Genomic DNA, 68,987 nt, shown 5'->3' with positions numbered 1-68,987 from the left:
AGCTAACTGGCTACATGGCTTCATGTTTAGCTAAAGCATAAACATGAGGGTGTTTTTGAGCTTCTCATCAAACTCTCAGCTAATACTAATACTTAAAATAAGAATGCTTTTCTTAAGTTCCTGAAGATGTTTGATACCACTCTCATGTATGTGCATTAGCTAAATACAAATCTACTGCCAGGAGCCAGTTAGCTTAGCTCAGCACAAAGACTGGGAAAACCGTTAGTCTTGCTCTGTCCAAAGGTAACAAAATCTGCCTTCCAGCACAGCTACAGCTGACTAATTAACATTTAGCTATATCTTGGTCTTTTCATCTGATATCTTGGTTGTTTAGTCTGTACAACAACCATGGGTAAAAAGCAACAATTTGGGGTTGTATGTAGGGTTATTAACCAAAGTCACTCTGCTAAGCTTTGTTAACCTGCTGCTGGCTGTAGCTTCATAGATGCTCTACAGTAGGCCTATAATTACATAATTGTCCAACCGCACTGTTTTGTAAGTATTGCTGTTTCTTTTTTTGACCACAATTGTTTAGCTAAGGTCCTTAGGGGTACGCCTGATGGTAATTATCAGTTTTATGTTAATTTGAGAAACCAATAATGGTATATGATGATAAAGAGGTGTTTTTCTTGTGTTATTACATTATCTGGATTGCACCGATCACATTGAAAGAGACAATTAAATTGTTAATCGCAATTATTTCTAAGACAATTAATTGTATGTTAAAATTTTGAGTTGTTGACATGACATGAGACATGAGAAATGAGCATAGGCTGGATGAGCATATTTCCCAAAATGTCGTACTATTCCTGTAAATACATTTCTTCAAAATTTTGCTTAATTAGGTATTTGGTATTTTCTTTAAAATATTGTACACTCTACAATTTTGAATAAAGCGTTCTTTGCTCATTAGTACAATCTATCTGTCTAATGACGTATAGCTGTTCAACATGCATTTCTTATGATGTACTGTTTTCAAAAGTTATTGTCTTGCAGCATTGATAAGGTTAAAACTTGAACAGCCTAAATCATTTGAAGCTAAACCACTAATAACTATGTCTTGGAAATTTGCAGAAAATCATGCACTCTATCATTCCAAGCTTATAATCAATTAATCAAGTGTGTTGACATGAGCTATGTGATCGTACATGTAAGGATTTAGATATTTAAAAGGGTTTTGCTAATGTTATAGTATGACTTGAGTTTATGCTGGATACCCGATATGTTTAAAACATTATGCTAACATGTATGAAAATTATGTCTGCATCAACTGCAATTTGACAACTTTTTTTTCTTCTTTTTCTTCATTTATCCACAGATGCTTTGAAAACAGTCCCACTCTTCAGGGATGATCAAAGAAGCAGGGGATCCATCTTGACACAACACCCTCTTATTTGCCTCCAAAGGCAGGTCACATTGAATGGACAGATTAAAAAACATTGCTGCCATGTTAGATACAGACCAGCACTCACACTCCATAATTATTAGCCTGATGATTGCACACAAGTGTTTTTGGTTGTTGCATCTGGCTCTGTGGATGATGGAAGTTGTTGTATGTATCCACCCGCATTTTCCTGGCTGTCAAACATTGCATTCTGAAAACGCCGTACTCCTCTCATCAAGAGTCATAATTTACTTGTCAAAGCAGGAGTCTCCTCAGCATGCAGCAGGCTCCCTGGGGTTATAATTGCGAGACGGTTTGGTTCTCCTTAAATGCCTCCAGTGAAGATGGGGCACAGGCCTGCTAGTCAGGCTTTGTGTACTCTTTCCTTTTAAAAGCAGCCATTTACACAGAAAATTGTAAAACACGGTTTAAAAAAATATTTGACTAGCTTTACTATACTTTTGCCATCAACTCCTTGTCATCAGTGACATGTAACACTGATTACTTTGGTGCTCAGAGAGTCGTCTCTACTGATGCAAGGTCCCCATCTTGTGGGGGGAGCAGGAAAGTCTATCTCAGTCTGACGGATTTGTAGGTCATTTGAGAATTTTAAATTAAAAAAAAAAAAAAAACACTAAATAAGTAATGAATATGTATATGAATCATTCAGAAAGCAGGATGTTAAATTCAGCAATTCTCAAGTACTGTTCTGCAGTACAACATTGAAGTACTTTTACTTCCATTTCCTGCTGCTTTATGCTTCTTCTGTTCCTAATCAATACTTTTGACTCTTTTTTTCATTGTTCGTCACTTTTTTGACATTTTTAACCCTACTTAACGCTGACTTTTTAACTTTAGTTTACAGTTATTTTTGGATTTTATTGTCAGTAAACTTCATTTATAGGAAATTATACCTAATGTTTTAGTTAGAAAAGCAGAAATTAGGAATTATTTAGACTAAAATTAAAGGACTGTACTGTATGTTGATAGAAAATCACAGACTGGAATATGTCAACTTGTAATCAATACTATTTCAAAATTACTTAAATTTTTTTTTTCAAATGCTATAAAATGAAATAAGACACCCTAAAATTAATGAAAGTAGAGATTTGTACTTGCCAAAGAGCGTTGTGTGGAATCGGTCATGTTATTTTGGGTAGTTAAGACATTGATAGGAAAATGGGGTTTAAGATTAAAACGGCACTTGTAAATCTTTTTGGCTTGTGACCTCTTGCAAAAAAAAGCTGTCTAGTTGGGGCCTTTTGTTCCATTTTGCAAGAGTAATTCTCTATACTTGAGGCTCAAAGTGGTAAAATTATCACATTTTTCCCCCAAAAAGCATAAAATTAGAAAAATCCAAAAATGAATACGGATTAATATGGCAGAAGTTTGTTTTCTTTTAGTTTCCTGCCCCTATAATCATTTGACGACACAACCCCCCCCCCCCCCCCCCCCCCCCCCCCCCCCCCCCACACACACACACACACACACGCGCACACGCACACATTTATTGTTTGACCATTTGGGGGAACCACTGTTACAATTCTAATTAAAAAGAAGTATTTTGACTTTGTGATATTGGCAATTTGACTTACAGTAAATAAAGAATCAGAGTACTTCTTCCGCCACTTTCTAAATTTATTCAAAAATATTCACGTAAGATGAAAGATACTTTTTTACATGATAAATTCAAAGTCTCGTCACAGTTCTCTGCCATTCACAGTCACCATATCTTCCATCTTCTCAAACAATCTCTCAATCAAAGAGTGACTTTTTTTGCTGCCAAGCACATGATACCTGCCCCCACATCTCTCTACGAGCCCCACCAGCTCCCCGTTCCTCAGGATGTGCTGCTCTGCGCTCTCCCCTAACATTTCCCCCCATGTGAACAGCACCAGCGTCCGCTGCCAAATGTCCTCTCCGAACAAACTCATGTGCTCCTCTATTGCTCTCCTGTACTTCTGTGTGCAGGTGAGGAAGGCGGGAATGAGCAGGAGGACGACGTGAGGTCCAGGGTGACACCAGGAGATGCTGTCGAGGATGCTTTTCCTTTGCGTTGCGTTGGTCAGATCCGGCCCGTCTCGCCACTTTAGACCGAGCGGTTCTGCGACTGTAAGTTGGCGTCTGCCTACTTGACCTCTCCAGGGCCTGAAGGTAGCCCCGTCGTGTTTGAATTTCTGTCCACACAGGATGGTGACTCCAGCGGGGGAGCGAGACGACCAGGACTCCCCTAACACCACCACCCTCAAACCCGAACCGGGAAGGTCTTTGTTGTTTGAGCTTCTGTGACCCTGACATTCAGATAAAAACTCAATCTTTTGAATGACCTTTGCCCTTTCCAGATCCTCTCTGCTTTTTACATTCCTCGTCTCCTCTCCTCTTCCTCTCATCTCTTCCTTTTCCTCGGCCATATCCATCTCTTTCATTGTTTCAAGGTGACAGTTATTGCTCTCGGCGGCCGACGATGCTGTTTTCGTCCTCTGATCCTCCCTATCCTTTTCTCCTCTATATGACTCTGTTCCTTTTCCTTCTCCCCTTCTCTTACTGACCTCTCGGCACAATAAATGCAAGTCATCTTCTGAGCTCTCAGCTACAGCTGTCAGATCAAAAGAATCCTCCTCATGGACTCCCATATTGTAACCAACCTCATATTCTCCATTCTCGCTTTTGAGCAACCCTTCTTCCCGTTCTTTAAGATTCTGTTCCCATTTTCCCAATTTCTTAAATAACTCCTTTAAATTGTTCTCTTTGTTGTGAAGTTGTTCCTTCAGCAGAGCCAAGTCTCTCCCCATCTCATCTAACTGCTGCGTTGTAGAGTTTACACGCTCATTTTGCATTTGCAACTCTGTCTTCCAGTTGAGTAACTCCCGCTCTTCGTTTCTTAGGTAATACTCTTTGTCTTTCAGCTCCTTCCCGTGATCTTTCTGCCCTTTTACCTTCTCCTGAAGATCTTGACCATGATAGCTTAGCTCTTTCTGTTTGCCTTCCAGAGCTCTTAGCAAGCTCTCTAGCTCCTGTTCCTTTTTCTTGATATTTTGCACCCTCACACTCATATCATGCTCGTATTTATCTTTGTCTTCCTGCTCTTTTTGTTGCCTTTCTTCCCATTTGCAAAGTTCTTCTCCCTTGCTTTCCAACTTGACCTCTTTTTCAACAAGCTCCTTCTCTTTTGCATCAAGTTCATGTCCTCGTTTGCTCAGCTCTTCTTTGTTTCTGTTCAGATCCTGTTCCCTTTCCTCTATTTCTTTTTCCCTTTTTAAGAATTCATCAACCTTCGTTCTAAACTCACTTTCTTTCTGGACATTTACTCTCAACTCATTCATCTGCCTTTCTGCCTCACCTGTTCTCTCTTTCATTCTTTCTATCACTACCTGTAGTTTGTCATTTGCCTCCTTTAATTCTCCAACCCCCACATCTCTCTCCCTAAGAATTTCTTGTATCTCTGCTTCTTTGCTCTTCACCTGCTGTTCACATCCCCTGAGATCTTTTCTAACTTCTTCGCTCTCCGTTTTCAGCTCCTCACACTTTATTTTGAGGTTGTCCGTCTCTTTTCTCAACTTCTCATTTTGCTCCTGCAACTCCTCAACTCTCCTCCGACCTTCCTCCGAACGACCTATAGCCCACTCCTTCTCCTTTGCGATGGATTCCATGCTCTCATTCCTTTCCACAATCTCCTTTTCGTAATTCTGAATCATGCTCGTCATCTCCTTGTCCATCTTGCTGATGAGCTCCTTCAGCTCAGTCTTTGTCTGCTCGATTGTTAGCTTCAGTTGGATGGTCTCTTTCTCGTTTTCTCTCTCTCTCTGCTTCAGTTCTTCTTCTTTCTCCTGAAGTTTTGCCATCATTTCAGCGTCTTTTTTTCTATCCTGCTCTGCATGATTTTGCTGTAGTTCCATGATACTGGATGTTTGGTTTTTATTGCATTCTTTTAGCTCTTCAATTTCTTGCAAGTAGTTTGCACATGTCTTTTTTGCCTCATCAATCTTACTGTCTCTGTCTGCAAAAAGGCATTCCGCTTGTGCTATTTCATTTGTTTTATTGTCAATGATATTTAACAGTCGGCTCAACTCATTTTCTCCCTTCCTCAGCTCTTCCCTCCATCCCATCTCCCGTGAGTCGGCCTGTTGTTTAACACTTTCAATCTCAGTTTCTTTTTCTTTGAGTTTTCTCTCCATGTTATTTAAAAGCTGCAGTTTCATCTCCTCCATCTCTCGCTCTCTGTCTTGCAGTCGCTGCTCTGCCTCTTTCTTTTGATTGAGAATAATTTCTCCTCTCTCCTCTTCCTTTCTCCGCAGGATTTCGTCAACATCCTTTACATGCTGATCCAATTTTTCTATCATTCTTTCTTTTTCTTGGAGTTTTTGCTCCATCTGTTTCTTGTGGTTTAAAATTTCTTTTAAATGTTCTTTTATCATGTCAGCTTCTCTTTGTCTTTCCTCCAGTCTTTGCTCCATGCCTTGCTTGTCATTTAAATAATCCATTTCTTTCTCTTTATTTTGTTGCAGCTTTTTATTCAATTCTTTGACATTGAGCTTCATCCCCTCAATTTCTTTTTCTTTTTCTCTCACTGTGTGCTCCATTTCGTGCTTGTAATTTAAATGATCTAGTTCTTTCTCTTCCTTTTGTTGCAGCTGTTCCTTCATTTCTTTCACATTTCCTTTGATCTCATCTATCTCTTTCTCCTTTTCCTGCAGTCTTTGCTCCATCTCTTTCTTGAGATTCATAACAAGTCTTTCCTTTTCTTTGTCACTTTCTTGCATCGTTTCTCTGATTTCATTAATGTGTTGATATTTTAACTTCTCGATTAGTTCCTCTCTCTCGTGCATTTGTTGCAAAATGTATTTTTCATAGTTTTCATTCATCACTTTCTCCTTTTTTTCATTTTCTAGTGCCTTTTCCTCTGTCTGGGCGATGTGCTTTTGCTCCAACTCTCCTATCTGTCTTTGTCTCTCCTCCAATTGTTTCTCAATTTCTTCTGCAAACTGTTGTTTCAGCTCTTTAATCTGCCGTTGTGTTTCGTACTCAGAGTCTCTTATTTTGTGACTGTACTGCTGTTTGACCTTTTCCACAGCTTCCTCTTCCGCTTTCACTTTTTTATCAATTTCCTCCTTGTGTTCCGCGTCCCTCATCTCCATTAGTTTTTCCATTTCATTCATTTTTCTTGCCATTTCTTCCTGATGCTGCAGTTTTAACACTGCTACCTCTTTTTCTTTCTCTTGCATCTTCTGCACCATGTCTTTTTTGTAGGTAAGATTAATCATTTCCTTCTCTTTTTCATTTTCCAGCATTTTTTCTTCTGTTTGGGCAAGAAACCTCTGCATTAACTCTGCTATCTCTCTCTTTTTTACTTGCATTTCTTCCTCTGTTTCTTTTGCAAACTGCTCTTTCAGGTTGGCAATCATTCTTTGGTTTTCTTTCTGTGTTTCCTTCATTTCATTGTCTTGCTTCTGTTTGAGTCTTTCCAGCATTTCTGCATTGTCTTTAAACTTTTGATCAATTTCTTCTTGGTGTTGAACTTTCATTGTCTCCATCAATTTTTCTATTTCTCTGATTTTTCTGCCCATCGCTTCCTGATGCTGCAGTTGTATGCCTTGTATCTCTGCCTCTTTGTCAAGCATCTCTTTCCTATGTTGTGATTTTATCTCTCCAACTTTCCTTTCTGTAGCTTCTTCATATTGTTTTAAAATGGCTTGAGCTATCTGCTTTTCCTCTGAGGCGTTCTTCCTAGTTTTTTCCAGCTCTTTGTGTTTTTCAAGTAGTTTGACTTCCATATCTTCCATCTCCCTTTTTCTTTCTTGTTCTTTCCTCTGGAACATATCATCAATATGTATTTTAGTCTCATCCATTTCTACTTTTAAAGAATCAACTTTTTCCATCCACTCTGCTTTCTCTTTCTTTAGCAGCTCTATGTTGTTTTCCAATTTCTTAACCTCACTCAACCACTCTTGCTTTTTTGCTTTGATGGTATCCTCCCTCTGTTTTCTCTCATATTCATTTGCTACACTGGCACGCTCAAGGTCCAGCAGCTTCAGTTGCTGCTCGTCAATTCTTTCTTTCAGCTCCTCTGTCTCTCTCTCTTTTACCTCCAACCTGAGCATCGTCTCGTCCCTTTCTCGTCTGCTCTGGGTTAGCGCCACATGGATTCTCTCATTTTCTGTGCTCAGATCCTGAATTTCTCTCTCTTTATCCTCCGTCAGCCATCGCATCTTCTCTTCCAGCTCCCCCTCAACTTCCCCATCATTCTTCCTTTCTCCCAACCTCCTGTTCTCTTCCTCCTCTTCCTCCCTTTGAGTGTCGGATTTTCCGGATGATTTCCCCTTCTTCTTTCTGTCAAAAAACCACCTGATTCTTTTCATCTCCCTATCTCTAATATTTTTCAACTCCTCCTCCTGGCGAAGCATTTTATCTCCCATGTCCTTCAGCCGCTGGTTGAACTTCTCATTCCTGTGCTGGCTCAGATCTATGACCTCCTGAACTAGGCCGGAAAATGCCTCACATCTGTTCACCGCCGCCATCTTTTCTATCTTCTGCAGGAGATCCGTCACCCCATTGGAGCCTTCACTTCCTCTTCCTCCTGCATCTAGGCTGCTGATTACGTGGTACCTGCCCCTGCACTTTTCCAGCAGCAACTGGAGATCCCTGCCCCCACCCTGGATGTGCTGCTCAATATCCACCCCTTCCCTAAGCTGATCCCCATGGGTGAACAGCAATATTGTGTGTCTCCATACACCCTCGCCCAGAAGCTCCAGATGTTCCCTCACATGTGCTGCTCTCACCAGTGTATCTACCCTCAGACTCAGCAGAAGCGCATGTGGCCCTGGAGGACACAAGGACACACTGCTGACAATCTCCCTCTTCACCCTCTCAGGTGTTGCCCCCGCCACACCTCCCTCCCAGCCGGGAGTGTCCACCACCGTCACCAGCCGCATGGCCACCTCCGCTTGCTGACAGACGCACTCCTCTGTCACTGCCCCGGCCTGGAAGGAGCCCATTTTGCCCAGAATGGTGTTCCCGGCAGAGCTCTTTCCTGTTTCACGCTCGCCGAGGAGAACCAGCCTGACCTCAGTTAGACGTCGGGGGATCTTGGAGAATGACTGCCGGGCGTCTAGCTCTGAACCCTGAAGACCATCACCTGGAATTGAGAAAGGTACAGATTTGTGGTGAAACACATTTTGTTGTTCAAGTTCAGCTCTGTTAAATGAAGGAAGTTTGGCCACTAGGGGCTTAAAAAACTTCAAAACAGGCCAACGGACACAGCCAATGCTAGCTTGCTAGGTCAGTAAGTTGTTAATGCTAATGTGTTAGCAAACAAGATACCTCCACATTCATTTTCCACATCATATTCAGAGCCACCTGTAACCTGTTTACTCTTTTTAGCTTTTGGTCTCCACAGACTCCTGAAGAAAATGTCTGACTGTTTAGCTGCTGAATGCTCCACTTTGTTGTCTGTTGTTTGGTGCTGGGCAGGTAATGTACAATGGGTTAATCAGAGTTTTTTTGGGCTGAAAATTGCTGCCTGCTGCTTCTGGAAATGACACTCAGAAGGGTGCGTGTAGTAAAATCGAGTTCTTAAAACTTCTTATTAAGCTAAGAGTCAGAATGTTTCCACCTGGTATTAAAATCCATCTGAGTGATCTAATCAATGGACATCTTGAAGTACAGGTGTGAATGCAACCAGAAAGTATTGAGATCAATCATGCTGTTGGTGAGGTTTCTGTGTTTTTGTTCCAGTGCTGCCTGCCCATATATCCCGGTCTATCTGGAGTTCTGGTCTTGCATTTGCCTGGAAAAGGCAGCCGCCAGAATACAATACCCTTAATTTTAGTTTCACAAAACCTCCCCAAATTCATGACTATGTGTGACATTGCTACACCCTCCTGATCTTAGGTCGCAACGTGACGTCATATATGACATAAATGTTCCTAATTATTTTCTTATTCAAAACCATTTATTATTAAGTCCAAAAATGTGGGTCTTTTTTAGCAGTGACTTAAAATTGCTCTAATAAGCAGAACTAAACTTTAAACCTAAGTGATTCAGTTAGAAGCTAACGTTAGAAATGTACTGAGAGCTGGACACACAGAGACCCTTAAAAACATCTTTCTTTCCAGGGCCCATAGTAAAGTAAAAATAAAATAATCAATTCAAATCATATCAAAATGTTTTTAAGAGCAATTTACCAAATAAACGTTGAACAAGCAGAACATAAACTTGACTCCAGAGCTTGTACCGGTTTTACACTCTGGGCTACAAGTTTTACACTTCGTCACGTGATCTACTTTTCAGTGCAGCTTTAAGCATTAGTTTATATTTTCCAATAAATACATTCAGCAGGTTTTCTTCTGCGTAATTGTGATACGACTTCATGTGTTTGACAAGACTTGAGTTTTACAAACTGAACAGGCTGAAGAACTCACTCATTAGAGCAGCTTTGATGGTCCCTCTCTGCATCTGCATCTCCATCTGCCTCTGTTTCTTCCTCCTCTCCCTTGCTCTCCGCTTCCTGTCTGCCTCCAGACCCACCAGGACCGTATTGTCCATCTCTAAATGACTGCTGCCATTCATTTTCCTCTCCACCATCTCCTCCAGCTTCCTTATCAGCTCTTTAACCTGAGTCCCATCTCCTTTGCTCCGGTTGTCCAGGACATGGTATCGGTTTTCACACTTTTGGAGGAGCCTATGGAGTGCCGGGCCACTAGTCAGGATTCGTTGCTCCATTGACGCCAGGCCTAGCTCGTCTCCCCGGGTAAACAGCAACATGGTGTGCTCCCAAACTGCTTTTCCCAGCGGCTCCAGGTGTTCCTCTATCTCACTGATGTAGTCATCTGTTACTGAGGCGCAGGATCGCACCACAAGCAGCACAGCATGGGGTCCAGAGGGGCAAAGCGACACACTCCGTAAAGTCTCCCTCCTCACCCAGTTGGGGGTGCTGTTGAGCGGGTAGTACCACTCCCACCCTGGGGTGTCTACCACTGTGACTTTCCTCCCTTCCACATCAGCTCGCCTTTTCACACACTCTTCTGTGGGCTTCCCGCTCTCAAAGCCCCCTACTCCTCCCAGGATGGTGTTGCCCGCCGCACTCTTTCCTGCTCCTTTCCTGCCCAGGAGGACCAGTCTAAGCTCTGGGAGAGCCGGTGGGGTGCTGCGGGAGGCAGGGGGGTGTTGTGAGTCCATGGCGGCCTGCAGACTTTCATCTGTGAAGAAATGGAGAAGTACTTCCTCAGTGCACCGTACCGGATAATCTGAATGGCACAAAACACAAGTGTGACAGTCATCTAGTCTCTGCTTTACAATCAAAAAACTGCACTTTAAACCTTCTTTTTTATTGTGATTGGATTGTTTACTTGCAAATGAATGTAATCGTATCATTATTATTTTTGTTATTATTATTATTATTATTATTATTATTATTAAAAGCTAAACAGGAAGCTGCATATGCTATCAGAAAGTACATATGTACGATAGAAGCTTATTTCAATTTTATACTTAAGAAAGAATGTAAGAGCTCTACATAAACTTACCACCATTCGTGACGATGACTGGACAACACTTCTCATATGTCACGTCCATCACATCTCTATCCTTTTGTCCTTCCTCTTCCTCTTTTCAGTTCCTGTACGTGTCTTTTACAGGAAGAGTTTCTTCACTATCATTGTGAAAGAAAACAAAAACATGCTTTGTAGTCAATTGATCCAAAACGAAGATTGGTGCAGCACAAAACTGAACACAGAAAGTTGAAGACTTGCAGAGTCACGTGACCAACCTGTGGTTTTCTGACGTGATCCTTCCTTCCGCATCGATGCAGCAGGAAGTTAAACGATGGCATTGTGAGCTTCTCTGACACATTAACGTGCACGTGCTTATCAAGCACACATATGTGCACATACACATGCTGCACACAGTTTGGAAGATGAATTCACGTATGCACTCACACAAGTTGTATGTGCGTGCTGAGGCACAAAATGCAGGCTTCATGATGGGAGCTGCAGAGCTCATTGTGGTAAATGTGTGGCACTTCTGTTTCCTTTACCCACGCCAAATGATACAGAGCTAAGTCTGACTTGTGGTGACGAGTTCCTGCCTCCAGCCATGCATTCAAATTACTGTAAAGGACAAGAGTGAGCAAACAGCAGACAGAAGTTGTATACAAATGACAAATTGTAAAATATGTTGCAGTTATATATGATTGGTTTGACTAAATCTTAAGTTTTAACTAATTTTGGGGTTTTCTAGTGTACAAACTGAATGCAACAAATTTGGAAAAGCAGCTGCCATCAGGTTTATCAAACAATATACTTTACTGTATGTTCCTAAATTTAGTCAGTGTTTAGTTTTAAAATTAAGCCAGTTACCGTTTTTTTATTATTACAATACACAACAATTAAGTTCTGGAGCGTCCAATCCAACGTTTTATGTGTTTATAAACCATAATTAAATGCGTATAAAGCTAAATAGCAGGGGTTAAGGTAAAGTGCTACCCACCGTATTTGGTTTTCTGTTCTTTATTTCCTTCAGAGTTTTGTTTTATGCAACCATTAGGTATTTTTATCCCCTTTTAAGCATAAGGGTGTAAAGCCTAAACCAACAAAGTGTTGAAGTCTGTCTGGTGTTCCCTGGCTGCATACATGGTACAACATGTTCTCATGTCCAGTCCCAGTCAGGCCGATGAAAAGACACACACATAAACACAGTAACACATTAGATCATGTCCTTTATGATTCAACCTTTCCTTCAGGACCAGTCAGGGTTGATACAAACAAAACCCTGTTTATGGAAAGAACTGAATCAGCCGTATTGATTTGGCGGAATTAACCTAAGTAGAGTTGTTGTGAGGTCTGTTAAGTGTTCAGTGGACATTATGATGGATGCGTTTTCACATGTGTGCTGCTTTTTGTAAATGTCAAATGAATTATTTTTATTGGACTTCCAACAGCAGCAGCAGCACTTCTCTCAAAATATTAGGCTGCTTGGCATCTAAAAGACTCCATATCATGAATAAGAAAACAGCCCAAAAATTACACCAGCATCACTAAAGCTCACAGTTATTCTTTTTAATGTAACATAGACATTTGCATTGTCATTTGCTGACTGGTTTGCCCCTGAAATGAACTGGTCAATCAAGAAGATAAGTGATGAAAATGAAACAGAACCATGCAGTACAGCGTTTTCTCTGTAATTGTATTTGGCCGTGGAGCTTGTGGGAGATTTTAGCTTTGCATTGACATTAGTCGCTGACTTTAAATCAGCAAGCTTGTGCATCCAATCATTTCAAAACATTTCAAGCTTGCATCTTTATGCTTTAGATAGATATTAAACTGTAATTTGTGTTAATGTTTTGGGTAGCACTGATGGAAAGTCTTTCTCAGGGTAGCAGCAGATGATTAAATGAACAAATGAAAAGTACATATTGTGCAGTTGCAAAGTGGTTGCTCCACTGGCTCTTCCGCAGTTTTTTGCACTTGTTTTACCCTTCTACGCATTACCAGCAATAGTATGTAAAAGAATGCTAGCGTGAATGGGGTATGCACTCTTAGAAGTAAAGTAGTAGTATCAGCAGAGGTACTGTAGGAGTAGTAATAGCAACAGTAGTAGTAGCAGCAGTGAGAGGAATAATTATGGTAATATTACATAGTGTAGTAACAGCAGCAATATACATAATAATAGTTGCAGTAGTATTAGAAGTACTAACCATACTTGTGTTAATACAAATCTACAGGAAGCAGTAGTTGTAGTTTAACACTTATAGTCAGATTTGAGCTGATTGTGGCTCACTTTTGGCACATTGGGCTGTGTTTGGACATAAGATGACCGAGTCTGTGAGCAAAGCAAATATGAATGAAAACGGAGGTTTTCAAATTCTTCCAAAAAGTTGCTTTGTAAATGTTATATGAGGACCTTTTATAAGTGCGTCTCCAGTTACGCACTCTCCAGTCTGTTAGGTCCACCCTGGGGGGTGGCAGTAGCTCAGTCCATAGGGAGTTGGGTTGGGAACCGGAGGGTCACTGGTTCAATCCCCGTATGGACCCAAAAGGTTGGGAGCGTGGATTGGTGGCTGGAGAGATGCCAGTTCACCTCCCGGGCACTGCCAGGTGCCCTTGAGCAAGGCACCGTATTCCCCCCCCCCCCCCCCCCCCCCCCCCCCCCCCCCCCCCCCGACCGCTCAGGGCGCTGGTTCAGCTGGCAGCCCACTTACTCTGACATCTCTCCATGTATAGTGCATGTATAGGTCCTGAGCATGTGTGTGTATTTCAGGCCTGTGTGTGAGTACTAACAAAAGTGTGTACACAGAGTGTAGTGCATTAATTTCCCCACTGGGGACTAATAAACAAATTATCTTTATTATCTTTAAAGTTTTTAAACTATTTAGGCTTGTCTCTGGTAAAAAAAAGTTGGTGAATGAATAAAAACAAATTGCAATAAAGTGAAATGGAAACAGACATAGCGAGTAAATCTTCACTCAAGATGAAGCATTGCCCTTAAACGTCACTCCAGCTTCTTTTCAACTGGAGAGTTAAGGAAATTTATTGCACTAAATTTGGATGAAAACTTGGCTAAATATGGAAAATTTGGATGAAAACTTGGCTAAATATGGAAACAATGCAGTTGGTGAATGTAAGTTAGGGTGCAAACTTGGGCCAGTTACGGTTGCCACAGGCCAGCTGGCTTTATCTCATTTCTTTGTCTTAATCCTACCTCTTCGTCTTTCCCCTAGCCCTTGGCCCTTGAAACGGGCTAGGGGTGAAAACATACTCCTATGAAATGAGACACCACTTGGTTACGTCACCATACAATATTGATAAGAAACTTCAGAGATGCCGGCTGAAAGTGTGTCGGTCGACTGCGTGGGTTTTGACAGTGTCATATGCATGTATATATTTTATAGTTCTTTAATGTTCACTTTGGTGGTGGTGCAGATGCAGATGCTCTTATCTGTGTAGTACATTTTACTTCTATTTGCAATTCAAATTTTTATACCCACTGCAAGGTGTGTTGTTTATGTTTCAGTTATCACATTTTTGAATATCATTGATGTTCAGAAACACTTTCTTTATTAACAAAAATCTGTCTTTATTGCCCAATAAAGTAAACATAACATAAAACATTATATACAACTATATTTTATCACAGAACTATTATCAACTATTAGAACCATAACATACATGTCAAACACATATTAAAAAGGCACTCAAATTGTGTAACACTAAACAAAGACAGAAAACCAAAAACAAACAAAAAACTACAGCTATTCTGATATTCCAGATATAATGGATGGATAGATAGACAGATAGATAGATAGATAGATGTGATATTCTAGGCTTTGTCAGCATCCTGAATCAGAACAGTGAACTCGGGTCTATTCAGGTTACTCGTCACAAGTCAGGCATGAGTTCAGTAAACACACACTTATTAGTAAAACCATTATAAGTAGCCTTACAGGAACTACCAACTGGAATGACACACAAGAGCCTCATTAAAGAGGCCACAACAGTCGGTGTGGCTTTACTTCCAAACTCATGCCCTCTTTATTTAGAAAAGATTCTAAACCCAGAGCAAAAGAGGAAGTACCATTGGTTGAGCAATGAAAGTGTCCTACCTGTTTAAATATAAAACCAACCCAAACCAACACCTGATATTAAAGCATCACACTCGTAAATATGCCACCACAAACCATTAAAAGAGACTCCCAGCACACAGACCACACCCGTGACTGAAGGCCAGGAAACCAGAGAGACAGAATTAAAATAATATTCCTATCCACCATAAAATGAGCAAGATAAACAATATCAAAATAGATGAGTGTAGGCCTATATCAGTCAGAGCATATCCTCTGAACAAACATTGTTACAACTTGGTGTAAGATAAACATGTATTATTAGCACTAAAGGAATACATAACCTTCTACAAAATAACAACAATTTGCTTTGTTCAGCTTCTCAACCTTCAATGAAAGGCATAGCTAACCCACTTACATCAATAAGTCATTGCAATTCATTCTCTGGAAAACATGAACTATTTACAAAAATAGTTATCACACACAAAACCTGCATGTATATTAAACTGACAGCTGCAGCGCTCAAACATCAGTGACTTTATCTTTGTGAGCTGCGTCCAGCTGTGGGTTGTACAGAGATGGTAGATTCCACATCCTGCTTGTAAGTTAGGCTGAACAGTTACACCCACGATTACACTGTTTCCCTGAAAACCCAAACACACACACACTCTCACACTCTCAATCACTGACTCACTCTCATGTGTGGCTCTTCCTCTCTCCTGTAGGGTATATAAGCAGAAGCAGAAGTCTCCCAAGACGGAGCAGCAGCCGCAGCAGACCGACTCCAACCAACAGCAGCTTCTCTCTCCAACTTCATCTGAGGGTGCGTCCACCTAAGTTAATCTTACTTTATGTTTACTAAGGTTGCATTCATAGTTTAGTGTTCGGCTTTGGAGCAACAATTTAATTGCATCAAAACTCCCCAGCAGCTTGGTAACTTTGTTTTGTTTATACTTTCCAGATGTGAAGATGTAAATGCATGATGACAAATGACATCTGATTATCATTTAAAACGCCATTGGTTGTTGTGCAATCTTAGAAACTGTTTTGATGAAACAAAGCAGCTCTGAATAACTCAAACAAAGCCTATTGTACATAAGTAGAATTATTTAATTATCAATCCACTTATTTCTTATCTAAAGTTTGATGATGGCTGCTTTACACCCTAAAAATGCAGGGGTCTCTACCTAAATATTAGTAGTATTAACAAAAACAGTGGACTTAAAAATCCAGGGGTTATTACTTGAATATTATACAGTAGTTACCGTAGTAGTAACAATAGAACAAAAAACTGTGGTTGCTACATTTTTTGAGATTTTGCATGCATGTTTATTTGTCTCTAACAAGGTATATTATACATACAAAACTTGGTCCATTTCACCTAATAATTTTGCTAAGGAAAGTATGGTCTTATGTTGAGCACAAAACCTCCCAGAAGCACAAAAGGGCTCAGTTCTGCTAATTAATATGTGGAGGGTTCTGCTGTGTCAGCATTTGCCAAAGTTGTGTTATATTTCCATATTTCCTTATTCCACTCATACTTTGACTCATGAGTTCTTATACTTTTTAAAGTTTTTATGCAGAACTGTTGCTGATCTTAAACAAATAAATCTCATATCGTCTGTGTAGCACTTGAAGTAGATCAGTCTGTTTGGTAAGGTTAATGTACTTACATTATTCTTCCACTTTTTTGGTTTAGTATGAATCTCGTCGGTTTTGTCAGACTTGGATGTTAATTTGAAATCAATCAATCATTTCCATATTATTAAACTTCTGACCTTTTATAGGACCTTGTGATGTGCTGTGGATAAAGTAGTTGCTTTCCTTTACTTAAGTAAATGTAGCAATACAACAATGTAAAATATTTCCAGGTAAAAGTACCGCGTTAAAAATTTTTATCTCACAAATTTGTATTCATATTTTGGACTTTTCCCTATTCTTTGTTTTTGCGTGAAATATTTAGTAGTTTTTATTTCTTTGAGCCCCAAAATGAAACCATCTGATGAGTTTAGAGTGAAAATCACTGCTAACACCTAAAAGACAACAGAAGCATGACAAGGAGCCCCAAACTACAGGCTGTTTTTATTGTAAGAGCTAAAAAGGTTGGAAAACCTCATTTAATCCTTACTAGTATAGGCTTATCATTTTTATTTTAAAACTAAATCTGAAAAGTAATAGGTATCTAAAGCTGTGAAATGTAATGTAGTGGAGTAAATAGTGCAATATTACCTTCTGAAATGTGGTGGCTTAAACTAAAAAAGTGGAATAAAATAGAAATATTGTCTGTCTGCCTCCCTTCCTGCCTGCCTGTCTGTCTGTCTTTCCACTTGTCCCTGTGCCAGTCTACAGAAGGTAAGCATGTGTATTTGTTCCACTGGTGGTTAAGGTAAAAACAGAGCTTTCACTGTGTTGAATGATGACTCATTCAGCCAAACTCCGTCCAAAACTTGTCTCCTTGACTAGCACATACGCGCCCACATTATGCAACAGTGTGCCTCATTCTCGTGCAGGTGTTTGTTTGTATTCCAAAAACCTGTCGTACTGTGTTCCCCCTGCTAGCACCTTATGAAAACAGCTGTTGTGTATTTAATGGGTAAATAAGCCTTGCTACCCACTAATTATCATGGCAGTAATTTTGTGCCTTCCTGCTCCGTGTCGTAGGTATAGACCCAATGTGGGTTGAGGGGTTGATGTCAGTTTAGTTCTGTCATTCTGAGTACACTGAGGGTCTTTGTTTACATCGGTTTGATCTGTTCACTCCCAAGTTAATACTTGCTAAAGCACTCAGTTTTGGTTCACTGTTTTCACATTTATAAACTAGTATTTTAAATGTCTTTGATTTACCACAGATAGAATTGACTTGTTAATGGGACTTTAACAAAGTCTTCCTTCACTAGTTCTACTTTTACTTGGGTTGTAGAAGTACTATTAGTCCACCACCATACTCCTACTACCATACTATTTCTTTTCTTTTAATAAATCCTTACATTAGTTCTTCTAGGGCTGCACTTAACAATTATTTTTGTTGTCCATCAATAACGGGTTTTTGTCTCACCTAATAAATTAATTGATTTGTCTATAAAATGTCAGAAAATAGAACATTTTCAAGAAATATTCAGTTTATTATCTTAAAGAGACTTGAATAAAAACAGCCGGCTAGTTGTAATTTTTTCATAACATTCATGATAACATGATTTCACACAGAAGACCACAGTAAGACTAACTGTGGTTTACCTCCATGATTCAGTTATTGACCAATTCTACATACATTTGTCTCTTAATAGACATGATTAATATTTATCTCTCTGTAACCACAAAAACACAATATTTGTGAAGTAAAAATAAGTTACCAAACACTCAGTGTCTCTTTTTATCAGCCTCTTACAGAAAGGGGAGTGACTGTAAAATACCCTCCACCCAACCCACAAACCTACATGGAAACCATGTGTGATATAAAAGTGTTGCACATTGTTGTTTCATTGGTCACAAACTTTAACACACACACACACACACACACACACACACACGGTTCCAGTTTTTTGAAGCAGATGTGAAGCAGATGAGTTTAATGCAGGAATGAAAGGAGCATGATAGGAATTCAGACTCGAAAAACTACGTAGAAACTAACGACTAAACGGGCACACTGCTACAAATGCACCAGAGTTTACTGGACAAAACATCTGTCATTTAAAATATTCAAAAAAGTAAGAAAGACTAAAAAAATGTGTGTTTTCCATCCTCTCTCCTCTTCCAGTCGCGCTACGCAGCATCCAGCCTAAACCATCATCACCATGTCTGGTCAAGGTGCCACCCCAACTCCATCTCCTGCTCCCCCTGCTCCCACGGGACCCCCACCGAAGGTGACAAACCGCGGCCGTACCGCAGTTTCCATCTCCAGCTCCAACTCGGACTCTATAGACGTACCTGAGTTTGAGCCCTTCGGTTTACCGGGCCCAAGAGGATTTCCACCAATGACTGGTGAGGGAGTACACTGTAAAACGTCAGAAGGGAATTTAGTGGACTCATTAACTTAAATTTGTAAATTTGATTAATTTCAAGATTAATCCAAGTCCAAACAATAATCTATTATTCATACAGAAGTTACTTGTTTCTTAAAAAAAAAAAAAGACTTGAAGGGCAGAAGACATGTCACTTTTGGTTTGAGAAGACGTCTTTTTCTCGACAGTGACACAGTTTTCAGTGGTTTTCGGACATAATTGACACATGAATGACGTCCAAACGGGATATATTCTGCTCGCTTCCTGCAGCTTATCACTACATTCCACCCTATGTTATTGTCAAAGAGCTGCAGAATTAGATATATCCATATGTCATTGGAATTAATGTGTGCATTGAGTACATTCGAGTACAGCCACAAAGAGTGGTTGTAACGTCAGGGTTAGGGTTTGTTTTTGCCTAAACTTTCAACAAAAAAGAATCTTATGTAAAAGAATTTTTTGACTGTATTGATTACAAAAATACACAAAAAATAGGCACCAATAAACAAAATTTGCAGTAGACATAATTGAAAAAAACAGTTTAAAGCTTTAATGCTAATATGATATTAATATAATATGAATGAACATCCGTTACATTAAAGCCATTGCCAAATGAGTTGCTACAAAGCTAATTAAGATTATCAGCGCCACACAACTCTCTCTGTATTTCTCAGTATGGCTGTGTTCAGAAGATTGTGTCATTCGGTGAATTTCTCGCCTGGAAGCTTGAGTGAAGATAATTAGTTCTTCTGAAGAGTCCATTACGTTTTTTAATCCTCCTTGGCTACTAGCAAGGGTGTAGTGCGCAATCACGGAAGGCTTGTATGATGCGGATGCACCGACAGTGTTATGTCTTATGTCATTACTTAAAATTCCTCATGAGGGCGACAGAAACAACGCACTATAGCTTTAAACCATTTTATTAGTTTTTTGCTTATGTAGAGGGACTTTGTTTCCCTGAACCATTTCACTGAACCATTTGAATCTACTCTGCTTAATTTTACTAAAAGCATTTTATTTACTGAACTGAATTAACAAAAACAAGTACTGTAGCACTATGTGCACAACTACAATGTCAGATGACCATTGTTTGTTTTGTGGCTCAGCTGCTGCCTGTCCATCAAATGTTATTGAAATCCATCTATAGGTTTTGAGACATCACGCCCTCTCTCCTTCTCTCTCTTTCTTTTTCTCTGTCTGTCCATTCAGAGTATCTTGATATCTGGGAAGTGGACATGATGAAGAGACCCGAAGAGCTGAACAAGAAGCAACACCACACCGAGTTGTTCAACTCAGACTATCTAATTGTCCGTCGAGGACAAGAGTTCCAGGTCGAGATCACCTTCAACCGTCCCTACAATCCTGCTGCAGACAAGTTTGCTGTGGAGTTTGTCATCGGTGAGCCGCTCGTAAAACGGGATATTTTCCATCCTGCAGTTTGAAACTCTTTTGATTGTGATCCCTTGTCATTTGCATAAATGTGCTGCTACTCCCCATTCGCCCAGGCTCCAGCCCGCAGTTCAGCAAAGGCACCTATATTCCTGTCTTCACTGCCAAGGAGCGTCCGAGCCCCTGGGAAGGCCGCATCACAGACACCGGCGACAACACAGTCACCATGGGCATAACTCCTGCGGCAGATTGTGTTGTGGGGAAGTACCACATGTACGTAGCTGTGGTGACGCCCTTCGGCATCCGCAGGACCAGACGGGACAACAGCCGAGACCTCTACATCCTCTTCAATCCCTGGGTGTCAGGTTGGTTTCGGCTTTTTGATCACAATTTTCTTTCTTTTTTTGCCTTTTTATTGGCATATTTCTTACTTTTGTCATTAAACGTCCACATGACCTGCTGTGGCTTTCCTCAGCTGATGCTGTGTTTCTGGATGATGAGGAAGAGAGGCAAGAGTGTGTGATGACTGAGATGGGGATCATCTACCACGGCGCCTACGACGACGTGGCTGAGAGAAATTGGAACTATGGACAGGTAGAGGAAAAAAACAGTCAAGGACTTCAGGAATGATTTTCCTAAATATTTTTTTGACTTGTGATTTTTGCCACCTAGTTTAACTATGGAGTCCTGGATGCCTGTCTGTACATCATGGACCGGTCTGAAATGCCCATCATCAACAGAGGAGACCCCATCAGGGTGACCAGAAAGGCCTCTGCTATGGTGAGAAAGTATGACATCTTCTAGAACACATCAAACTGGTTTACAGATACATAAGATATGTAGTGAAACTCTAACATTATTGTGCAGTAAAATGTATGATATCACTGATACAGTGAATGGAGTTATTATTTTCTTTTCATAAAATTGCACTTAAATTGTGACACCAGCCTGAAATATCACAAGCTGTATTCTTAAAAAAAGTGCGTATAGTATGTTGAAATAGTCATAGTACTGTATAAATAGATTAATGATAATAAATATTTATTTCATATATAGATGGACTTTATTAATCCCAAATTGGAAAATGACTCTGTTATAAGCAGCAAGTACCAAGGACATACACAATGCTCACTTATACACATACAGAAAATACAAGAAATATACTAGAAATAATAAATAAGAGTAAAAATAAGATATCATGTAGGAAGGCAAAGAAAATAAAGCCAGACTGAAATACATACTTAGAGGGATGAAGAGAATGTACATGTATATACAAGTGTAGAACGAGAAGAAGTGTGCAACATGCATACTGTACATAGTATATATATACAGTGTATATATATATATATATATATATATAACTAAATACAATTATAAAATATTAAACATGCAGCCATAATGCAAACTAATGTTGTGATTTTAAAAATAGATAAACAGAAATTAGAAGAAATAAAATTATGGTAAATTAGGAATTTTTTGTGTGTGTGTGTATGTGTGTGTGTGTGTGTGTGTGTGTGTGTGTGTGTGTGTGTGTGTATATATATATATATATATATATATATATATATATATATATATATATGGCTGTCAACTGGATCTTTCCAAAAATGTCTAAAATCTGATTTTGGCTTAGCTGAACTCTCGTGATGACGACGGCGTGCTGGTGGGGAACTGGAGCGGCGACTACACCTACGGAGTGGCGCCTACTTCTTGGACTGGCAGCACAGACATCCTGCTTAGCTACGCCAACAGCAAGATGCCTGTCTGCTACGCTCAGTGCTGGGTCTACGCTGCTGTCTTTAACACCTGTGAGATATATATTGGATCCAAATAGCAGCATTAAAAAAAACGCAAACGTTTTTTGCTTTCCAAACCCCTCCCTTATGTCACTGGTGTGTGACCTCACTGTATGATTTGCCTCCAGTCCTGCGCTGTCTGGGCATCCCATCGCGAGTTGTCACCAACTTCTACTCCGCTCACGACAACGATGGAAACCTGAAGACCGACATCATTCTGGATGAGAACGGCAGGATCGACCGCGCTCGCACCAAAGACTCTATCTGGTAACACATCTTCTATGTCGCTTCCCATATCAGAGAGAAAGTTTTCACTTGTTTACATGGAATTAAAAACATCTAGGACGTTTTCTGGATTACTTTCATGCTCCAAAGAGGAAGAACCCATTCTGAACACCCCCCGTCTTTTATAAGGTGCCTTCTTTAGACCAAAACCTTATATCATACTTAATCAAATAGCTGAATACATTCAGGCTTCCTTAGAGGGCCCTTTTTGATTTTAATTCCCCAATTTGTGATACCTACATCTTTTTAGGGCCACGTACAATCTGAACAAACAGAGAAACAGAGAATAAAACCGAGAACCTCAGATTACAACGCACACAGAGCGAGTGTGGCTTCATTCTCTGCTCGGGACGCCGTTACTCCTCTATATCTTTATCTAGCAAATATTTGTCTGTTGCTATATTGCTTTTCTGATTTATGAGAACAGAACCTTTAAGGCCTCTATCACTAACACACAGGTTACGATAAAAACAAAACTGAACTTTTGTTAAACTGTCTCTAATGATATTTTAAATCACGTTCATCAGGAACTATCACTGTTGGAATGAGTGCTACATGTCCAGACCAGACCTCCCGCCTGGCTTTGGAGGCTGGCAGGTTGTGGATGCAACACCACAGGAGACCAGCGATGGTAAATAATAACAATAATAATAATACTAATAATTATATGAAATAATTGCTGGCTTCATAATAATAGGTTATGGGTTGTGAAGCGTTCTAATAATTGCTAATCTAATTATTCAAAGAGAAATCACAAAATAACAATCTCTTCCTCCATTATCCATAAAGGCATGTACAGATGTGGTCCTGCATCAGTTAAGGCCATAAAACATGGGCAGATATGCTATCCATTTGATGCTGCCTTTGTGTTTGCTGAGGTGAGTTGTAAACAACATTATGTTTGGTGTTATTTTCTGTAAAAAAAAAAAGATAATGTTTGTGTCTGTTATTGCTAAGATCAAAGTTTTTTGGAGCATCTCTGTCTTTCTCCCGACAGGTCAACAGTGATGTGGTGTTTTATTCCCGGAGTAAAGATGGGACCATGGAGCCTGTCAAAGTGAACCGGACTCATGTTGGCCGCATGGTTGTGACCAAAACTCCAGGAGACGTGACCCGCCGCGACATCAGCGACCAATACAAGTTCCCTGAAGGTCAGAGACTACGTTTGACACACATCGCAGTGTTTTTGTTGTTGTTGTGATTAACAGTTATTTATTTGTTTATAGCACAACACACATGTTCACCCCCTGTCATCACCACCCACCCAGATAAAAATCAAGAAAAGATGAAAAAGTAACTACAATATTCAAGACCATACACCTAAATAATAACAAAAAGACAATAAACACGTCTCTCCCCAGCACAAAGCTTCTTAGGGGCACTCCAGAGAGCTCAGGTAGGTACCTTGCCCATTTCCTAGTGTAGCCAGCCAATCTGGAAAACCATTTGTATGACAGCTTTTCAAGAGCCCCCCTAGCCATCTCACAAGCCCACTCTTGGATTGATGTCACCCTTTCATTCCTCCATCCTCTTAAAAGAATCTGTCTGGCTATCCTTAAACTGGTGTGGACCCAATTTACAGTGTTTTAAAAGCAAGCAGAACCATTTTCTCTGCTGCAGCCTCAGCTTTTGATTGAGATGATTAGAGCAAGTTATTTATACAAATTTTCTATAAATAATTATGTAACTGTACGTTTAAGAAAAGTCCTCTTAAATCAATCAGCCATCACAATTAAAATGCTGAAGGAGGCACCAACATGAATACAGTTATCCTGGACACAGCTTCATAATGAAAACTGCAACCTCAAGCAGTCTCTGCATCAATGTAAGTCACTTTGTTTTTCTTACTGTGGAGAATTGACAGGTACCAAGCTAATTAATGATGATTGTGACTAGGTGTTGGCACAGTCGGCTGTGTTCTGGCAGCAGAGGACCAGCCATTTGCTGCTACGTGGCTGCCGGAATTGGCAAGGTCTTTTGGGGTGTGGACTTTGTCTTTATCAGTTCCATTTGGCTTCATTATGGCTTGATTTTGGTGTGACTTGGCACTGAAGGACCTCAATACCTGGGCCAATTCTGGTGCTTGACAATATTGGCATTAATTTGGCAACAAGGATTTGCTGCTTTGAGCTTAAGTTTTGTTACTGAAGGACTGGATATCTGCAAATAGGCTATCTTTACACAGATAACCAGGAAGGCAAAGCCTGTTAACAAAAACATTGATATTATCATTATCACAAAATATATAATTGTGCAAACTGGTATATTAAAATCATCCAATCTAGGCAGTACAGAGGAGCGGACCGTCCTGGAGAAAGCAGAAGAATACGGCTGTCAGCGAGAGAAATCCAACCCTCCTGTGGCGGATGTTGACCTGGTCTTGCCCACCCTGGAGATCGGCATGGGCGAAACTTTCGAGCTGAGCCTGGAGTTCATAAACCGCAGCACCCAGCGCCGCACCGTGGACGCCTACATCAGCGGGAGCGTGGTGTATTACACCGGAGTCACCAGCTACGAGTTCCTGTTCCGGAATCCCACAGTGACCATTGGTCCCAACAAAAGTGAGAGCGGCAATTATTTATTTATCACCCATAAAAATAGACTCAGAAGTATTTATATGACTTTTTCACTGTTTATTCAGCAACAACAGGCATTGTCTACATGTTAAGGAATATGTAAGCACTGTTAGAAATCAATTAGACATCAATAAAACTCTTTCTAAACACAAGAAAGCCCCCAAACATATTTAGTCCTTTTCCTCAGGAAATTAGAGAATCTTGGAAAACACATCCCATTAAAAGAATGTAATAATCTAAAAAAAAGGTCAATGTAGAGAGAGCAGTGTTTCTGTGTTCTCTAGGTGTGACGGAGTCTGTGATGGTTGAGTCTAAGAACTACATGAAGCATCTGGTGGAACAGGCCAACCTTCACTTCATTGCTACTGGGAAGGTCAAGGAGACCGGCAAGATCGTCACCGCCATGAAAGTCGTCACCCTGCACAATCCCAAACTCATCGTCACGGTCTGAAAATACGCTCATATTCTGGCTAGATGTGTAGCAAATCTTATTTGTTGCCATCAGCTTTTTGGGACACGTACACTTACTTTACAATCTAATTGCATTAATACATTCAAGAACTTGCTTGATTTGTTTTTTCATGTGTCCTTTGTGTACTTCAGGTGTCTGATGGCGGCAAAGTTAATGAAGAGATGACGGCAACTGTGGAGTTTACAAACCCTTTCACCTTCAGCCTGAAGGGTGTCTACATTCGCATGGAAGGACCCGGACTCATGCCGCCCAAATCCAAATATTACAGGTCTGTCTAATATGTTAAGATTTCAGTGAGATGTTTAGATGTTCTTGGTTGAAGTTGGAAATGATTTTTCTAACTAAAGGTGGGATTTATTATTTGAATAACCACACAAACCTTAAGCTGAGGTGAAAATCACTTGAGTTTTCACTTCACTTCATTTTTTATCATGGCAATCATTGCGTCAATTTATGCACAAAGTTTTATAAATTCCTGTTAGAAGGAAATGTTTATGTTGTATGCAGCTGAAATTCCCTTTCTATGTAACAAAAAAACTCTCATCATGCTGATTTCAGTCTGATCCCAGGAAGCTCCTCCCTGACCTGGACCGAGTTTTTCACCCCTCAGAGGGCTGGCAAAAGCAGGGTGATTGCTTCTCTGGATTGTTCTGCTGTCAGGCAGGTCTCCGGCCAGGCGTCCGTCACCATCGAGCCCTGAGGATCACTGTAGGATCACTGACGCCAGACAGCATTCACTTATTTACACAGTATAAGCCTAAAGCATAGTTATTTCTCTGCAGGTTTACCACAGCGTAACAGGTGTAGCTTCAGCATTTACTTTACATTTATTTTTAGTCATACAAAAAGAGAGATCTCTTTGGAATAAAAAAAAATAGTTCATTTTTAAAATTGCAATTTGTTTAAAAAAAAGATGCTAATCTAGACATTTGGGTCCATTATCAAATAATTTGACAGTTAAAGCTACAGTGCGTAGTTTCTGTCTCCTCCATGAGGAATTCTAAGTAATGACAACAACACTGTCTGCGAATCAACATGATACAAGCCTTCCGTGATGACACACACACACACACATCCCCCCCCCCCCCCCCCCCCCCCCCCCCCCCCCCCCCCCCCCCCCGTCCTCGATGCAGTTGCCTGTAGCCCAAAACGACACAGAGGATTAAATAAACATGATGGATTCTTCAGAAGAGGTAGTTATTTTCACTCGAGTTTCTGCACGGGAAAGTCACCGGACGACACAATCTTCTGAACACAGCCATACTGAGAAATCCAGAGAGAGTTGTGTGGAGCTGGTAGTCTTAATTAGCTTTGGAGCAAATCATTTGGCAATGGCGTGAATGTAACGGACGTTAATTAATATCAAAAAGTTACGCATCAAAGCTTTAGAGGGCAACTAAAATAGACAACAAAAATGAAAAAGGTTTGGGTGAGAAATCTATTTTTGCAACTAAAGTTTATTTCTCAAAATTCCAAAGGTTAATTAATTTAAGCACAGAATGAACATATCTGTCTCCAAAATTTCTCCCTTTAAAGCTGCAATGGTCAATTTTTTGCCATTCAGAATTCTTTGTGGTTAAGAAAGATTAGCAACCTATTCCATGCAATTTTTCATTTAATAAACTAAATATTGATTAATGCAGCGCCAACTTAATATTCAAAATGTATTCCAACTATGCAACTATTAATCCGGAGTATCAATGTTTTTCATTGAGTGCCATAAAGAGCTTTTTCCACCTCTTTACTTTAATCCATAAAGTCAGTTTCTTACAATGTTTTCTTTGTACAACAACAAATGCAAATATTAACCAAATAAAAGAATTTTGTGACAATAAATAACGTGTTATTGTAATTATAACCAGTTGTCATAGTGCCATCCTTTCTTCTTGAGCAACAAAAAGTCTAAAAGTTCATAGACACCATGAATGATTTGACAGATTTTATTAATGCTTAGAGGATTGGCAGTTAAGCTATGATTTCAAAACCGTTTCAAAAGCAGTAAACAGTACATCTTGTCATCTAATAAAGCTAAAGCGTAACAGTTAAACACCTTCATTCCTGGAGAACAAGCCATGTGCCTACCTAGGCAGTTACGTTTGACATATACTGGGAACAATTCTGAGATCTTTCACTTCAATGTACTACATCAAATTTAAAAGATGTACATACACAGTATATTTATGTTAAAATTGTATTCACTTAGCCTACTCTCAAACATACTCAAACATACCCAAAAATTAAACTAAGAATCTAAAGCTTATCATTTACTTTATTCTGAAAACTTTCTGTAGATTTCTACACTGACAAATTCTCACTGTGGAAAATTCATAATTTGTCCCTCATAGTCACTTAAAGGTGATAAGATAGTCTGGGTACGCCTGGTTATCATGAAACACAATATACATGTTGGGGTTGTCTATTTTGTCCACCACACTGTCGAAGCGGTCATGGGGCTGCTGGGCACTGCGAGGAGGAGGGACCATCATGTTGCTTTCGCCCTGAGTGTAGATTCCTGTCAGGACTCTGGCCACGAACATTAACGCGGAATTATCAGCAGCTGGCTTGGAGTACGTGGGGTTGGCTGAGTACCTGGCGTTCACCGCGAAGTAGGTTCCGTGACCGTATGAGGTTGCTGAGAATAGGAGGAAATATGGAATTTACAACAAGTCCTCCCATTGCTTAACCACATATAACCACTATAGTTAAAAGTTTGGGCAACTGAAATTACTTGGTACTGCTGGGTACTGGTGTAAAAGTCAGAGACTTCTGTACTGTAAAACTAAAGAGCTTTCTTGTCAGGAAAGTGTAAACAAGTTATTTTAAGCCTTAGGAAAAATGATTCATTCATTTATTTTTCTGGGACAGTGTCTGAATTACAGTCTCAGAGGAGAAGTTTTTCACAGAAAGTACAGTTGCTTTCAATCAAGGCTCTAGTTAGGATTTTAGAGATACTGAGGTCATCATTCTAGATCAATGCAACCATAACACTCTGTAATCTCAACCGTACACCAAAAGAAAAGTCTGTAAAACTTCCTAATAAAATATTGTCATCTTTTATTGCCCTAGCTGAAAGTCGTTTTGGTGTTATAGAATCAGTCTGTAAAGTACCTACATGTGTAAAAGTCATCTGTAGACTGTAAAAACCAAGGTGTCATTCATGGTCTCTTATGATGAGTCCTCAACGTTGGCAAAATCCCACTCTTTAACACCAACTAGGAATTACTAATAACCAACAGTTAGTCCCTCTGTCAACAAACATTTTCCCCTCTCAACTCCCCTTAACAGGTTCTGCCTTCAAATGTGGCATTACTTTGGACCAGATCATATACTGCTGAAGCACTGAATACTATATCTTTACCATTCTGCCCAGAAAAGCGCCTGTTGAACCCGGTTTTCTTGATAGAGTCACAGTTGTCATGGGTCGTTCCGTGATACAGAAGCTTTTCACCTGCTCCTCCCAGCTGATTGTTTTTATCAGAAAGGTGCTTCTTCTGTCCTTCATAGGCACGTCGCAGATGGACATTCTGCAAGCGCTCGATCTTTCAAGAAAAAAAAGAAACAACAAAATAATGAGCTGCCAAATTTAGACTAATCTAAACTCTTTTCAAGTGCAATGCAGATATTATGCAATTACGCTAGGACTACATAAATATATCAATCAATCAATTTTATTTGCCACATGAAATCGTACAAACAACAATTTCAGTGAAATTTAACAATGTCAAATATAAGAGATGCAATATAACAAAAAAGTAATATTCATATAGATGAAAGCTATTAAGATGATATAGTTCTATCCCACAGGGTGCCAAAATGAAAGGTGCACTCCATGTCTACAGACATTAAAATGTAGGCTTATCTTCAGTGAAAGAGGCCCACCTTCAAAACAGTCTTGTGGACAGTTCGTTTGAAGTCCTGCTTCACTCTCTGGTATTCTGCAGACGACGGCTGCAGTGCAACCACCTTCAAAGATTCATCGGCACCCATGTTGTCCCAGTACAGAGGAAACGTGAAGTCTAAAAAAGTTGTAGGACAATAAAATGTAAATGTAAATGTGTTTTTTTCTAAAACTAAATTTACACCATTCCAACTGCTGTTATGCATTTTGATTTTACCATTGCTGTAAACAGAGTAGCAGAGTTGTATTTAGAAAGAAAAATTAAGTAAGTTATATTCCTTAGATGTCCTTAGAATTTTATAACGTCTCAAAACTATCTTCTCACCTGAAGGATTCTCAAGTCGTTTCAGCTTCGTTGTGTGCCCGGGGAATGGTCCCGTGGCCTCCATCCTCTGCAGATTTACACTCCAATGGATGCCTTGTGCGTCCACTATCCCTCCTGCTACATCATTATTCTCCAGGTTGTGATTAGCTGTTTTGGGGAGTCTCTCCCAGTTGCCACTGTGTCCCAGGATGCACCAAGACACACGGTTGTACAGATCCTCCTCCTCTCTGACTCTCACCTCTCTTCTGAGGGCACCGTGCAGACGGGCGTTAATCAGCTGCATCACCTGGTTGACCCCATCTTTTAACCCGCTCACTGTTAAGGTGCCCGGGCGAGACTGGCCGTTCTGCACGTACAGACCATGGGTCTCAACCAGCTGCATCAGAATCTGCATGTCGTCCTGGGTGAGGCCTTCCAGCTCTTCCTTTTTGAAGGTTTGAGTGGAGCACTGAGCCTGATACAGAGCCTTCAGCTTTGCCATGGCATCATCAACATCTTTTTTGTTGAGACCCAAGAACCGGAAGACGGACTGCTGAATTGCGGAGCTAATACGGTAGAGGCTTAGGTCTGCACTCACAGACGAAGGGTGCTGTTGTTGTTGTTGTTGTTGTTGTTGTTGTTGTTGTAGTAGTACATGAGGCAACTGAGGTACTGGCACTGCAAGGTAGGTAAAACGAATAACAATCAGTGACCATTTGCAAGAAAATAAGATAATTTTGATAAAAGAGACAATTCTAAACTTGTTCTTAAATGGTGAATCACCTCTGTTGATTATAGCAGTGGAAAACAGTTGCTTTGCTTTATCTTTAAAAGCCAAGAAGACATTGATCTTAATCAGGACAAGGCGGATGTCAGTGAGGCAGTAAAGAGGAGTGGACGACGTGGCTGCCTTGATCCCTTGGAGGATGGCGCTTGCCACAACACCAGGGTCCAACCCACCAGCTCCTACACAAACACAATGCAGAATATTACTGGTAGAGTTCAAAAATTGGCATTCAGGCATTGCGAAAATCCAAAAGACTCACCAGCACAAAGGGCAGGAATGGCGACAGACTTTAAATCGTACGATTCACAATATTCCACAATGCGACACATCAGTTGTTGGATGATGACAGCATCCTTGTACCCACAGACATGGAAAATGGCTTCACAGGGGAACAATCCGGCCTGGGACACAAAGACGTCTGCTTGATTCACTTTTGCTACGCACAAAACAACACAGACAAGATTAGTGAGAAGCTTGATGTGTGTGTTGCTTGAGAAATGTCAAGCTGGTCCTCTTTTCTCACCTGCTCTAAGTTCAGCCTCCACCTCTGGTCCAGCTAGGGTTAAGATGTCTTTGCACACACCATCTGTAAAATAAAGATGATGTTTATAATCAGTGGTCAAATGAAACTAAACTAAAATGCAAATTAAACTGACTGAAATACAGTACTTAAACAATGCTTTGCTTGTGTATTTACATTGTTTGTTACATTATACTTCTACTCTGATATATTTTGGAGGCAAGTATTACTACCACTATTAACTACATTTATGTAATAGCTTTAGTTACTTTGCAGATCTCTTACAGCCATGTAAGCAGCTCTGTGAGGCTGTATTTTCAACTAAATGCTAATTTCAGCATGAAAACATATTATATATCCACTAATCAGCATCAGATTTACAAATCGATTGTAAACATAAGGGTTTCAAATAATTGCCAACCAAAGCAAGCACAATTTTCAATCAATTTCAATAAAATGTTTGTATAAAAGGGAATCTAACCAAATTATTCATATTAACATATTTGTAGTAATTTAATGCTAAATTGACCCATGTTGACCCCTGACCCCCTGTTGTTGAACCCGTCTTCTGATTGGTTGCACAAAGCTCACGCGGTTGGCTCAGGTTTGCCAGTACTATCCCAGTTTAGATGAACTACGGTAGTTAGCTAAACCAAACTAAACATGTAGCCTACGTTTTCTTGCTGTATGGTAAGCTAGAACGAGTGAAGGTGGAAGTTGACAGTGTTGCCGAAAGATAGAATGGGACGGTGTCGGCTGAACCTCACCTGGCAAAACTGTCTATGGGGAAAGCGCCACTTAATAAGAAGAAAACAATTGGGTTAGCCTACTAACAACAGAGGAGGATATGCGAGACTACTAGCAACACCGCGCGTGATGCACTTGTGTTATTAGGCCGTATCAGCATGCTTTCTCAGGATTCTTTTCAAGCAGTTGTGTATCTCTTAGACGTTGCGTGACGTCTCTCATGTCGGCCCCATGCGACCGGAGTTTTTCGTGCTTTATGTCAGCTTAAAGCTTATAGACACACCTGAGGCCCAGCCAATGTTACCAGACTCTGCTGTCTCCATGGGAACTAGCTAACGCTGGAGGGTGTGGTGAGTACATATGTATTTCACCTGATTATTAGCAGTCAGTTAAGGACCTTACTATTATTGTTCGTGCATTTTGCCTTCGTTAGTGTGTGTTCCAGCTGTTGTGACGTATGTTTACTTGTCAACCGTTGAAATGATAGGCCATGGATAGTGATGGTTGTCTAGTGTAAGTGGTTGATATGTTTGGAGCTAGATTTGTTTCTTTATTACATGCAAGAAAATAAATTATCCGAGAGAAAAAAAAATTTTGAGAGAAAAAGTTATACACTGATAGCAAAAAAAGCATTTTATGAAGAAAAAAAATATTATTTCTTTGAAAAAATCTCTCGCAAATACTTTCTTAAACTCTCAAATATATACATATATTTTTGTTATCTCACTCTCAAAACCTAAGTCTTTGCTCTTTTTTGCTCTCGTCTCAGGATTTTTTTCTCGATGTGAAAATAATGTCATGGGCGGGGCCACATTGCTATTGGCCAGTCGGGTGAGCACCGTCTTGTCTTGGGAGTCCATCTGAATCATTACACCATTGTCACCACCATAGATGCGCTGCCTTTATTGAGTGCGGAAGTTAGTGTTAGCTAACTAGCAGCCAGCCCACTTCTAAATAAATAACTTTTTAATTATCTAAACACGCTAAACAGTCTCACCAAGTCATTAGAATACATTAACTGGGAACCATAAGTGTCTGTACCGAATGTTGTACCAATCCATCACGTAAATTAAAGCATTGACCTGCTGGTGACCAGCTTTTTTTTAGACCTCCATTAGTTCTCACTTACCGTTTTGAAAGTTAACAAAGTCGGTCGAGTTCACGACAGCATCTGTAACCTCATTAGTGATGTCCCCAAACACCAGCTGTAGTTTAACCCCGCTTCCCAATGTCATTGTGATGTCATCAAGATCGCTAGTGAGGGACCTAAAGATTGCTAAGAGAAATAATACAATTTATTTCATATTTGTCTAATATTAAATCTGAGAAGTGGCAATGTTGAAATACTAAATTGCTAATGAATAGTTAAAACAATGTTTTGAACAGTGTTGGGCAAGTTACTTGTAAAAAGTAATTAGTTACTAGTTACTTCTTCCAAAAAGTAACTAAATTAGATAATCAGTTACAAATTAAAAATATTGAGTTACTTTGGAAAGAAACTAATGCGTTAATTTCAAGGTAATTTTTAAATGCTCAAATGTGACCACACCCCTTTAGCGGAACATAAAATACATGTGCATGTTCAATTAGCAGAAACTCTACACAAATCTAAACTCTTTTAATGTTGCTATAAGACAAAGTGAGACTAGCCTCCAATCAGATGCCGTGTATGTAGATATTATGTCTAGCGGATCAATACAAATAACAACATAGATGTTTTGGAACTTTTTATATTTATTTCCCCTCAACAGGCCACAACTGGGCAAAAATGTGCTTGTTTATATACACTCTTAGGTAGTGGCCTGAGGTTTATGCTTTTGTGTGTGTGTGTGTGTGTGTGTGTGTGTGTGTGTGTGTGTGTGTGTGTGTGTGTGTGTGTGTGTGTGTGTGTGTGTGTGTGTGTGTGTGTGTGTGTGTGTGTGTGTGTGTGTTAGAGCGAGGGAGAAGTGAGAAAGTGACAGCGATTAGCTTCGGAGCAAGTAGCCATCCTAGAGTCATAATGCATGTGTTTTCTCACCATGGTGGGAAATATTTAGCAGGAAAAGTGTTTTGTTTTGTTTCGTTTCGTTTCGTTTCGTTTTTGTAATAACAGTAACTCTATTTAGTCTTAGCACTTTACCTTGGCCTCCCTGATTCATGTTTGAGCTGAGGTGTCTGTTGACATCATGGTAGCACTGTAAATAAGAACGTCAACATTAAACACTTTGTTATTGGATAAATCATGCATGCACGCATCTTAAAAAGCAGTTGTTCAGGTGTTGATAGTCACCGCCTCAGAGTCAGGGTAGTCTGGTTTAATGACGATGTGGATGGTGGAGAGAGACCCAGAGGATGCAGATAATCCAAACTGGCGAATGTTCTCAGTCAGCACTTGAATGGCTTCTCTTAGCGGGTATTTTAAAGCAATTCCAGGTCCAATGACTGGAAAGGCCACTGAGCACAAGCCCAGCTGTACACAGAGGTCCAAACACTTCTTCAGCCCATTACCAAGCACCTGGAAAAACAGTAGACATTTTCTCAAGTGTTTTCAAAAGGTACTCCTTCATTTAACATTGCTTCCTAAATGTGTAAAGTAAGCTAACATAACATAAATTGGAGTTTTGTAGAGCTTAACAAAATTATGGTTGAAGAAAGTTTTGCCTGAAGTCTCTGGAAAAAAAAAAAGTGCCATGCTGAGAACCAGATACACTAGCTTGTTTCAAGCATACTCCCGCCTTAACATCATGAATGTCATACTAATTCTTTGTCGATCCAACCACTGAGGTTTTAGTCAACCAATAGCATTTTCTGTTAAGATTCCGCCTGAAGATAATGTTATACATTCAAATCCTCCATTAGAATCATCTAGATCAATATTTCGATTGTGCTGGTATAAAGCCCACTACATTGGTGTCATGTCAGTAAGTTGACCTTTAATTTTGGCTTGTCTTTTGCCCTTACCTGTTGTATTTTGTAGTATTTTACTTTACCTTCACACTCTGCCCTCTGACTCCATCCCATTGCAAGCACTCAATGAAGAAGAGCTTGGAGCAGCACAAAGATGGAGGCGCATCAACCTGCAGAACACCACCAGGGACGAGGGTACAATTCGTTGCCATTAAGTCAAACTTTGACTTGACTGCGTCCCCGGCTTTCTTCAACAAGCTTTGACCAATTTTAGTAGAAGTTAGCTGTCTGTTGAGCATGGGAACCACCCACACATGCACCTGTGGAAATAATATAAAATATCAATGCCGGTGGTTGCATTGCGGCTGTATTATGTTGTATAGAGTAGAATAGTAAATGTTGAACCTGCTCATCCACCAAACTGCCAAGGCTGACATCAGACTTGTCTTGTTGACCCCAATGCTTCCGACAGTGCTGCTGCTCAATCTGGGCATGGGTTGGACTGTGAAGCTGCTGCTGCTGGAGCAGGTGATGCCTCCTGGTTTCATTTTTGCATTTGAGGAGTGCACACCTTGCTGTTCCCTGACAATAACCTGAAAGGAGGTCTCGACCAGCTCCTTGCCCACTTTACCCTCTGCTTGAAAGTACTGCTGAGCTCCCGGTCCATCTAGAACCAGAGTGTCTAACGTCAGACTGGCTAGTGCTGAGTTTAGAGCCTGCTGGGTTTCCTGGACCAGATAACGGGGACCAGACACAAGCACACAAGGGTATGGAAAATGTGAGGCTTTTAAGGTCACCATGGTTTGCTTCATGCCAATCATTCCTAAGATTTTATCAAAACAGTCGAGCAGTTCAGGATGCGGTAGGTGAAGCACTTCTTGTGTCACGCCTTGGTTTATCTGGTAGTCATGTAGAACCTCTTTGAGCTTGTTCACATTTTCACTGTAGCCCACAAGTTGTACCTTGGTTGTTGCGGTTCCTGGGATGAAGCTGACCTCCACTCTGAGCTCTCGAGAGTTTTCCTGGTTCTTGGCTTTTATGAGGATTTCCTTCACTCTGTCTAGATCTGGAGGTACGGCTGCAGCTCCCTGTAGTGGCACATTGGCCACAGTAAGATCTCTCTGCACTGCTGCCTCAGCCTCATCCAGGGCATTGGAGGACAAACTGGACAGGACTAGATCTGACACCACCTCTAGGAAAACAGGATTTCTGAGGCTCTGCTGGAAGCGAGCCTGGTACTTTGAGATGGCACAGCTGGATTTTATAAAAGTCATTAAAGCTGGGCAGAGCTGAACTCTCTTTTCCTTTACATTTTTGATTAGTTCGTCAAGTTTCTTAGCTCCTGACTGCACTTCCTTGTCAGAGCCCTCCAAGATGATCATGCCACTGCCTAATATGATTTTAACATCTGGGTAATGTGCACGCATTTCTCGACTAAACTCTTCTTCTATCAGTTCAAATTTCTTCTTCACAAATGGTAATTCCTTCCGAGTTGGCAGGCTTGTCTCTAGGTTTGCAATCCTCTCATTTACAGCCTTAACTTCCCCCACCACCACAGCATAGCCGCTCTCCGTGTACACTTTGATATCGTCGGTTTCCAAGGAGGGGTTCTGCAGTAAGATTTTTATCTTTTTTGGCTCAACCACATGATAGCAGAGGTAGGTCTCAGTAAGATCGATGAAGACCCGATCCACCTGTAACTCCCATTTATCTGCACTACCAAAAGCTCCTCCAGGCCCCTTCTCAATATCCCCCCTAACCACTGCCTCCTCATTATCAAAATCCATCTCCACTGTGCAGCCGATAGAAGAGAGCTGCTTCTGTAAGACTTTATGTGCTTTAAGGTTGTCTCTCAGGAAATACAGGAGGAAAATATCCAGCGTGTAAATCTTCTCAAGGCCTTTTGTGTTTGCTTTTGTGTATGCCTAAAGAAGAAAAGCAATATCAAACAAAATAATTATTTTATAGCAATGTAAGTCTAGTAAAAGGCATCTTTTATGATCTATAAATTACAAAAAACATCTTAAAGAGGTGTGTGTGTGAGTGTGTGAGTGTGTGTGTGTGTGTGTGTGTGTGTGTGTGTGTGTGTGTGTGTGTGTGTGTGTGTGTGTGTGTGTGTGTGTGTGTGTGTGTGTGTGTGTGTGAGAGATCAGCCTACACTACAACATTTGATTGTCAGAGGTTGAATGTGCTCAGAAATCCCCCCCAAACTGGTCTGGCCAGATTCTTTTGCTCTGACATTTGGGATTGTGTGTTTACTGTCATCATAAAAGCATCACAGAACAAATTTTTGCTCACCTGGGATTGACTAGTGGATTTCTGATCAAGTGGTGAATTAGTTCGGCTCACAGTCAGACGTAGGTCTCCACAAGGAAGGGAGATACTGTGAAACTTCCTATGCAAAACCCTTTCCTGGTCTGTAAAAAAACAAAAACAAAGTCCAAGGTCTCAACAAAATCCTACATTAAACTAGAACTGCAAAGTGTACTATAACTATAACTAATTTCTACTAAACGACATTTCTTACCTTCTTTTTGCTTGAAACAGATTTTATAGGTGTTGCCTCCAGCCTTTTCAATCATTCCGCAATCCCCTCCCCCAGAATCCCGTCTTTTTTGAAAGTGCCTCCTGATTTTCTCCTTTTCTCTGTCAGTCAGATCTTTCGCCTCAAAGAACAACGGATGTTGGTATTCATCCATTTTACCTACAGTTCTCAACTTAATAACCTTCAATATTTATGGCACTTCTTAGAACACCACCATGGCTCTCAAGTGAACAATCTAATCTGAATTTGTTAGTTTCTCTTTCACTTAACTCACCTCATGATTACGTGTTTGCAAATACAGTAGACACACCCAATGACTTACATAGTTAATATTTACTTTTACCGTACCGTGGTCAGTGGTACTGCAATGTAATGATGTTAGGATAACTATTCCATCAATTATGATGATGACACCATTTCTCACATTTTGGTTTCCTATGATAAAATTAAAATCCTATACTAACAATTGGCAGTGGGTTTGTCAGAGCTTGTTTGAAGAAACTATGTGCGGCTGCTGGAAGGAGGGTTTCAGTAGCACGAGGCTTTAGAGAGATGATCCTTCAGGTACCCAAGCACCTCAAATCTGGGCACAGTTTATGATTTTATTTCCCTCAAAGTTCCCTATAAGTTATTTTGCTTCAATGAACAATGGGTGTCGATATGCATCCATTTTACCTGAAATTCTGAACTTGAAAGAAAGGTTTTTCATCAAGTATGGCAGCTGTGCATTGCCCGGCTTTTCAGTAAAAGGCACCTAAGCTGCTTTAATGTAGTTTCAGTCCAAGTACTGAAAGCATTCCCCCTCCCACCCATTTTTATATTGAGATTTGGCAAATGCACATGCCCAAAATGATGTACACCATTTCTGCCTCATTGTACATGAAGCATGATATTGATGGTGGTAAAAGTTATAATGGGGATACGAATAAAGATGTCTATATATATATACAGGCATCATAAGGACAATTATTCAGCCAATAATGGGGGTGACAACAATTGTTTTATTTTTGGCATTTTATGTGTTTGTGTATTCGATAACAGACAGAGGATAGATAGATTACAGGAAATGAGGGCCAAGAGACATGGGCAATGTTATGTTCTGACATCAATGGTTTCTGGTAGTTTCTCAATTTAGTATGTTTTGATTTCACACCATAATTTTTTTTTTTTGCCGGATTAAGGTCTATTCTGAAACGTTGGCTTTGTCACCATTAAAAACAAAACAAAAGGGACAACAAGAAGTTCTTGAATTAAAATGACATCCTGCATCTTTACAGCACAAAACCACTAGATGTCCTACTTAGACTTAAAAACTCTACTGATCCACTGAGAACTATAAAACAGCAGTTTAACCCTCAAAGGTCAAAGGGCATGTTGACATATCTTCCTAAATTTACCTTTTTAACGTATTTGCATATAAATAATCCCTGTGTGTTCAGAACAAACCCAGTTTTCCCTATAGTGACCGCCACATTTTTTCTAGAGCAATGTGTAAAGAGATAATTTGGCTTCCATTCAATTTCAACACGCTTCTACCACACACTTCAACCACCTAACCTTTCCCTCAATTCCTTTTGACCATTTCTTGGCTGGTACTAATTGCCAGAAAATGAACTAGCTGTTTCCCCCTGCTTCCAGTTTCCACGCTAAGCTAAGCTAAGCTAACCAGCTGCATAGGAAAGTTTATTAAAGGATAGACCCTTGAGATGAACCATCTAGTTTTCAAGCTGGTCCACAGTAGCTTCATATTTAATGGACAGACATGAACATGGTATACATTTTCTTAACCCACTCTTTGCAAGAAAGATAATAGGCATAGGCAGTTGAACTGTTCTTTTAAAAGAATAATTTAAGTATCTTACAACTTGTCTCATAATTTTGGCCTCTCTGAATATAGCTCACGCTAACTTTGCACTTACCACCTTTGCAGTGCGACCCTCCATAACCTCACCAAATACTTAGTCAAATTTTTTATAAGTCATTTCAAATGTTTGTCTCAAAGTTAAACCAAAGTAAATGCATAAATTAGCTTCCTGGATTAGTTATTATAGATAACTGCATAGGGATTCTCTGTAGGAAAGTCACATGCATTTGTTGTTACTGTTGTTTTAAAAATCCCAGCTTTTAATGACAAGTAATATTTACCATCATGAGCAAAGATGAAGGAACTGATACAATTGAAAGATTGCACGACTCCTGGCTGACATCATTCCCTACCCAGACCTGTAATCTTTTGTTTAATTTAACGACTAGTAGGGCATAGGAATGTGGTGGGTGTTGTGTACGCAGTAAGTTTGATCGTAGTTTACATGAGGTGAGTAGTGAAGCACAGTAGAAGACAGCAATAACACAAAAATTTGATTTCAGTATCAGTACTGACACTTTTAAATATTAAAAGTGACAAATGTACTATAACGTAGGGAAGAATCATGTGTCATTAATTATAATCTGAATATCCAACTTCTGGATACATTTTTATTACTGTAAGGAAGTGTTCTACATTGGCGAGCAGATGGCACCTTTGTTTTATGTTGAGTGCTCCCTTTCTGTTTGGCTTGCCGTAGCACGGAGCCTTTTTGACCCTCCGCAGCCACCAGAGGTTAGACTAGGTAAACCCCGCCCACTTTCCTAGCGATTTGATTTCACCCTGCAGCTTGGTCTGGAAACCTGCCCATTTAATTCTCCTGCTTGAGTTCACAATTTTTACGGGAACCAATCACAAACTGGCTTATCTACCTGGCGCGCTATTGGCGGGTTTAACAAGCGACCAAGCAGCTTCTTGTTTACATTCAACATAGCGGCCAGCAGACGCCACCCAAGCGCAGCAAACCCATTAAGACCGCTGTCGCTTCTACATCACCGGATCGTTGGTCTGATTGGTTGAAGGACTATCCAATCGCGTACAGAGTCATTTGAACTATGCCCGTTGGTCAAGCTTCTTGTGCAGAGAATTTACAGAGCAGACCAATGCTTTATCTCAAATCTATTGAGCTTGGCTTGGTCTGGTGATAGTCAGACTAACCAGAGGTCATATTCCCTTTTCTTTTCCAAAAGGCTCAATAATAGGAAGGTTTTGCTTGTCTAAACCACCAGTTGGACACCTGTTTTCCCCTTCCCTGCCACATGCCCTGGTATATCCATCATGCTAAATAAACACAACGCAGAGTCAGACATTGCTGGGGCTTGCGGCCTGACAGATATTGTTACAGTACCATAGCGCCGTAACCCATTTATTGTGAATTGACCAATTTCAATTACTGTTTCCTTTTAATGTGTGAAAAAAAATGCTATTCAGACAAATTTATATTTTATTAATTCCTTTCCATTTTAAAAATTCTCATTGAAGAAAAGTAATTTCCATGTCCAGAGTACTATTGGGATGAATAGTCACAAGCCATTTAGTGATGCAATGTTAAAAATTTTTACTATTTAGACAAAAAGAATATCTTTGATCATTTTTCACTTTCTCTGAAGTGAAAAATGCTCAATATCCTTAGAATAGCTTTTAATTCCATAGTATCAATGCCTTGGGAACACTGCACATTCAATTCCAAATCAAAACATGATCCATATTGATCAAGTTTGTGTTCAGAAAGTGAAGAAAAGGGAATATTAGGCAACCTATTCAGTTTGTGTCTTTTTTTAGCAATGGGACTGGTGATTTCCCCTCTCCAATTAACTTTTTAATCAAAGTCTGCTGCTTCTCAAAGCAATGTCTGGAACAACCCATTTCAGTGTTTCAGTGTGAAATGCACTATAACCAGCATGCACAACATTTGCTTCCTTTCTTCCTTAAATGTGGGCCATAATTGATACCTGTTTCTTCACAGAATCAATCGCGTTACTAATTAAACACAACACTGCTATTATTTTGAGCATGCCCCTTTCAATTACAGATTCAATTACTCAATTCAATTATTAGTCTACAACACTTAGTAATACATTATTTGCCATGTAGCAATATCACTTCTACCAAAAAATATGATTCATAAGGTTAGTGATGTTGGACCAAACTGTACAGGTGAGAAGGATCTGACAGCAGCTCTGCAGTAGAAATAATTTTTGTGTAAAGTGACTCAAAAGAGATCATATTTCGGAGTAGGAGTTGAATCATGTCAGATATGCAGCATCGATAAAGCAGAGGCCACTCTTAAAGACAAACATGACTCAACGTGTTCCTCGACGCACAGGAAGTCTTTAAAGGAAATAACGCTGACGGTAAAGTCCGATCAACAATGAATGGGTTACAAAATCTTGAGTAACAGTGTGGAAAAAAGGGGGGGGGATGATTGCAAACACATTTCTTAGGAAAACTGTTCCCTGAGAGAGTATAAAAGTAAGGTGCAGAAAACATGATGCTCACAGTATTGCACACTCAACACGGGAGGATTCTTCAAATCTGAATAGATGCCTGCAAAAACGAAAGGCTTTGCTTCAGTTTCTGAGATACAAGGATTCTACATCATTTAAGATGAGGATGACTTCTTCAATCCAGTGCATCATTGTCCTAGCCTGCTGTATAACTTACACTTCAATGGGTAAGTGTGTTAATTTATAGATTGTGGAAAGCTTTTTGGCTGTTTTTCTGCATTACATGGTTTTACATGAGTTCAACCTTGACTGAGTTTTACATATCAGAAAACATGGGAGGTGGAACTCTAGCTGTTGCATGGATTTTTTACAGCGTAAATGTTAAACTGTCTCAATTTTTCCAGCTATTTTGAAGTGCCAGTGTGTAAAAAGAAGCAAGTCTCTTAATGCCTCTCTCATCGCTGGTGTCAAGGAGTATCCGCCTCGTCCATACTGCAACCAACAAGAAGTAATGTAAGTGTCTGCAGTAACCTGAGCAAAAAGTAGTTTTTTAATTTTTCAGTGTTTACTGTTAATTTTCCAATGAGCGTAATTTGTAAGTGTTGTGTAAAGAGTTGTTCTACATTAAAGCTTTCTCTTTCTCATACAGTGCCATACTGAAAGATAAGCGCTTACAGTGTCTTGACCCCAGTTCAAAATTCACCCAAGCAGTCCTGCAGACAATAAAAATGTAAGTCCAAAGCTTTTTTCTTTCCTTTTTAGTTTTTTTAATTTATTTTTAGACCTTTTATTATTTTATACGTAGGACAGCTGAAGACATGAAAGGGGGGAGAGAGAGAGAGAGGGGGGGAACGACACACAGCAAAGGGCCACAGGTTGGAGTCCAACCAGCGGCCGCTGCGTCGAGGAGCAAACCTCTGCACATGGGCACGTACACCCCAAAGTTCTCTACCCAGGCGCCCAAAAGCTTTTTTTCCATGGTGTGCTTTCATTAGCCATCGTTCCGACACAGTGTAAACTAATACGCATGTAATTAGATGAGAGAAGTAGAGAGAGAAGAGAAAAATAGACATAATTCCAAAAAGCTGGAAACCACTGTTTCAGATGATAAAAATGTCAAAGGTTAAACATAAAATGCTTTCTTTACAGGCAGAGGGCGTTCCATGCTCATAAGAGGATCATCACCAGCCCAAAAACAACCACATCATCAGCCACAGAGTCAGCTACAGTATCACCTACAGCAACACCAACATCATCATAATGCAAAGGTGTTTATCATCGTTGCAATTAAATAGAGATATCTAATTTGTACACCTTCCCAAATAAAGGGTATGGTTGCTGTTTGTTTCTACAAAGTCAAACCCAGGGACTCGCTGAAACAAGTGAAATAGTTTCACTTCATTTGTTTAGAGTGTTGTTCACTGGAAGCTAAAAGTTAATACTCCATAACTGAGGATGGGCACTTTTAGTAGACAGTTTGTGAAGCGAGAATATTCTTCCAGGTAAACAGATGCGTGTATGAAATGTGATTTAAGTAAGCTGGTAAGACTATTGTATTTCCATCTTAAAATAATGCCTTAAGTATTTTTTATTTTTTTTTAACACAACATCTTTAAGTAAATTGTAACAGTATTTCAAACTTGTGTGAAAAAGACTTGTTCATGTTGTAATTCAAACTGGCAGATAATAATGTGAAGGTCAGTCATGTAAGACATTATTGTAAAAGTTTGTATTTATTTATACATTATACTCTTAAGTGTGCCCTGTTTTTTTTTCAGGCTGAAATCATAATTTACGCTACTGACTTTTGACATGTGATTCTGTTAATGATGGGCTGCAAGACTGCAATAAATATGCACGATTGTAAATAAAACTCGATTTTGGAATGTTGTTAATATCTAGTTTACAGTGCAAAGCAGCTAGTGACATATTAGCATCTTTCTCCTCTAGATGCACTCATTGTTATCAGTATTTGCAACATAAATTGCAAGGTGTAATTATGCAAAAAGACTAAGGTGCAACTGTATATGGTCAGTAATAGAAACATTGTAAAAACCACTAATTTAGAAACTAAAGTATGGAGCCAGAGCCTAAACAAGATCGAGTCTACTGCTACGTCTGCGTATTAACGTCTGTGTGCTAACGTCTGTGTGCTAACATGCTGATGTTTTCTCTAATTGGATTTCTCTGTCAACGTTATCTTTGGTCTTTTCATGTCTGCCATGATGTCCATAGAGGCTGCTGAACCCGGTCAGCATTGCGATCATAATCATTTGGTCATGAATCAAAACACTGGATTTAATACCAGGTGATGGTGTTTGATGAAAACATCTGGATCAACAATTTGATTGCAATTCAACCTGAGGGGGATGAGGATATCAAATTTCAGTGAAGACATTTCACTCAACCAGAAAAGTAAACCCGCTGGTGCTCGAGGAAAAATCAGGCCATCACCAAGGTCATTAGGATCACCATCTGGAAACCATGCATGTCTGTAACAATAATGTAATGCAAACAATTCCTCCAGTACTTATTGAACTACTTCAGTCCGGACCAAAGTAGTGGACCAACTGACCAACAATACTGTTCATAGAGCTATGCTGCTAGAATATATATGTATTTAAATATGTACTACTCTGGGTATGCAGGCTCTCTTTCTGTCTGTTTCAGAAAAAGAATTCAAGTCATAAATGTATTATCAATGACACCCTCTGTTGCAATCGTTATTGCGAAACAATGGCTTGTGTAATAGCCTAACACAAGCCTTCTATAAAACGTGTCTGCTGCTGAACTGGATTCTATAAAGCCCCCCCCAGCCCTCCATCCTCTTGCTTCACTCTGGTCTGTAATAACAAAGTGAAATATTATCAGTAGACAAAAACAAGCTAGTAAATTAGTACTCATGACAGCTTCTTAGGGTTCTAGTACTGTCCTGAAACACTTAAGAGCAGAAATAAACTGGAAAACGATTCTGTGTTTGTGGATGTAGAATTCCCCTCCTTCAAAAAATCCCCTTGAAATTGTTTTTTAAAAGAATAACATTTTGCCAAGTCATACTGTAATACATCATCATATTTTTTACAGTCATGTGGCCTTGAGGCTTGATATTATGACCCACTTTTATCCCACATTTATAACCCAAACATCTGACAGAGACACATGCCTTTAATCATAAGGGAGTAATATTTCTCAAGTAATGCCTGAAAGGGCTCTGTCATTTAAAAAGATGATTTTGGCTGCTATATTGGTAATTAATTTAATTATGTCACTGATTCTTGATGAACAGATAATTAGGTTGAATTTCAACCTCTTGACTTATTAGCAAAACTTAAAGTCAAAGAGACATTGAAACAAATCTTTATTTTGGTGTCAGTTTGACATCAAAACAAATTGATTGAAACTATAAATGGCGGTTACTGCTGTTCAAGTGTTCTTTCTTATTGTTTTAGCTGAACTGGAACAGAAATTATTCAGTTAAAATGGATGATGCTGTTCTGCCCTTGTTGCCTTGTTTTCTGTGAAGATTTCTGGAAGTGATATAAAGTAGTGTTTTATGTGGAGTGATCATTGTGCCAGCTAACCTAGGGAAAACACTGCAAAATGACACCAAAACAAACAAACACACAGGAACTCGCATTGTAAATCTATTGTGCTGTATGTACTACATAGTCTGACAAACCCCCAAGACCAAAGACAACAACACAATCTCATATAGATATCATATGTGCAGTAGCACCAGGCCATTTTCCTTTTCCAAAGTCAGGGAGAAAACCAAGTTGAATACTTCTGCAGAGCTTTAATAAGCAGAAGCGATATGAAACTGTTCGCTGATCGTCAAGACAGACATGCTTTGTCTGTATGACTAATTTCTCTCTTCGCCAACCGCAAACACACCGTGTCTTAACCTCAACGGGGCCTCTTGTCTGTCCCTGAACTCATCGTCCCATGACTACCTTCTGCTGCACATGTGAATGCACCATAGTGAAACCAAGGTGCCCCCCACCACACACACATACAAACTGAGGTTTTTCTCCATTTCCCACAGCTAAGTTCATGAAGAGCACATGATTGCTGTATGTGTAAATATTGGAAATCAGATTGTATATAAACAGTTGCAACAGCTGAATGATATCTGTCTGAGTTGAAGAACTTAACAGGCAACAGCATCTACATATAAACAAGCACAAACAAGATGAAGCTCTGCATCCTGCTCATGTTTGCTACCCTCTCCGTCCTCGTTTACGGTAAGAGCACTACTACATTATTTGTGAATAAACATTCCTCTGTAATAGTAAGGTACTAAACCTTAGGCATTTGGAATAAAGTGGGTTGGTGAAGGGTGATTACGTTGCTCTTCAATAACTCCAGATACTGACAGGTTTCCTTCAAAGTTGTACTCATTCCAGGATAGATAATCGTCAATGTGGAAACAGGATTTTAATAGGATGTGAGACATGCTGCCAAAGCCTTAAAGCAAGTAAATGTTTCTAGATACAGAGGTTTGCAAAAGTATTCATATCCCTTGAACTTTCCCTCATGTTGTCATGTTACTACCACAAATGTTATGTCTTATTATTTAATTTTTATGTGATAGACCAACACAAAACGTCGCATAATTGTGACGTGGTAGAAAAATGATACATACATGTTTTCAATATTTCTTACAAACAAACAACTGAAATGTGTGGTGTGCAAAATTATTCAGCCACCTTTACTGTGATACACCTAAATAAAATCCAGTGCAACCAAATGCAACCAAATAAAACAGGATATACCCAGGATAGGAGAAGCACTTGAGCCTGCATGCAGTCGAACCGACCTCTGGCCTATCAGAGCACGGCCTGTCTGTCATGTGTGCCAAGAAATCAGCACGGATATTGAAGCTGTAACGATGGCTGACAGGAAAAACCAAGGTGCTCTGATAAGTTTGCTGTTTTGTACAATTGAACACAGGGCTCGACAGAAGTATGTATGTTGTATCACATGACAGACAGGCCGTGCTCTCATAGGCCAGATGTCGGTTCCTGGGTAGCCCGGATGTTACTGTGTCAATATTTAACTTGAAGTTTTTGATCTGAATTTGAGCAATAGATTTTGACAGATGTTTTCTTTGAAAATTGTAACTTGAAATTTGAGATCTGAATCTGAAATTTTTTAAGTAGATTTTTTTGGGATCTGAATTTGTAACCATTGAAAAATAGTGATCAATATTCAGGTTTTTAAAATGGAAAAAAATTTTTTAAAAATTTTAAAAGAAAATAAGTATTCACTGCATTTTAAAGACTAATATCTCATACATTCCACCACTGAAGGTAAAGTAGGCAAAAACTAAATTCAGCCATGGTGTTCACTAATATATATAATCTATGATGTAATGTTGAACAAACGGCTTTATGGTACTTTTACTTTTCACATCATGCCTTGGAATTTATGTTGTAGAGAACAGGAAGGTGACCGGGGGAGAAAAGAGGGAAGTGCCCATTGTAACAATGTCACAATACCAAGCCCGCTGGTTCTGATGAAAGCCTCGTCAGGATTTGATTCATAGATTAATGAACAAATCAAGTGTTGCACCATCACACTGACACCATGCCAAGTTTCCAGTGAAATTAAACCAGAACAGGGCCAGCAAAAATTAGAACCTCACTCACTTCACTAGAATTTCTCGGAAACCCTGCATACTGGGCAGTGTCAGTGTCTGAGCTGATAAGATTTCATTTAAACACAACATTCATCATTGAGCTGATAATGTCAAAGCACCAGCGATAGTTACATTTCTGGGAGTAAAAAATTCAAGTTTCACTACACTCAAGACCAAGTTATAGAAAACATCTGCATTTCAAGACGTGCTCAATTTGACAAAGACCTTGAGCCGGTGTGAGATTTGTGAGTACCAGTAATGCAGCGTTTCATTGCCTTGAGTAAAACGTCCAAGATTGTTTTTTCTCTTCCTCTTTTTCTTTCCTCATTTTGTATTGGCATTTTTTTTTACTCTTAATCATTGTCCATTTATAGTATTCTACTTAATTATAAAATACTACATAAGAAACATTGAACAAAAAAACAAACATCTGCACATGCTCTGATCTTTAAAGTAAAACTGAAACCTAATTAGAGTTACAAGTTTATTTTCACAAGTGATTTAGAAAAGGTCTGACATGAATGAGAAGCCACTGTGATACGTTTGTCTGTTTAAAATCCAACGACAGGAATGCCGCCAATCAGTAGGGACTACAACACACACTGCCGGTGCCTTCAGGTGGAGTCGAGGATCATCCCTCCAGATAATCTGAAGAGCATCAAGCTCGTCCCCGAAGGGCCCCACTGCCCGGATATAGAAGTCATGTAAGCGCTCTCACATTCATTCATGGCTGTATAATCACAGTAATCACACAAATCATAACAATTTTATAGTAATAAGGGAGAAGGTAACAACTATTTTGATTGTCAATTAATCTGCAGTTTAAATTATCATTTTAGCATTTCACAACCAAACATTTTTTAAAGGTTATTACAATTATCCAGAGGCCAGAGTGATTTCTTCAAATTGCTTATTTTGTCCAAAAAGAGATTACATTTACAGTGATATAAAATTCAATATAAATGCAGGGCTCCAGGGCACTCATGTCCTCGGTTTCTGGGATTTTTTGTAGTTTTCTAATGGTCTGAAGGGATTTAGCTTTTCCATCTGAAACAACATTTAGATCATTATGTTGGGAGATACCATTTACATGGTACAAAATAAAAAGGATAATTGTACGTAAAAAGTGAAAAATAATTCTTTAAAACAACTTGTCTCACGTGTAGCTCTTCGAACAACCTTGTTATTGAACAGTGCCATACAATTGAAATTGCCTTGCCTTTGTGACAGGATTAAGATGATTGTGTATATAGAATTTATAGAAAAAATAAAGAAGTGTGGTTGCTTTTCAATTCTGGCCCTAATTGTGGACCTTTTCTCGTGACCAGAGCTGGACTGGCGAATGGGGAGAAGGTGTGCCTGAACCCTCGGTCCTCCTGGGTGAAGAAGCTAATCCAGTTTGTTCTTGACAAAAAACTACATCAGTAGGGAGGAGAAGCACTTCCTAGGAATCAAGGATAATACCGTGACACAAATAACATTTTGAAAATGATCTGTTGAACTTTTTTTTGCAACAATGAGCCATGCTGTTTTACTTTAATAAATAACAATTAACCCACGCTGTGTAACTTATATAACCTTTCTGTTGTTAGTGTTAATATTTTCTAAAACATTGATTCTGGACTTACATTGACTATGCGCACACTAAAACAGATGTGTGTGATTATGTAAAAAACGCACATGAAAAGTAAGCAAGTTTAATTGTACTCATGAATTCAGGTGTGACAATATATTAATCATTCTGTGTCAAGTTTGGTTGTATGACCTTTTGAAAGCCAATGAATGTAGCATGAAATATGTCATACTATTTAATACTGTGTGGAGCTTCTCCAACATATCATTTGCCTTGATAAATCCCCTATCCTTATGACTTGTGTGAGGATTAAAAGAAAAACAAATACATGTTTAAAAGCAAAATTTGTTGTCTTCCATTCAAACCTGCTTTGCTCTGGATGTGAATCCTGTCGCCACATATTTGTATAAATACCCTGTTGAACACTTTTTTTCAAGCAACAAAGTTTTAACAAACTTCAACACCGTATAGCCGCCAACAGAAGATGCACAAACAATAGACACATAAGACAAAATGTACAATAAGAAGACTACATTTAATACTTGCATTGACCCGTTTTTCTTATCCAGTTGTGGTGTCCAGATAAAGGTTAAATTTTTCTGCCATGACAGAGTTTTGTGCAGTTCCCATGATGCATTGTTATCTAACCCCTGGATCTTGGCTATGGGTTTGCTGCATGGTGGGAGACTTCCAGATAACTACAAAACTGTTTATGTTACAGAATTGGTTTAATTCAATGAAACACCTGGACCAAGTTGTTTTCTAAGAAAACAAGAATATCTGCCAAGAAAAAGAATATGCTGTCAACACTGCTAGCAGAATATGACAAAAAAGTTGTATTTGTTTTGCAATTTTCATGATAACACAGGTTAAAAGTTGTGGGGCTTACTGAAATCAGGAGGTGTGGGAAATGGATCAGAAGATAAAAATAAGGTTGGGCTAACAACAGTGCTGGTAAAAAGTTCTCAATGTAGGACTAGGTGAAGAGGTTTAAACTACTAATTTAATTTAACAGCTAATGTATTTCGCTTTATAACATTCACCACGCTGCAATGTTTAATAAGTTTGGAGTGTTTGTGTGTCATCAGAAAGACTAATCAGAGCTGTAGCTGCCCACTTATAAAGAGAAAGGTTTGTTTGCTCTGTTCACACTCACAGTTACAGGGAGAGAAGAAGAAGCCCAGTACAGCCACAGTCTGACCTGTTGACCCCTAAAGAACTGGTCCACTGGGACAGTTGGGGGTTTATGGCCCTCTCAGAGTGCAGTGGTGGTGACAAGGCAGTACTCGCGAGTCTGGGGATCGAACCAAATGGCAGACTTTTGTTTTTAAGTATATTCCCAATACTTACTTTTTTTTTCAGGGAGGGCTTTCATATTTTTTACATGCCTCTAATTATAAGCAAAATGTAGAACATAGTGCATAGTAGAATGCATAGTAAAACATTTTTAAAGCTCCTCTTCTGGCTCGTTTAAAATCTTCTCATGACTGGCAGTGTGTATGTTAACATAGCCAGTAGTCCCAGTACATTTTGTTGTACCTGTTCAATCAGTTACAGCTTATTTGCTCTTATCACTAGATGGAGTTTGGTGATCACAGGTTACAGACAAAAAACTTTAAAGTAGTATCAGGTGTCGATGCCTTCAGGCCCCTGGGGTTACTAAGGAATATTAATACATGGATGTGTTTGAACATCTACATACCACTTTCACTCTTTCAAGATATTTACTTTTTTCCCTCCCATTCATTCACAGCAGACACATTCTTTTGGCCCACTCAGTGTGGGTGAGGAGGTGGTATGAAAAAGATGTTCAGTGCAAACCTTCTATAATTGAAAATACCTGAGTATGTCTGCAGGGACATTTTTCTTATCAATGACTTAAACATGAAACCCAAACGGGAAGCACATGCAAAATCCATCATTTCCGAATCCAAAAAATCGAACTTTTCTGCAGTACCAGTTCAGTGTGATTGCCCGTAAAGCAATCAGGATGCTGCAAGTGAATTGTTTTTATAAACACGATGAGTGGGTTCTCTAACTGCCAAAGAGCAACATTTCACAATTTCATAATCAGTTACGGATGAAGTGCTTAACGTTGAGAATATACTTTCACAGTGAAAACCTTGGCAACTTTGTTTTAATTATCATTGAATCATTACTATTTGTACTAATATGTTCAGCCAAACCAATTGTATGTTATGCTAGTTAGGCTAACAAAACTCGACAACCAAAAATCATCATCAGTTAGCACTGTTCTAGAAAATAAATCTGAAAAATCTTTGAAAGTGCAGCAACGTTGCTTGACAGTGAAAAATACAGTAGATATCCAACAATATACAACAGTTCAAGTACAATGATCCAAACAAAAGCTATCCGCTACCCACACTGCTTTATTCCTTAACAAGCAGCTTTCTGAACAGCTCTGCAATTATTTTTTCCTTTGCCTTCAGGTAAATAGTTTAAGTTGAATGGATGACACATTTCATCTTTGCTGGCTGACTCACTCTTGCATCATCATCTACGGTGGCATTTTCTCAGCTTTCAGTTGCAAACGTTTTGTGTCACAATTGTGCAACCGTTAAAATGCCAATTATATCGTGTGTGATATCATTCAATGTAAAAACTAAGAAACAGTTGCCTTAAGATTTAATTTATTTTTTGTGACCAATTCTTTTTATTGAAAGAAAGATTTAAAAATTGTTAAAAATAATTGCTGAGACATGAGAAAGTGTCCCAGGACAAAAAAAACAAACACACACAGAGGAGACGGGAAGGAGGACAACATAATAAAAACATAAGAGTAAGAGTGATGTCAGCAGCTTACAAATAATACATACAGAAACAGACATCCACAAGTACACACATAAGCAGACACACACACACACACATACACAAAACGTCACAGGTCAAATTTGAGCCCTTGACCTCTGCCTCGGGGCATAAACCTCTCAGTACATGTGCGCCTGCTGTACCACTGAACCAACCTGGCCACATGTGATGCGTTTTCACAGGGGTCCTATGAATGAAACTGTAGCAAATCTTCTAATGGTCTAGATTGTGTGATACTTCAGGGATGTTAGCCCATACATCATGCCAGTCAAGTTCAATACTCAGGTCTGGGCAATCGTGAACCCAGATCCTCTCAATAGAAGCCCAAAGCAGCCAGATGCACTAAGATTTTGTGTACAAAAACACATAAGATTATTAGTGTCGTTCATTGTTAGTGAACTCACCAAAAATGATTCCTGAGAAAGTGTAAAAATACAAAAATTCCACTGTTTTATTCAAAAGTCAGATGAGAACTTTTAAACATTTCCAGCCATAAAATATTACAGTTGTTGGTAAAAGTAAACAATACCCAGAAATGTTAAACTTCAGTGTGCTATTTCTCCGTAACCAGGCACATCCCATTGTAATTAATCCCCTCAGGTAAGTAACATGGATGCAAAAAGGGTTCTGTATAAATCCTGACTGAAAATGAATCCCTATGCTAAGTTTGTGATGGAGGGATGGAAAGTGGTAGGGAAAACTCTGGTGCAACAACATAACCCTTCCCCTGGGGGAACCATGCCTGCAGCGCTTCTGTCCAGCTGCCGGTTTTGCAGAAAGTCAATAAGATGTCAAACACTGTGGAGTGAGACAGAGAGACACTCCATTACTAACACATACCGAATAGCATCACTTCTCTTGCAAATTAAATATTATGCCTCACCCTGATTAACAGCCAGGATCTTTGAGTGGAAATTCTTGGCATTGTTTTTTTTCACCATGTACTCGTCTATGGGCAGCCTCGCCGTGTGGACGCTCAGTTCTCTAGCCCTCGAGAAGCTCAACTTCTGCAGGGGAGAGACGACACTGATGTCATTGCATTAATAACAAACGCTACTGGATGGAGTTCAGAAAAGAAAGTCACTTACGTACTGGCTTAAAAAAGAAAACCAACATTGAATCAGTCATATTAAATCAGCTGATCGAGTTGTTGCTATGGGATGTCTGTGTTGTGCATTCATAACCCATCTGAATGTGTAATACCTTCTGGATGCTTTCATCCACAAGGCCACCGAGGACGTACACCTTGTCAGCATCCACCGTTTCTAAAGCTGAAATAAAAATAAAAGATTTAAAAAAAATAGTAATAAAGAAAATCTAATGGAAAAAGACAGTAAATATGGACATGCGAAAAATACAGTACACAGCATTATGTAGCTTTGCTCTTAAAGTTTATTTTGGCTCCATGTATCATATAGCCTTTAATGAGGTTTTGTATTAACCTTCACATTATCTCTGTGTTTTACATTGGTGTGTTTGAAAACGGGATTGAGTTAATAGCTAGTAGAACTATAAATTGTAGCAGTAGTAAAAGTTGTAGTGGTAAGGTCCACGTGCATGTGGTCAGAATACACCCTCTGCTGGCCGCAAGAAATATTTCAACTAAATTTGTACTTCTAATGAGACATCATTCAAACCTTCTTCAGCATCTGGTGTGAGGTAGACAACAGTTTCTGGAGAAAAAAGGTCCAGACAGCTTTCTTCTTTTATGTCCATCTGAAATAAATGTACAAAGGGAATGAAAAATGCAAATAATCTGGCTCTCTTGCTAAATATTCAAACTATTCCTAGCCCAGATTATGCTCAATTGTGTGTATTTAGTTCAGTTAAAATAAGACTTTAAGCACTTGTCTCCAGATTACTTGCTTAGCTTTTGTCCATCTTTATTTTCCCTTCCAAAAATACTTACCAGTGAATATCTGGATGGGAAAATGTGCTGTTAATTACCATGTAGTTGAGGAAGCCTGCGTTCATTCGTAGGCACTCTCTGTAGAGACGGCTGTCCTCCCTCAGGTCTGTCAGGAGAAGGTGAAATGGTCGAATCGCCTTCTTGTTTGAACCGTACAGTCTTCTGATCTGGCCGGCCAGTCGACTGATCTCCTGAACCAGACAACACACACATAGCTAAGGTAGGTGAACTCATGCAGACAGTTAAATCAGACAGTATCTCTTTGGAAAAAACATTATTTGAAATGAAACTAGCTGGTTTATACCCTATACATTCTCAAAAACAGGCTGTTTAAGAGTTAATGCTGGTGTTTTGTGGCACCTACCTTATCAGACATGCTGTCTGTCATACTCAGGTCTACACAGAGTTTGAGTCCTGTGGACTGAGCTTCAGCTAAACGCTCTTTTGTGATCGCTTTCATGACTCGTTTGGTAAACTGAAGATTATCTGCATGGGAACCTGTTTGACAAAACCACAGAATAGACAGGTGTTCTGGTTATAAAAAGCTATGGAGTTAAAATGTAAATGACTTTCACCTTTAATCTCCATGCAAAAGCAAAATGAGTGTTTGATTCTCTTCGCTTGATCTGTACCTGACTCCTGCTCCCGGTTAAGCCTCCTCCGCTGCTTCTCTTCTTTCCTCTTGCTTTTCTTTGCTGCCAGCTGCCTCTCCCAGTGTCGCTGCTTCCTCGACACATTTCTCTGTTCATTTAACAATTTTTCAATTAGCTTAACTTCCATGGTTTAAATTACTTTGTCACTGGAAAATCATGATGTTTATATGTTGTTATTTTGGGTTTTTACACTTTACAGAATTGATATAATCAATAAAATAATGATTAGTGAAGCTGCTACCCTGGAAAGACATGCAAGCTTGAAGAGGTTTTAAAGTAGTAACGTTAGTAGTAGTAATAGTAATAGTAGTAGTAGTAGTTGTAGTAGTAGTAGTGTTTATTTAAAATGAAGGCCCAGTACAAAATCTACTTACAGAAAACGGTCCAGCTTCTCTCCCTAATCTGTCTTCCACCACGTCAGTCTCCACGTCTATTTGAAGCAGATCCATCCCATCTGAAACTCCATCCAGCTGCAGTTCACACATATCTGAGCCTATTTGTGCCATTTAAGTCAACATTTACCTAGTTATTTGTGACATTTAAAAGCCCAAAAGTCATATCTCTGTTGATATCGTTACACTAAATGTTTTCAAACTAACAACTTTTTCTGAAATCCACTAAATGACACATTAAAGCAACATATTAGTGATTTAAAAAGCAGAAAGAGAGCAATGAAAGGCGTCGCTTCCATGTGAGTGGCGCGTGTGAATGACGTCGGAGTAAACAAGTGGAGGGGGGCGGGACAAGACGATGAATTTTGAACTTCTTTAACTGTCTATGATTTTGAATGAATGATACTATTTGATGTGAATTTTGATAAGAATAAACAATAGGGCTACATTCAACCAGCCAGACATTGTATTTTTATTTATTTTTATGTGTAATATTTAAAATGTGTTTTTAATTAAAAGTATTCAGCAGTTTACATTAGCACTCACACGCCAGAAGAGGGAAGTGTAATACCAGTATGACTTCATACCTCCAAATGAAATGTAAGTGGTGAATATACTGCGTTAATCAGATATTGAATCCCAGAGGTTAACTACTGTCCATTCCCTGATATAGCAAGGGCAATGTGTGAAATAAATATCTTCTTCTGTATGAATTCTTCTAAGAAATAGAAATGGCCAACACATTATTATACAACATACATGTGTTTAACACTTTGAAATACATCACATTTTCTAAGGAGACAGTCTGTGTTCAATAATAAAACGTTTTTAAATATATCATCGCTTACTAACAAGATTAAAAAAGTAAAAGAAGAAGAAAGAAGTATTTTTATTTATTCTTTTTAGAATTTGCTATTGTCTAATTTTCTTTCAGAAAGGACACATCTACAGCTTTCTGCAAATGGTGTCCTGAAGATTGATATTCCTAAATTATTGCATCAAATATCACGAATAAAAAGGTATGTGTTGCCAATAAGCATACTTTTGATGAATTGGTCCATTTTCCATCATGAGAATCAGAAAAGGGTTTACTGCCAAGTACATAATAAATTACGAGGAATATGCCTGGTTGATGATTTCCTCCCTCGATTTATTCCACTCCAACCTGCATCTTCAAGTCTTTTTAGATATAACACCAAATAATAAACAGACAATTCAAACTTAGCACAGAATCAAATAAAATACAACGTAAAGTTTATTTAATTAAACTTTGTAAACGTTTCCTTCCTGTTCCATAAGCATGTGCAAAGGGGAGCGAGTTCTTCACCCAATGTGTGAGATGAAAACGTGCTGTTGGGACATTTGGTAAGTAGCTACACTAAGTCTATGTATTGTATTGTAAAAAAATATAGTTTAAAAACGTATGTAAAATGTTAAGTGAATTTTCTTTGGAGCTGTGAAAAATGATGGAAATATCAGTCGTTTTTGTTTTTTTACTTTCTTTAGCGTTAGCTAGCTAGCTAGCTCAAAGTTAACTCGTTAGTCTGAAGGTTGTCTTATATATACATTTATTTTCCCATTCTTAAAACACGTGTGGTGGTTAAAACTGGTTAAAGATGCTAAGATTAACCTTCAGTCTGGCTCCCCAAATGTGTCAAGGTCGTGGTGGACGGACAATGCTATCGTTAGCTAGCTAGTGCTAGGAACACGCGCTAAATAAGCTAACATTAGCATAGCTTTCATAACTCCTTACATAATGTTACATGCTCTGCCATAGACTGTAAATATCATGTGCGCTGCGAACCAAAGTTATATCTAAGCATAGAAAACAGAACAAAATACAGAAAACTATACAACTTGTGCAAAGTGTTTCCCAAGGTTGACTGGATTCCTAAATAACACTTTTCTTCAAATATTTATAAGTTATATTTTTCGAAATCCACATTAGCATACTTGCAGGGCAAACACTGTGAAACTGGATGTCTAAACCACAGACTATATGAATTAATATTAATGGTCTATGGTCTAAACACAGAAAAAAACAGGAAGAAAAAAAGTCCACATCGAGGTAGTGATTGTGAAATGCTGCTAAACTCAATCAATTGTGCCATCTTTTTTAGGTCATTAGTGCTGGTAGAATCTAGCTATTGTTATATTTTCATCCTTTATTTATTTATTATTATTATTATTTATGTGTAACGGTTGTGTAATGTTGTGACGTGACATATATATATATATATATATATATATATATATATATATATATATATATATATATATATATATATATATATATATATATATATATATATATATATATATAATTATTTTTAATTATTTTTTGCTAAATAAAGTTTAAAAAAGTTTTGTAGCTACACTTACACTTACTTCATTAGTGGGTAGAGGAGAGATCTACCCTGTGGTCTAGCCAACAATACTACAAATATAAAAGCTTTCTCTACTGAACGTTACTTGTTACTGACTTTAAATGCAACATATTGTGTTTCTCTACCTAAACTACTGGAATAATCCATATTGTAATGGCTCTTTATGTCACTGCTTTCAGCAACTCATTCCAAAACATCTAATCGTTTTTGTTATAACAAAACTTCAGATGAGTAAGAACATATTTTCTGTTACAAAAGAACAGCTTTATAGTTTTAAATAATTAGATTTAGTGAGATAAAGTTGTAAAATATGTTCTCTGTTTTTTCTTAGATTTGAAGTTTAGTCATTAAAACGTTTTGAAATTATTTGTCAAGTGTTTCTGTCAAGTGTGCTGCAATTTGGTCATGCAGAGGAACTATCGCGTTGTCTTGTTTGTAGTCGAAAGCCAAAAGAAGGTGCACACTGAGTTCTAGCTCTTCTTAACGTTAAAGTGAAATTATCATCGTCTTTTACTTGGTGACATTATTTCTATGTTAAATAATGTACCATATTGTGACAAAGCATTCAGCCAATGTACACGTCTTTAGGATTGTTCAAACCGTCGGCTCTAAAAACAATAGTTATGCCGTGTTGTTGTTAGCATTTGAAGCTAACACGCTGCCATGCAGCATCACAGCAACCAATGAGAGACTCGGAGGAGGGGTATGCTACCAGACAGCATTGTGGGTATTAGTTATACATATATTTCATATATTATTAAACATTTTATACGGGCGTTTATCCTGTGAACGATTTCACTTTATAGATTGTGCTTTGCATTGACGGTAGAACGATTCTAAAATATATTTTTGGTGCCAAATATTGTCATTATGGTGCGATAAAAAAATGTAGAGTATGCGTTGTAATGTTCAGTGTTGTTCTACCAGTTGCAGATATATGTGTATATTGTGTCTTTTGTCTTTTGTATCCTCCATGGCCTAGCTGTTAAAATGTTCTTTGTGATGATTTTCTTAGCATAAACATCTGGTGCACAGTGTTCGGATGTCAGCACCATGACAGTAAAGCCCCGGTTCGTCATACTAGAGGTAGAGCCAGGGCGTTTGACTAGTTAAGACTATACTTTCAGGGATCATTTCTATAGTTTCTGACTTGAGAAATGTGTTTCTAAAATGTTTGGTCTCGCTAACCACGATGAAGAGTTATTGATACTCTTTCCTGAGCGCGAAGCGGGCAGAAAACTTTGATGTATTTCATATGTTCTCTGCTTTTGATGACCGTTCACTGTCTCCTCGGGGACAATGAGGGGAAGAGTATGATCAGAGTGGTAGTGCACTGGTGTTGAAAATAATTTAGTTAAATTGAGCGTTTGTCATGATTGCAGGATAGTCAATTGAGTAGTTATATAAGAATCGAATATTCTGTGATGATGATATTCAATGAAGTTTATTTACTAAGTTTTTGTATTTAACATATTCGATGTAAATGTATGTACTTTCTAAACTAGAGGTTGCACTTTTACTTGTGATTATTTGAGTGCATTTCTTAATAATAAAATACGTATGTACATTTACTCAAAAATGTAACACGTTACTTTTACGTTTTTAAAATGCGGTATTGGTAATTTAATTGAAGGATCTGTCAAATATTTGGGCGCCCCATTATAAGAATTAAGAATATTGAAACGTGGACAGTAACAGACCACTTTTACCCTTTACTGAAAACTAAATGTCAGCATACAGAAACGTTGCTTAATTTTTAAATTAAATTTTTGTGTGCGATTTAATACTTTTACTAAACTATATTTCAGTCACTTTCTTCAAACTGGAGTAACTTTATCTTGCATAATGCCGTTTTAATATCTTGGGCATTCTTTTCAGGCTATTATGTGTAATAGCCTGAAAAGATATATACCCGATGCAAAGCACATTGTTGCAGCAGCCTGGCATGAAACCCGCCCGCAGTGTAGAGTGTACAGCCGCGTTTACGACAGTAAATGACTGTTTGTTCCATAAAAACAAGTGCGTGATTTGCTGTTGGGAGTATTGCCGAGGAAACGCGTGGTGGAGTAACATGGTTTCCCCACGCTGGAATAGGCTTGGTTTTAAATAATAGTACCAGTGTGGGCTCGTCTGCTGAGCTTCTCGTTGCTAGCCCAGAGAAGGCGGGGTTTTACTCCACCTGCCAAGAAGACCGCGGGGACAAATTCCGCTCCGCTGCCCTGGAGAAACACTCCAAACTAAAAAAAATCCCCAGTGGGTTTATTCTCCCTTTGAATAGCGTGGGTGTTAAACCCAACCGCCCACTGCTCTGTGTGTTTGATGTGAGAAACTGGAGGAGGATTCGTCCTGCTCCTGGATGCACAGTTCCGCCTGCATGGTGGCGTTCATGCGGTCTGAAACTTTATACGGGACAGAGGAACGGAGTTAGCTTTGCTTTTTTTTTTTTTTTCAAATACCTTTTCTTTTAAACTTCTTGGAGTTTTAAAATTGCATCTTCACAAACTGGACAATTTACGTTAATTAAAGCGTTGTTAGCTCAAAATATGCCACACAATGATGTTTAATATTCCCATAGGTGGAGGTTCATTCTCTAACAATTTAGAGGACTTCGACTCTATCCGCAGTGTTCTCCTTTACAGGTCAGTACAGCATTTACACGAGGCGTGGATGACATACTTATCTCTCTCTTTTACATACCTAAAGTGTATGTATTTGTGTGTGTGTGTGGTGGTGGGGGGGCGGCTTTATTAAGGCACAGAAGTTTGCTGAATACCGGAGGGGATTTAAAAACCTCGTGCAAGTCTATGGGAAGGTGGAAAGATATTGAGAACAAATTGAGAGGGCAAATCTGCATTTCATATAAAATTCACTAATTACATGCAATGGTCAATGCTCCACAATTCCACATTCGACTGGGTCCTTTCTCATTTTACCCCTCATAACGACTCTCATTTTATATCCCCTCGTGTATTCATTTATATTAAGTTAATACACATATACACAATATACATTAAATGACCCCGTAAATTGTAGTGTTGTCTATGTGCATTCTGCATTATTTAACGGGATGAGTGTCTCGTGCTGCCAAATGAACTGGCACACGGTGGTCCCTGCCAGGAACGCTCAAGGAGCGTCTGCGTTGTCAATGGCAACTGCAGCGTCCACCAATCAGATTGGGCGCATTCGCCGCTCGCATCACGTGACAACACCTCGTCAGCGCTTCCAACATGGCGAGGGAAAGTCACTGTTCGAAAGTTCAGCTTTTAAAGACGCATTTCGTGATTGAGTAAGAATTATAACGTCTTATAGACAAATGGCCTCCGCAAACGGCCGCAAGTGTACCGAAAAAACTGTTTGTCGTGGTCCAACGGAAGAAGAAGATGCCGAGCACGACCATGAGAGCGACTGTGAGTCCACATCGTCGAGTTTCAACAGCTCCGACTACTCTAAGTAAGAAAATCATTTAACTCCGTGAAAAGGAACAAACGAAGGAAGCGTTTGCACATGGGAACCCGTGAAGCTGCTTAAGATGTACGAGATGAGTCTGGTTGAACAAGATAAAACAAGAAAAGTTTGTGATGAGGATACTGCAACATGACACTTAAACAGTTGTTTTGATGGTTTACAATGCAGATAACAAACATAGGCTGTGGTATGTGGCTGTTTTGGAGCATTTATTTACACATATATTCTAAAAATAGTTGTTTTGTGAATAAAAAAGTACTTGTAAATGTTAGGCTGTGGCCAGCTTTGCCAAAGAGGGAGTGTCATCCCATCCACACAGTTTCCATCCCTCCTCCCTTGTGCTTTTCAAAGCTTTTGGGGAGTGTTTTCAATTTGGGTGGTACGCCTTCATACGTAATTATATGCTTCTTGTCATCCTTAGTGTATTTATGGATATCACATTAAAGCTGCCTACCACAGGTTTCTTCAAAGAATGATTAAATGGAGGGGAACCAAATGGGGAAAAAAAACTAGTTTGTTATTCTCACACTATTGGTCAAGCATTAAATTCTGCTTACTACATATAGTAGTTTTTAGTGCAGCATTTTAATTTTTTCCTTACATTACACATAGGCAATAACTAGGAAAGGGGGGGGGGGGGCATAACATGAATTTCAATAATCCACACCAAAATTATTTTTTATTATTATTCATAATTCAACTGTCTGTCATTTATAATAACCTCAAAATACAAACAAAAAAATCGTTCAATATTAAAACCTCAAGTGTCATTATGAAACAAATAAAACAAACACAAAGTGTTGGTCTGTACAGTTGTGCTTTTAGTTATATATGCAGTTCGCTGCTAGCATGCAGCCTGATGTCTGACTCCCTTTTAGCCTGAGTCTTCATTTCAACAACAAATGAATGAAAAATAACAATGCGAGTTATCAAAATTCACGCCTAACCGCCTTCATAAGACCTACTGTATGTACTAGTGCAGCCAATGAGCATCTGACGGGAGCTGGCTGCAGGTCGACTCAGTCTCACCCTGAACAGTTTTTAATGTTCTAAAAGACTATAACTACTCGAGAGTCTACTCTAATTTCTGGGACAATAAGGGAAGGATTTGGGATTCAGATGAACCGCTTGGATTTCAGGACTGTCCCAAATTTATCGGGACGTCTGGTCACCCTAGCAATAAATGATGAAAGTAAATTAAAAGAAAAATATCAGTTTTTGACTCAGTATTTCTATCAAGCTGGCCACAACATTAGCCTAAATACTGACACTGCATGGATAATATTGAATCTCTTTCAAGAATTACAGAAGTAATAAGAAAAAATGAGGACATAATAACAAGCTAGTAGGAGCATTTATTGTACATTTTATTCAAGAAAGAACAGCCAAAGACATTTTTGAAGTAGTGACTCTTAACTTCAGTATGGCTTTTTAGAACAAAAAAGACAATATGTGAACTCTCACAGAGGGAGGATAACCACAATCTCAAATGATATCTTGAGTCCCTATTAATTGAACCCTCTCTTACCAGTTTCCCACCACTCTGCCCTTTGATGCTATGTGTCTTTCAATGCTCTGTTTGATTTATCTCAGTGACTTGGAACCAGAATGGCTGGATGACATCCAGAAGAATGGTGAGCTTTTCTACCTTGAGTTGAGTGAGGGCGAAGAGGAGGCTGCATTGGCCCACGCCGCCAACCAAGGTGGGGCCACTAATCATGTTCGCTTTAGCGAAAAGGAGGCAGAGGTCATCACGGAGGAAAACAAGAAGCCGCGATGCGGTTCATGGACGAAAGGTGAGCCCCCGTTAAAAAGGCTAGCCAGGATCCTCAGGAGAAAACGGCGGCCATCTCAGCGTAGAGTAGGAGGGAAGGATGGGGGTAAAGACAACTCGACTTTATCATCACCTCCAGCATCCATTCTGAAGAACCAGCCAGGCCAAAGGCAGGGTGTGATGTTTCAGCAGCAGCAGCTGAAGGAAGTGTGTGTCTACCTCAACCCTAAACGTCTTGGAGGTTCATCAACACCTCTCTCTGACAGTGGAGGCCTGCTGGAAGCACTGCTGGGGGTGGTGCATCGCCCCTCCTGGAGCAGAGGACCAGCAAATTCTGCAGGGCTCAAACAGGAGGAAAGACTGACTGTTCATGGATTAATACCCAATAGCCCGGCCATCAAATGTGGCCAAATCTTAATTGGTAAGACCATAATTCAAACAGTTAGCTTATACTAGACTACAAAATGTCATCAGAATATCTTTTGTGTGTGTCAGTGGTCATCTTAAATACCTTCACAGTATTTTCTGAACAGTTTTGAAAAGGCCCATGAAGATAGTCCTCTAATACAACATCAGTTAAACTAAAAAAAAGTGACTTTTTGTGACTGACTTTATGCAGAAGGCACTCTCTCCATCCTCAACAGATCCAACTGCTTTCAGGACAGGGACAAACACAGCTATACAGCAGTTCTGATTTCAATAACAGTCATCTGTAGAGTCATGAACCAGCACTGACTCCTTTATTTACACACCATGCGGATGCACTGCAGAATCATGCACCACATTTATTACAACACAGTCTTAATCAAATTTCTTGAGATAAAGAGCCCAAAGCTTAAATAATGAGCGTCATGTACAACACCTAATCAAGTCAGCAGGTGTTAGCCTCACTGGCTACATAACTAAGATTTTTAAATGTAACTTTAAAGAATTGTTTTTTATTCTGAAGGAAGAAATAGTCTTGCTTGTGGGGCGAATCCATAGTAACAACTACAGAAAAAAAAAATCATCATAGTTTCAGTTTTTACCTCTGTTGTAAAACCACAAGGGTCTTGTTAAAATGTGTGTAGGAAGTTTAATAGCTACCTCTCATTGCCATCTTTTAGCAGCAAGTATATTCAGTCCGAGTGAAACTCACAGCACGTTTTGGTAGAGAGAATATAACTCTATATTCAGATCTTGTCCTGAAGAAATGGCACTCAGTCTGTTTGAAAGCTCGGCTTCTCTGAAGGGATTTTCTTCTGTCGTGGCCAATCATCGGACAGCTTTTACAAGGCGCCTGTGGAACGTCAGTCGTGCCTCAGCACAAATGACTACCCACATGAGTTACTGTTTAAAGAAGCTTTTTATGCAGCCAGCTACATGCCTAAACAATTAGCTTGGTTAAATACCTGAAATAGCTCTGTTACTGAGATGGTGGTCAGCTGCCCTGCACACAAGCAGGTGAAGCTCTTTATTCGCCTTTTACTGGGTGAGCTTAGTGTATAGGTCAGAAGCAAATCACAATAATCCCATCAATAATATTATTCTAAGTAATGTACTTACTGTCCATTTAAGCCAAGTCAATATTTAATTGCTGACCAACACTTTTCTGAGGGAAAGAGCAGATTACACCACAAAAATGTAGGCACACTGCTTTATTACAGTACTAAAGTAGATAAAATTTTGGTGGAATTCATTCCCTTTCATGTGGAGACCATTACGCTCAGCTGTGCATCAAGACAATCTTCTGTCAGATCCACGTAACCTTAGACTTCATCTAAGGTTTTTTAATTGTAATATATTTCTTGGCCCCATTTCTGTTAAAAACGCAGTTTAATGTGGGCTGTAAGCTGATTGAACATAAACTAATACCATTATTTATTACTGATAAATGTTACTTTTCTGCAACGTTCAGGTGATGTGCTTGTCGCAGTGGACGATGTGGACGTGGCCTCGGAAAACATCGAAAGGGTTCTGTCCTGCATCCCAGGGCCAACACAGGTCAGTGTGTGTGTGTAAATCTACCGAATAAAAGGCTTAGTAACAACAGTTAGTTTTTTAATCAATATTGATAGCAACCAATTTGGAGCCCACAGTGTGAGAGTTTGGGTTTTTTCCTGGCTTGTCACAAACTGCAAACTTGGACAGTAAATGTAGACATTAAATTACTTTGAAATGCATAGTTCTTCTAAGCTGCTAAAATGTGAATAGAAAGCAGAAGTCCGTGCATTTTAACATTAGAAAAACCTCAATCACTGAGAAATGATCCTTTGATCGTTAGCAAAAGAATCCATAGTCTGTGCCTCAGTCGTGCATTTTCACCAAGAAGCAGACCATCAAAAAGTAGGAATTTGCAAATGACAGAGTCAGTACGGCTTGATGGTGAACACAGCGGATAGACGGGATTGCGGTGTGACTCTTTTTTCGGGGCTCAGGAAGCTGTTGTGGGACTGGAAGCTTAGCTGATTAGAAGATGTAGTCGGAAACTAAATGACATTACAGGGGAAAAGCGGGGAAGATTTTTTGGGAAAAATACAAGGTTCCTTAGGCGCCGCAATGACTCTAAAAAAAACTTGGAATAGAGTTGTATTGCTGACAGAATGATTGTGTGTGTGTGTGTGTGTGTGTGTGTGTGTGTGTGTGTGTGTGTGTGTGTGTGTGTGTGTGTGTGTGTGTGTGTGTGTGTGTGTGTGTGAGGGCAGGCTTGTGTGTGTTGGGAGGATGGATTTTCTTTGTGCCAGATGGAACGTAGACAGTACTTATTAGGTTTGGAGGAACAAATATTAGTATCAAAGTCAGTCCACCATGCCCTTTGCTAGCCCTTTTGTTACTCCTTTATTAGTGTGCACAAGCGTGTGTGTCCATCTAAAAGTCAGTGCTAAATGACTGACATCAACAGATTGGAATCCCAGTCAGAGCACACTCCAGTCTAACCACATCCTTATTATTTATGATGAGAGAAAGGGCTGCAGTTAGAACACTCAGTGTTTTTACCAGTGATTTCTCAAATTTAGGGTTTGCCTATTTGAATGCTTCTACCGCTTTTTAATGTCTGAATTTGATTCCCTCAGCTCAATCAAAGCAGAGCTATTTCTTAAATCTTCCTTTGATCCTACAGAATCGAGGATTTCCATTTCACACTTTCTACACATTGACTGCATGTGTTCCGTGTGTGCTTGTTGGATTTCCGTGCAGCTCTGATTCTGTCTCCACTTGACTTTCTATGAATGGCAGCGTAAAATAGACCACTGGGGTATGGAAAGTTCTGCATGAACGAGAAAAGATAGTCTGTCTGTCGCGTTGCCACTGTTTCTCGGGTTTGCACAAGTCTGGTTTTAATTCAGTCAAACACGCTCAGACAAACACACACGAAAACACACACAGATCCCTGCTATTTGTTATGCTGCGGTCAAGTCTGGCTGCAATGTCACTTTCTCTCTGACAATCACCATCCTGTTATTTGCTTTTTAGCTTCTTTCGGAATGACTGTGTAATGATTGGAAGTTTTTCTTCCCTTTAGCAGTATGGCTCATGAGCACACCTTTTTTCCTAAAACAAACACATGAGCACTGTTCAAATAATAATAATCATAGTGGCAGATTCTTTAGAATATAATTAACTCAGAAGGATTGGTAGACAGGCTGTTGCCATGATATTATAACAAAATATCTGTTTCTGTCTCTTTTTCTTCTATCCTGTTGTCACCATCTCCAGGTAAAGCTTACGTTGGAGACGGTGGCCCAGGTGGACAAAAGCAATGCTAGTGACACGTCATCAGTCCATAAGATGAAGGCCTCTCCGCCTGTCAGCCAGCTGGTGCGTCTGCTGTGGGGGGAAGACACAGCCGAACTTCAGATGTCCATAAGACACATCCCGCACATTGTCATGTACCTCTCACTTAAACTGGACTCGGCATCACCGCAGGACGAGGTCAGTTTGTATAAAATTGATGATGGAACATTTATTGGTCCTGACAGAAAATTATCAATGACAAATAACACCAAAAACCTTAATTAGAATTTAGACTGTGTAAACTTTAATTTAAACCTCATGTTAGCCCTTTTTATCAAAAGTCCAGGAACTAAAAGCTTCCCTTAATGCACTGCATTCCTTTTTTATTTGTTGGGTCCCAATGTCTAGGGGTAACTGGGACACAACATAACGTGTGACTGAGTGAACAAGTGAGAGTCACCAGTTGAAAGGTACATCACTACTTGGTTCTTCTTTAATAATACCTCTAGAATTGGCTAGAATGGCTGGCAGCCCAGATGCAGGCGCCTGCTGGGGGGGCGGGTGGCCTGTGGTTGGTGCTGACAGGCCTTGGAGAGTTCTGGGAGTAATCGTTGGATTCGAAAAATACAGTTTCTACATTTTTTGACCATGGAATATGATCTTTTTTTCTTCAACAAATTTGGTAGGCACCATATGATCTAGGACTACCCGCGTTTTTTGAAAGTAATGACCACAACACCTCATTAATTTCTTAAAGCATACTACTAAATGTCTTTCTTCGTTAGTTGCAGACGCAAACAATGCCTGGGTTAGGAACTGGACTCTCCTTTCAGTCATCCATTTAATAAATGATGTGTCTTTAACAACATAAGCAGTCATAGAGTGTTCAATAAATTACCTATTTTACATTCCGTGTTCAACCAGAGATCCTAAGCACATTCTTTTTTAGGAATTTAGCTGCTATTTTCCCCATCTGGATTCTGGTTGTGATTTTCTTGAATTAACATCAGCTTAGCTCCATAGATGGCCTCTCTAGTGCTGACAGGTTGTACCCCAGAGTCAGCACAATATGGGAACAGGTATGCCACCATAGCGCGTGTGAGTCTGTAAAGTGTGAGTGAATATTCAGTCTTTTGTTGTCCGAAATGTGTGTTTCAATCGATTATGTGCAAGTTTAAATATGTGTGTGGGGTGTATTTAGTATTCCTCAGTTCACTGAGGAGTGATGGTTAAAGTCTGTGATTACGGAAACGTTGTTGTAGTATGCAGTATCCTGATTGGATAAATGCAAGACAAAATGCTTGCCGGAAGAAAGGCGTGTTGTCAGGTAAAAAATATACTTACAGTAACAAACGTAGCTTTAGATCTGCACCAACTGCATTTACTTCTTCACATTTTCTGAATTAATTATCATTGTGTGGGCCGAACTGAAAGCTTTGGCGGGCTGGATGTGGCCCCCGGGCAGGAAGTTGATGATCATTGACCTAGACCCTGAATGACCACATATTTTTCTATCCCTTTGGAAAGATAGTGGGGTCTTGTTGGGGAAACCTGATCGTAACTTTGTAGTCAATGGAACACTGACTCTTTGGATTTTGGGTTGGAAACATTGAACTATACAGAAGTACAGAAGTGTATTCTGATAATTGAGTGTTAAGAATGACCTGAGATGTGTAGGAAATCCCATGCCCAGGAGTGGAAAGCTTTCTCTGAATTTATCTGATGTGAGTCAGACTCTCACAGAAAACTACTGCTCTGAGGGTGTCCAACGCCTGCGGCTGCCACTAACAGAAAACAGAAGGAAAGAGGAGAAGTTGAGGCACCTTCTCGAACATAGCTCCCGTCAATAAATGATCCGTCATTTTAGTCTTTTGAACTTTTGTCAGGGCACTGTTTTGTGTCACTTGTAGTGAAGTGTTAATCCCATATTGTGTGTGTGTGTGTGTTTTCTTGCTCTGAGAATCAAATAACAATGATTTCCTGACCGTCACCTCCTACAATGTAATCACATTTTCCCTGTGGAAGACTATTGGCAGGTTGATGTTTTCTTTGGTTTTATTTCATGGTTCTGGATTTCCTTTTAGTGTATATGCAAGCCAATTTTTTTTTCTTGACCTAAACAGTAGTGGAGAGTACGGGTTGTCTGGAGCCACATAAGCCATGGTGGTGGATTTTGTAAATGGTAGTGTTATGCAAGAATATTGACTTTGATGAGTCCTTTGATTGCCAGGTAGCAAAAATTGGTTCAGCTCTGGTATTGTTGAGTCTTTGCTGTGTTCTTATTGTACATACAAGCATTATTTTGCATGTATGTACAGAAAAGATGTAACCTAAGTGTTGTGCTGTTCTTGTATCTTTGTTCTTGTTGGCAAAGCTATAAGGGCCTGTTTATTCAAGGTTTATATCCCCTCACCCACCACTCCGTCCTCTTATCCTCTCAGCCACCCTGCTCTTATCCATCCTGTATCCGTTAGAGTTGCCAGCATGCTGGGAGGAATACTAATGTAAGAATTGTGTGTGAAGTACTTTGTATCTGTGTGTTTAAAAAAAAAAAGCCATGTAAATAAAGTTTTACATTTACACTTACTTACCTAAATGCTTAATAGTGCTCTTAGCACTCTCTTGTCTCTGCTTGGTAGTTGGTATTGCAAAAATAGTTTAACAGATAAGTACTAATCATGTGACACCGTGGTCTGTTTTTTTGTGGAATCAGCCAGATTCCTGACTCTGCTTCTCTTTACTCTGGAAAGTCAAACATGTAAAATATTTTAGTAACATTCATCTTTAAAGTGACATTTTTATGTTTGTTCCAAAGTGAGAGTGGGTTGTGAAACTGAAACCAAACTATTATTGTTGAGGTGACAGAAAAAAAACATCCAGTAGTTCCTCTGTTCATTCTTTTATTGCTGTCTGTAATTTCAGACTTACATTTTGGTAACTGTAGCATCCAACAAGAGATATTTCACAATTTTATGTGACATTTTTCTGTTCGTAGGCTGACCAGAGAAATTTTTATTTCTGCCGAATATATCATTTTCATGACGCAGAGCAACACTTAACCAGATATTCCTGTGTGAATGTGTGTTTGTGTCTGCAGGAGGAGATCTTGTACAAGTACCCGGTGTCTGAAGCATCCGGCCAGCTGAAAGGAGTCAGGGGGATCTTCCTCACTCTGTGTGACATGCTGGAGAATGTCACCG

At 39.4% G+C, this 68,987-nt stretch overlaps 7 protein-coding genes and 1 non-coding gene across 19 annotated transcripts in view; 5 read left to right on the top strand and 3 right to left on the bottom strand.

The window, feature by feature from the left end:
- Positions 1-2,997: 2,997 nt before the first annotated feature.
- Positions 2,998-11,159, bottom strand: si:dkey-185m8.2 (trichohyalin). 3 transcript variants are annotated; one of them, XM_034901420.1, is made up of 4 exons: positions 10,906-11,154; positions 9,802-10,626; positions 4,824-8,516; positions 2,998-4,790 (listed from the first exon to the last, which is right to left on the bottom strand). In XM_034901420.1, exons 1-4 carry the CDS (start codon positions 10,952-10,954, stop codon positions 3,085-3,087), a joined length of 6,273 nt encoding a protein of 2,090 aa, XP_034757311.1. In that variant the 5' UTR covers positions 10,955-11,154; the 3' UTR covers positions 2,998-3,084. The 3 variants fall into 3 exon arrangements, with proteins under 3 accessions (XP_034757311.1, XP_034757312.1, XP_034757310.1); XM_034901421.1 differs by having other exon boundaries at positions 2,998-8,516; positions 9,802-10,578; positions 10,906-11,159; XM_034901419.1 differs by having other exon boundaries at positions 2,998-8,516.
- A 4,520-nt stretch (positions 11,160-15,679) lies between these two features.
- On the top strand, positions 15,680-26,197 carry f13a1b (coagulation factor XIII, A1 polypeptide b). 3 transcript variants are annotated; one of them, XM_034901423.1, is made up of 16 exons: positions 15,689-15,758; positions 17,279-17,288; positions 18,691-18,914; positions 20,144-20,332; positions 20,440-20,688; positions 20,799-20,917; positions 20,996-21,103; positions 21,957-22,131; positions 22,248-22,386; positions 22,932-23,035; positions 23,194-23,282; positions 23,402-23,555; positions 24,690-24,965; positions 25,265-25,425; positions 25,584-25,720; positions 26,011-26,197. In XM_034901423.1, the coding sequence occupies exons 3-16, from the start codon at positions 18,728-18,730 to the stop codon at positions 26,150-26,152; spliced, it is 2,229 nt and encodes a 742-aa protein (XP_034757314.1). In that variant the 5' UTR covers positions 15,689-15,758; positions 17,279-17,288; positions 18,691-18,727; the 3' UTR covers positions 26,153-26,197. The 3 variants fall into 3 exon arrangements, with proteins under 3 accessions (XP_034757313.1, XP_034757314.1, XP_034757315.1); XM_034901422.1 differs by lacking the exon at positions 17,279-17,288 and having other exon boundaries at positions 15,680-15,758; XM_034901424.1 differs by lacking the exons at positions 15,689-15,758; positions 17,279-17,288 and adding an exon at positions 18,434-18,563 and having other exon boundaries at positions 18,688-18,914.
- Positions 26,198-27,376: 1,179 nt separating this feature from the next.
- Positions 27,377-35,247, bottom strand: LOC117934708 (protein mono-ADP-ribosyltransferase PARP14). The gene is made up of 12 exons (XM_034856586.1): positions 35,000-35,247; positions 34,678-34,914; positions 33,978-34,202; positions 33,828-33,882; positions 32,838-32,984; positions 30,965-31,027; positions 30,701-30,877; positions 30,438-30,620; positions 29,676-30,332; positions 29,332-29,468; positions 28,811-28,991; positions 27,377-28,084 (listed from the first exon to the last, which is right to left on the bottom strand). Exons 2-12 carry the CDS (start codon positions 34,891-34,893, stop codon positions 27,798-27,800), a joined length of 2,328 nt encoding a protein of 775 aa, XP_034712477.1. The 5' UTR covers positions 34,894-34,914; positions 35,000-35,247; the 3' UTR covers positions 27,377-27,797.
- Positions 35,248-41,431: 6,184 nt separating this feature from the next.
- Positions 41,432-46,996, top strand: LOC117934586 (growth-regulated alpha protein-like). 2 transcript variants are annotated; one of them, XR_004654511.1, is made up of 6 exons: positions 41,432-41,677; positions 41,855-41,963; positions 42,100-42,180; positions 42,600-42,658; positions 42,701-43,031; positions 46,985-46,996. XR_004654511.1 is itself a non-coding variant. In XM_034856359.1 (4 exons), the coding sequence occupies exons 1-4, from the start codon at positions 41,611-41,613 to the stop codon at positions 42,709-42,711; spliced, it is 369 nt and encodes a 122-aa protein (XP_034712250.1). In that variant the 5' UTR covers positions 41,432-41,610; the 3' UTR covers positions 42,712-42,744. The 2 variants fall into 2 exon arrangements, 1 of the variants encoding a protein (XP_034712250.1); XM_034856359.1 differs by lacking the exon at positions 46,985-46,996 and having other exon boundaries at positions 42,600-42,744.
- On the top strand, positions 45,435-48,972 carry cxcl19 (chemokine (C-X-C motif) ligand 19). The gene is made up of 3 exons (XM_034856360.1): positions 45,435-45,694; positions 47,660-47,795; positions 48,420-48,972. The coding sequence occupies exons 1-3, from the start codon at positions 45,643-45,645 to the stop codon at positions 48,517-48,519; spliced, it is 288 nt and encodes a 95-aa protein (XP_034712251.1). The 5' UTR covers positions 45,435-45,642; the 3' UTR covers positions 48,520-48,972.
- Positions 48,973-51,920: 2,948 nt separating this feature from the next.
- Positions 51,921-54,752, bottom strand: trmt10b (tRNA methyltransferase 10B). The gene is made up of 8 exons (XM_034856355.1): positions 54,430-54,752; positions 54,035-54,143; positions 53,767-53,900; positions 53,441-53,593; positions 53,131-53,209; positions 52,697-52,764; positions 52,377-52,500; positions 51,921-52,291 (listed from the first exon to the last, which is right to left on the bottom strand). The coding sequence occupies exons 1-8, from the start codon at positions 54,559-54,561 to the stop codon at positions 52,155-52,157; spliced, it is 936 nt and encodes a 311-aa protein (XP_034712246.1). The 5' UTR covers positions 54,562-54,752; the 3' UTR covers positions 51,921-52,154.
- A 3,193-nt stretch (positions 54,753-57,945) lies between these two features.
- On the top strand, positions 57,946-58,161 carry LOC117935277. Its single transcript, XR_004654726.1, has one exon. It is a non-coding gene; the product is annotated as a small nucleolar RNA U3 (small nucleolar RNA).
- A 745-nt stretch (positions 58,162-58,906) lies between these two features.
- The window catches only part of intu (inturned planar cell polarity protein), a 41,849-nt gene continuing 31,768 nt past the window's right edge, over positions 58,907-68,987 (top strand). For 6 of the 7 annotated variants that reach the window (XR_004654509.1, XR_004654510.1, XM_034856334.1 and 3 more), the window contains exons 1-5: positions 60,017-60,284; positions 61,893-62,494; positions 63,971-64,056; positions 65,770-65,985; positions 68,885-68,987. The exon at positions 68,885-68,987 is cut by the window's right edge and continues 16 nt beyond it. Coding sequence is in view for 5 of the 7 variants with exons in the window: in XM_034856334.1 (XP_034712225.1) it covers positions 60,148-60,284; positions 61,893-62,494; positions 63,971-64,056; positions 65,770-65,985; positions 68,885-68,987 (1,144 nt within the window). In the remaining 2 variants the exon portion in view is untranslated. Of the gene's footprint in view, positions 59,474-60,016; positions 60,285-61,892; positions 62,495-63,970; positions 64,057-65,769; positions 65,986-68,884 lie in introns of those variants that run through there. The other variant, XM_034856333.1, reaches the window with a different exon arrangement.

This window comes from Etheostoma cragini, chromosome 19 (genome assembly GCF_013103735.1).
Source record: "Etheostoma cragini isolate CJK2018 chromosome 19, CSU_Ecrag_1.0, whole genome shotgun sequence".
NCBI lineage: Eukaryota > Metazoa > Chordata > Actinopteri > Perciformes > Percidae > Etheostoma > Etheostoma cragini.
The sequence above is the reverse complement of the archived record's forward strand: the minus strand, read 5'-3'. Positions and strand labels throughout refer to the sequence as shown.

Excerpts from the sequence above, each read along its gene's own strand:
- cxcl19 (XM_034856360.1), top strand. The coding sequence starts at position 45,643 with ATGAAGCTCTGCATCCTGCTCATGTTTGCTACCCTCTCCGTCCTCGTT. Across the intron at positions 45,695-47,659 it reads CCTCTCCGTCCTCGTTTACG|GAATGCCGCCAATCAGTAGG; the intron begins GTAAGAGCACTA and ends ATCCAACGACAG. Across the intron at positions 47,796-48,419 it reads TGCCCGGATATAGAAGTCAT|AGCTGGACTGGCGAATGGGG; the intron begins GTAAGCGCTCTC and ends TCTCGTGACCAG.
- trmt10b (XM_034856355.1), bottom strand. The coding sequence starts at position 54,561 with ATGGCACAAATAGGCTCAGATATGTGTGAACTGCAGCTGGATGGAGTT. Across the intron at positions 53,901-54,034 it reads TAACCGGGAGCAGGAGTCAG|GTTCCCATGCAGATAATCTT; the intron begins GTACAGATCAAG and ends TTTGTCAAACAG. Across the intron at positions 53,210-53,440 it reads CAGGCTTCCTCAACTACATG|ATGGACATAAAAGAAGAAAG; the intron begins GTAATTAACAGC and ends CATTTATTTCAG.
- f13a1b (XM_034901422.1), top strand. The coding sequence starts at position 18,728 with ATGTCTGGTCAAGGTGCCACCCCAACTCCATCTCCTGCTCCCCCTGCT. Across the intron at positions 24,966-25,264 it reads GACCATTGGTCCCAACAAAA|GTGTGACGGAGTCTGTGATG; the intron begins GTGAGAGCGGCA and ends TGTGTTCTCTAG. Across the intron at positions 25,426-25,583 it reads ATCCCAAACTCATCGTCACG|GTGTCTGATGGCGGCAAAGT; the intron begins GTCTGAAAATAC and ends TGTGTACTTCAG.
- LOC117934586 (XM_034856359.1), top strand. The coding sequence starts at position 41,611 with ATGAGGATGACTTCTTCAATCCAGTGCATCATTGTCCTAGCCTGCTGT. Across the intron at positions 41,678-41,854 it reads TATAACTTACACTTCAATGG|CTATTTTGAAGTGCCAGTGT; the intron begins GTAAGTGTGTTA and ends CAATTTTTCCAG. Across the intron at positions 41,964-42,099 it reads TGCAACCAACAAGAAGTAAT|TGCCATACTGAAAGATAAGC; the intron begins GTAAGTGTCTGC and ends TTTCTCATACAG.
- si:dkey-185m8.2 (XM_034901419.1), bottom strand. The coding sequence starts at position 10,954 with ATGGACGTGACATATGAGAAGTGTTGTCCAGTCATCGTCACGAATGGT. Across the intron at positions 10,627-10,905 it reads AGTCATCGTCACGAATGGTG|ATTATCCGGTACGGTGCACT; the intron begins GTAAGTTTATGT and ends TGTGCCATTCAG. Across the intron at positions 8,517-9,801 it reads CATCAAAGCTGCTCTAATGA|GTGATGGTCTTCAGGGTTCA; the intron begins GTGAGTTCTTCA and ends TCTCAATTCCAG.
- LOC117934708 (XM_034856586.1), bottom strand. The coding sequence starts at position 34,893 with ATGCTCAACAGACAGCTAACTTCTACTAAAATTGGTCAAAGCTTGTTG. Across the intron at positions 34,203-34,677 it reads TCAGAGGGCAGAGTGTGAAG|GTGCTTGGTAATGGGCTGAA; the intron begins GTAAAGTAAAAT and ends CTGTTTTTCCAG. Across the intron at positions 28,992-29,331 it reads TCCACAAGACTGTTTTGAAG|ATCGAGCGCTTGCAGAATGT; the intron begins GTGGGCCTCTTT and ends TTTTCTTGAAAG.